Here is a 72,089-nt window from a genome sequence, read left to right as displayed (position 1 = left end):
TTTTGGGCAATTGTTAGGTTATCATCCTTCATTATCTAGCACAATTGAGTTTTTTCGAGCATGAATTCTTCTATAGCTCCCACTAAAGTTTTGATCATTGTTCATAGTGGCAGTGGAAGTTGAGCTAATCCGTACAAAGCCTAGTAAGGGTTAGTTTCAACAACGAGTGGAAAGTGGTGTTATACCACTATTCTGCTAACACTATCCATTTTCTCAACTACTTTGGTTTGTAGCCGCTCATACATCTCAAGTAAGATTTCAAACATTGATTTACTCTTTCATTTTGTCTGTTAGTTTCTATATGATATGTTGTACTTAATAGAGATTTGACTTCTACGATCTTTAATTTTTTTTTTGCCAGAAATGACTAATAAATATAGAATCTCTATCTTTCACAATAGGCGGTAGTACCTATGTAATCTATAAATATTCTCAACAAAAGACTCGCAATTTGTGTTGCAGTATAAGGATGTTTGAGTTTGATAAAATGACTATATACTTTGTAATCGATCCACCACCACTAACAATATTGTAAAGTCATCGGATATTGGAAGTCCTTCAATAAAGTCCATGGATATGTGCAACCATAATGTGTTTGGAATCGATAATGGTTGTAATAACCCTTCTTTCTTAGAACTTTCCTTTTTGAAACGTTGACAAATATCACAGTTTTAAATTAGCTCTTGAACTTCTCGTTTAAGTCTTGACAAGAAAAAGTTTCATTTTATTCGAACATTTCATTCGAACACCTTGTAGACTAACATTTAAAGAGGTGAAGAATCATCAATAGAAAAAAACAAAAATAAGATAATGAATATGACCTCAAAAAAATTAATATACAGAATCGGTCTTACTTTATTAAGAGAAACAGAGCACCAAACATAAAACATATACATACGAAAGTACACAGTAAAAATGCTTAGAGTTTGTCAGATTTCATAAATGGCTTATTTCAGTAACATCGATAAGAAAATTTGATTCATCATCTCCAGATTGAGAAGCTTTACGGATTTGATTCAGCGTCACTGGAACAAGTCCATAAGTTTCACAGTCTATAATTGAACTAGAAATAAAACCTTGTTAACGAAAAAATATCACTACTAGCTTCATATGAACAAGTTTCCGCAAAATTAAGTTAATACGAAGGATGCACAAAAAAACTCACAACCGTTGTCATATATAAGGTTTGATATCTCGGATCACAGACAAATGTAAATGTGATAATTTGACCTAATAGAGATGGATTTGAGAAAAAAACAGAAATCGAAGATATTATTTACCTTGGCCGAAGAAAATGAGCGAGCTGAGACGATTGGGAATGGAATTGAAATGACAGGAGAAGATGATCTTGAAGGAGAGAGATAAGAAGAAAAAATCGATGAGAACTGTGAAAAGCAAGTGAAATGGAAGATGGAGAGGTTAAAAGAGTGGATGGTTACTCTCTCTAGCTATCACATTTGTTAGCTAGATAATGAATTTAAGAAACATTTTTTTGTTATTTAATTTAAGTTTTAATATTTAGGATTTAGTTAAAAAAAATGTGGCAAGGGATGTAATGGCCTTGACTATTAGTAAATATAAATGGTACTATTCAGTATTATATGATCAACTGCGACGGTAACAACATAATTGTCGTTAATTTCGTCGTTATTGACAACTATTTTACTAGTGTTGGTCAAAATTTTTTCATCTAGTCAACCCCTAAAATTATATCACAACCCCAAGCTTGATTGTACTTATGTTAAGTATGAACTCATATTTTTGCATTTATCATTTAAGATTAGAGAGAAAATGTCGACTGTAAAGAACTCATTCGCCTGTAATATTTACCGCTAGTGAAATATCTTCTATAAGCTCACATCCCAACGATCCTTCACCAATATAGGAAAAATTACTATTATTATCGATAAGTATTGTTACTTTTCTCCTTTTGATTTATCCTACAATCTTTAGAGTATAATTAATTATAGTATCAATTAAAGTTTGAAAATAAAGCTTTCCTCCATCCCCCATTGTATCTCCATATGTTACTTCTTCCAGTCTCAAAATTTTTCTTCCAACTCATCATCTAAACATTCCATCATGAACATTTATAACTTGCACATATATATCCCTTAGTAAATTTTTTATCACATTTAAAACAAAGCATTTTATGTTTCTTTTCTCGTATTAATGCCCTGTTCTAGGTTTGATTTTTTTCCCTTATCTTTAGTCGTATTCGTCCATACTAGTTTTGGATGGTTTATTTTTTATAGTTTCTCCTGTAATTCATCTTTAACATTTACTAGTCGAATCGATTTGTATAGAGTTTCAGGTTCTAACAATTTCAAGGCCTCCTTTAATTCATCACTCAAACCATCCAAGAAACTTTGAATATAATAATTTTACTTTGAGGAACATTCTTGGAAACGATCAATGATCGTAACTCTCTCCACTACTCAATGGAATCAGTTAGTGTCCTGGCCTGTCTTAATTAATGAAATTCAATAAGAACATTTTGGTGGCCCGCTTATTGAAATGTCAGTAGAACATTAGTAAAGTTATTCCACGATTGAATAGTATGATCTACCAAATAATTTGTGGTCCAAATATTAGCTCGTCTCGTAAAAATATATAGCATAATTCACTTTTTTGTAATCCACCATTATGAAATTTCCAAAGAATTGGTTTGCTCTTTTACCCAACTCGTTGAATTTGTTCCATCAAACTTATCAAGATTGATTCTGGAATTTTTTATTGATAAATTTTTTATTGATTGTAACCCCATCCTATTTGTTTTATGTGAATCGTCTGCAGTTTGAACATAATTATTGTTTGACATGTTTCCATTCAGTCGTTAGAAAATGTCATCTCCTAGAGGAGTGTCTTTCCTATTTGCATTTGAAAATTTTGTTCCCTTTGCTCTTTCATCTAGTTGATTGATAGGTACTGGTATCAATTTCCAATTTGATTTTAAGTTCTCCAAGAACTGTGATTGCACTGTTTCTAGTCGTCTAGTTGTATCTTGTTGTTGTCTTGCAGTTTCTTGTTGGTGTCTTGCGGGTTCTTGTTGTATGAGATTAAACTATTTCGCGTTCTTTTGTTGCAACAAAATGAATTGAGAAACTATATCTTCGAATATTTTTGTGAGGGTTGTCTCTATATTGTCGATTCGCTCACCTAATTTTTGAAAATTATCTTTCGTTGCTTGCGATCTCATCATCTTTTTCAGCGGAAGTCTTGCGAGGATAGATGACTCTAATACCAATTGTTCACGATCCGATAAATAAGTCTTCCGATATTTAACATAACTCAAATTAGATTATATAGGAGAATGGGTAGAGAAGAAAACATAAATGGATAGATTGGATGAAGTAAGAAAGAATAGAAAAAGATAAAAAAAAAAAACAATAGTTCAAGATGTTTGTAGATCAGAAGAAAAGAGTAAGTGCTCACATTCATATAAAGGATAATTTTATCTTACAACACTTCATATGAGGTTATTTGTTAGAGTTTGCGACATAAACTCTATTTCAACATAACTCTAAGAATCTCCAATAAGTTTCTTATGTCCCTAGAAAGCAGTCGACGTGTGACTATCTTCGCCAAAGACGCAAAATCATACACACCGTGGAAAGTGACCCAGCTAATGACGTCTTTACACAATAACCACCATCACGAGTTGGGTGAATCTAGCAGAATTTATTCCCTCAGTACGATTCGTTTCGAAATCAAGAAATCCGGCGCATTTAGATCACGCACCAGATTGAAGTCACAAAAGTTGAACTCCCATATGAAACATTGATCTCAAGTTCCGAGGTTCAATATGTTACCGTCAGAGTAAGTTAGAGTAAGCCCTAGTTGAATCAAATTAAGAACATCAACGTTCTCTTTGAGAGCATAGTAGTGGTCATAAGGGTGAAGATGATAAAGGTTTTGTCCAACGGATATCCGCGTACAAAAGATGGGATGTGGTATAATTCATAGTCTTGATTGCTGGACCAAACTGATCGGATGACGACGACCGTTGTCGTAGGCTTATCAAGAATTGTAGTCATGATCTATAGACAATAAAAAAGATGAAGAATTAGTTATTAATATAAAATTAATTATTGTAGTCATTATCTGTAGTCGTGATTCCTATAGTTGGATTAGTGACCAAATTCAAGACTTTGAAGATGAAAAATAAAACTTTCTACAATTTTTATTTTGTATTATATTATTAATATAACTAGCATGTAGCCCGTGCATTTGCACGAGTAATAATATAAAAACCGTGGAAAAAATTACGGATAATATTTTTAATTTAAATTTTAACTGTTTTAAGTTTTTTGGACGGGTCAACCCACAATCCGACCAAAGTATCCATTTACTCTCACATATATATATCCAAATTAAGTACAACTCTCGACCTGATAATCCAGACACTTTGAAAAGTAAGCACCATTATATATATATATATTAGTTAGTTAAAAAATTGAACTTCTAGGGGAGAATCATATTAGAATCATGATCGTCGGCATGCTTGGCACGATCAACACGGTCGGCACGTTTGGCACGTTTGACACAATAAGAACGGTCGCGCGAAATTCAGTTGTTTGATTTGGTCGTAGGTTACGAGAAACGTGGTCGGAGTCACAATTGTCGACACATTCGGCCCGATCGACATAATTGACACGTCCAGTACGTTTGTTTAGAAATTGTTCACTTGTGTCACGAATATTGGTTCGGGACATCATAAATACAGTCGCTAGGGTTGTTTAAGAACAAGTATGGGGTTATGATTGCTATAGGTCATCGATTTCTTTTAGTTCTTAGGTCGTTGGGTTGTAAAACTAGGTCACTAGTTCGCTAGTCTACGGTCATTCCTGGTCTTAGATTTTTCTCGGTTGTAAGTAAATTGTGTTTGATTGAGTTGTTTGCGTTATTAATTTATTGCATTCCGTTCTTCTGCTAAGATGGAGAGAAAGAATAGGAATAATGAAAAATAAGTGTATGACTTCGTGGAAATCGATTCAAGCAAGAAAACGATAGATGAAACAGGAAAAAAACAGATTTTTGAGAAACCAAAAATGTAGAAAAAAATGCAGAAACAAAGCTCTTAGAAGATTGAGGAAAAAATGCATAATGAAACTGAAAGTTTGAAGCCTGAAATAAAAAATGATGAAATATGGAAGGTTAGATACAACGAAAGACAAATCTCTACAGACTCAAGAATTAAATTACGACATTGTTGTTCTAAGCACAGAAATGAGAGATTCTGCTTAGTAATGTCTTTACACAATAACCACCCTCACGAGTTGGGTGAATCTAGCGGAATTTATTCCCTTAGTACGATTCGTTTCGAAATTAAGAAATCCGGCGCATTTAGATCACGCGCCAGATTGAAGTCACAAAAATTGAACTCCTATATGAAACGTTGATCTCAAGTTCTGAGGTTCAATATGTTACCATCGGAGTAAGTTAGAGTAAGCCCTAGTTGAATCAAATTAAGAACATCAATGTTCGCTTTGAGAGCATAGTAGTGGTCATAAGGGTGAACCACTATCCAACTCAATATTCACTATTTTCGGGATTAGAACTTACTAAAACAAGAGGAATACAAGAAGATAGTTAGATGGTATGTGGAAACAATGAGGGAGCTTATGAAGTGCCCAAAACCAAGACCTATACTATCACAAGTAATTTCAGTTGGAAAGTTAATGAAGTCTTGAAGAAAAATACAAGACAGAAATATGAAGATGGGGAGAAATATAAAGGCAAAACTTACCTGAGAGATTTTAAAACAAAAGTTGAGATTCTTAAATCCCCTTTTGAGTTTAAATTACCTGTTGAAGTAGAGGAAAATGCATTAAAGAATGGAAAAATGTAGTTGTTGGGAATTACATAGGTATGAATTGTGTATCTTACCTAGTCACTAAGGATGTTTTACTAAAAACAATGGGAGTATATGAGACTGGAAAGGTATCAGCAAATATCCATGATCTCTATTTCTTAAAATTCAAGCAGGGAACAAATCTGGAAAATATTCTGAAGCTGAGACACACATATGTTGGGTCAAACTGTATGAAGTTGGAAAAATGGTCTAAAGGTATGAATCTACTCAATAAACCGAAGGAAACAACTCAAATTTGGTTCAAACTAAGGAACATTATATCTTATATGTATAACGCATAAACACTTAGCCATTTCGCTAGTCTCTTGGGGAAACCATTATATATGGACCCAATAACGGAGGAAAGCGAACGCATCACATATGTTAGGATAAACATTGAAGTGCATTTTAGAAGCACTTTACCAGTTAAGATGACAATAGTTGATAGAAGATTCAAACCCACATACATGGATATTACGTATGAATGGAGGCCAAACAGATGTACGTTTTGCAATACTTTTGAACATCCCAGTAATAAATGTGCAAAAGAATTTGAAGAACATAAGGAAAAGATAAAAGTTCAAGAGCAAAATGAGGAAGTTGAAACTGAAGAATTAGACAATCATAATGAGGAAGTTAAAGATGGAGATGCAGATGATGGGAATGATAAAGAATCAAAGGAAATGAAAGATGAAAAATTAGAGAAAGAAGAAGATGAAGAGTTAGAGGAATGAAAAGGGGAAGAATCAGAGGAAAGAAGTGATAAGAATGAAGTGGATGATAGTGAAGAGGAAACTTTGAAAGTAGAACGAAGCAAGTTAGACAAAAATGAAGCAAAGGAATGTGAAGGTAAATGTAAAATTTCTAAAATACTAAAACATAATTCCTTTTATCATATTAGTGTTGGCTCCTCTAAAATAAACAGTCATCATCAAATATAACAATTCAATCACCAATAAAGAAGCATATAGCCAAACAAGTGATTAGAAAAAGTAGGTGGGCTGCGAGAGCAGCAAATTGGGATCCGAAAGTATCGGAAATGATATTGGCTACATTGAACAAGAATGTTAAGTAGTATAATTGGTATGCTTTAAGTAGTATAATTGGTATGTTTCTAATCAGATACTCTAGGGTCGTTTGATTCTTTTAATCAAAATTAGGGTTTGTCTAACTTTGATAATTGACCATTTCTCCCACTTTGAGTTCTTAATGAAATGGCGTTAAACTATTTTCCCAACAAAAAAAGGTGAATTTATATTGTTAAGAATGTTATGCGTTAATTAAATTTGGTGTTGAATTTAAAATATATAATTTTATTAGCCTAGTTGGTTAAAAAGTTATATTTGTTTTTGTTAGGTTTTAAGTTCGAAACATACGTATAACATTTTTAATTTTATTTTTAACCGTTTTAAATTTATGGGCGAACTCACAATCCGACCCAAGTATCCATTTACTCTCACATGTATATCCAAATTAACCACAGCTCTCGACCCGGTAATCCGGATACTTTAAAAATTAAGCATCACTATATATAGAGAGAGAGTTTAGTTAGTTAAAAAGTTGAACTTATATTATTAAAATGTCTCGCGTTCATCAAATTTGGTGTTGAATTTAAATTATAAAGTCTTATTAGCCTAGTTGGTTAAAGAGTTATATTTGTTTTTGTTAGGTTGCAAGTTTGAAATATACCTATAATATTTTTTATTTTATTTTTAACTGTTTTAAATTGATGGGCGGGTCGACCCACAATCCGACTCAAATATCCATTTACTCTCACATATATATCCAAATTAATCACAGCTCTCTCGACACGACAATTGTGACACTTTAAAAATTAAGCATCATTTTAAATATATATATATACTAAATTTAATTGTTTTTAAAAATAAAAATAAAATAAGGGTTTAATAGATTAGTGGCATTAAGATATAAGGAAATTTGGTGATTAAAGATTGGATGAGGTACAATTTAGTGTCCATTTAGTTTTAGTTTTTTTTATATATTTTATTCTAATATTAATTTTAATTAAATAATATTTTAAAATATACCTTCTTTTATATATATATTAAATTGTGATAAATAATTTTATAGCAAAATTAAATCTGATAAATTTTTAATGGGTTTTCGAATTTGCTTGGAAACCCTAGAGTATAAATAGACCGTTCAAGTTTCATTTAAACCAGCCCCATGAACTCGATAGAATTGAGGCTCACAAAGAGGGTGTTTCTGAGAGCGGTTGCCCCTCTCTGTCGCCGGAAAACATAAAATCCGGTCATCGGAGCCGATGATTTCATCTCAATCTCAACAACTCTCTTTGAGTGTGTGCGTTTCTCTCTAATTTCTCTGAAATTAGAAGAATACTAAAAAAATAAATAAATTATATGTTTGTGTTTGTGTAATTGTTATGTATTGTACAAATCAGAGGCTATGATGATAGTTCTATCAGAGTTCTAAGGGGCGGATCGGCGGAGATCGGTGACCCGTGCCATGGCTAGGTAACTCAATTGTTGCAGCCATTGTTGGGAAAAACACCGTCTCTTGTTCGTTCCTTTTACAGATCTGAGCCTCCAATCTCTTTCATTCTCTATCTGTTTTTTTGTATAGATCTACTAGCCTGACTTTTTTTTTCTCTGTTCTCCGGTTTGCCGGCAATTATTGAATCTCAGATCTACTAGTTTGGCTTGTTTCACATTTTCTTTGCTTCTTCGGTTACCCGGAGCCGGCGGTTAATATATTCAGTGAAATCGATAAAAAAAAATTAATTTTATATTTTCAGACAAATTTATAGGGTTTTTTTATTTATTAAAATAAAAAATTCAGGTTCAATGGAACAAGGATTTAAATGTTAATTTTAGCCTTGTAATAATACAAAAGTATTATAACTGATCTAAAATGGTTAGACCAATTTAATATGAACTGAAAAATATATAATTTCTCTTAATATATATATATAGTTGATGTATTTTTTTAAAACTGATTTTTGGTTGGATATAAAGTCTACTAAGATTAAAGGTATGAAATATAAGAAATTTAATAGATTATTTGAATTTGACTTTTATATCTAAATAAAAAATATTATAAAAATGGTATTAGAAAAGGGATGGTGGATAAATTGTATACTCTTTGTATGGGACTGAAGTTTAAAAGGTTAATAAATGTTTATAAATATTTGATTGAAAATGACCCTATATGTCTGATTTAAATTTAATATTTTGTCATTAGTTGTTGAAAGTAAAGCACATTGTAAAGCTTTTTTTGAAATTTAGTGCAAAGAACTGAATTTGTTGTCTTTAAATAAATAAAAAGTTACATTATAAATACAATTTAACAAAGAAATAAAATAAGATATAATGAAATCATACTTCACTGATTAGAGATATGTATTATTAGACATATTTTCATTAAATCAGTTTTAACCCTTTTCATTACATATAAATTTGATATATTTAAGTAAATTTGTAAATAAATTTAATATTTTTAATTATTTAATAATTGAATCAATTCACTAAATATCTTATAAACTGATCAAATTAAACTGACGGAATAAGATATTACAACACTAACAACCACGGTTGTAATGATTTTTTATTATAAAGAAACTACCTATCGAACACTTAATTAATGATTCTTTTTGTTTAATGACAAAATCATGTATTTGGTAAATGTTCTGAATTTGAAGACTCGGATTCATACTGTTGAGGATTCTTTATAAAATGTTTTATCATTCCTTTATATTAGTACATGTTAAGCACATTTCAATTATATTCTAGTAAACAATTCTTAAATAAGGTAATATGTTTAATTCTTTATGGTACTTGAATTCAAGATAAAATTGTAGTTTTAAAATTTTCAAAAAAAAAATAAAGATTTGCAGTATTAACAACTTTGTTGTATTAATGGAATAAAGAAATCAATTTTATTTAATAACAAATCCTTAACATCTAATCTATAAAACCTCAAACTGAATTAAACACCAACGTATTGCTTGAAATCGCCATGGATAAAATAAACTTTGTTATTTTTTTGAAAAGTATGCCACGTTAACAACAAAATCGGGTGTCACTTCTCAACCGTCCGGTTCACTCCCAATAGGGACCGACAAAAGCGCATGAAATGTTTGACGTCGTAAACTCTATTTCTAAACATAACTCTAAGAATCTCTAAGAAGTTCCTTATGTCCATAGGAAGCAGTCGACGTGTCACTATCTTCACCAAGTACACAAAATCGTACGCGATGTGGAAAGTGTCTCAGCTAACAATGTTGTTACACAGCAACCCGACGCCATCATGAGTTGGGAAAATCTAACGAAATTGACGTCCTCGGTACGATTCCTTTCAAAATCAAGGAACAACAACATTCGCTTTAAGAACATAGTATGGTCATAAGGGTGAAGATGATAAGGGTTCCATCTAACTGAGGATGATGACAAAAAAATGTAACAAAAAAAAAAATTATAAAAGTTGACAGTACTTTGTTCTCTTTTAATCTTTTTATCTTTATTCGTATTTATATCAAATGGATTGTTACAAGTTTTTATAGATAAGTATTTGTTTCTTCAAATACCAAAATAAATAATTATGCTTATTAAATAGGTTTCTCACTCTTATCTTTTGATTATCTAACTCACCCCTAAAACCATTAATATTATTCTAGAAATACTAAGCATAAAAAATAAATTTCTTAATTTAAGTTTTTCAACAAATATTCCCTTAAACTTAAATATGTTTTCCATCTCTCATTCTAATCACCCTTTTATAACTCTCTAGCAGTGTAGTCGGCAATGGCTTGGTGTATACGTCAGTGGCTTGAGCTCGATTTTTAACATGCTCCAGCTCGACTCTTCCTTCTCTGACTTGTTCTCGGATGAAATGAAATTGGGCGTCGATGTGTTTGCTCCTTCCGTGATTAACCGATTTCTTTGCCAAATCAATCGCCGACTTATTATCAACTCAGATCACGGTCTCTTTGTCTCGGATCACTCCTAGATGCCTTAGTAAATTTGAAAGTCAAATTGCATTACACACGCTCTAAGAGGCCGTCAAATACTCGGCCTCGTAGGTCGATAGAGTTACAATAGGCTGCTTCTTTGATAGCCAAGTAAAAGACTTATTCCCGAGTAGGAATACATAACTCGAGGTACTTTTCCGGTCATCAACATCACCACACCAATCGCTATTCAAGTAACTCACTAATCGGTAGTCATCTGATTTTGAATAGAAAAGACCAAGTGAAAGAGTTCCTTGAACATATCGCATAATTCTCTTCAAGGTCTTCCAATATGTGTAGCTTTGATCCTCCATGAATTTACCTGTTATTCCAACACTCAACATTAGGTCGGGTCTCATACATGTAAGATACCTTAGACTTCTAATTAAGCTTCGATATCTCTTAGCATCAAGTCGTTCTGCTCCATCAAAATTTGAGAGTTTAGTGCCCGGTTCCATTGGAATAAAAATCGGGTTGTAGTCCTCCATTTTAAACTTTTTTAAATTCCAATCGTGTACCTCTCTTGGGATATAAAAATCCCTTCCTCCGACTACTTCACTTCTATGCCAAGAAAATATTTCATCAGGGCTAAGTTTGTCATCTCGAACTCTTTTTCATTGCCTTATTGAACTCCTTAATTTGTTTTACGTTGCTTACGGTGAATATGAGTCTGTCAACATAGAGAGCATTATATCCTTTTCTGATATCTTTATGTAAAAGGCATGCTCGTATGGACATTGCTCGTACTTGTTTTTCTTCCCATACTCGTGTTAATTCTCTTATTCCAAGCACAAGGAGCCTACTTTAGCCTGTAGAGGACTTTTCTCAATCTCAACATTGTCTTCTCATCCCCTCTCTTCATGTACCCGAGTAGTTGCTCGACGTACACCTCCTCCTTCAACACTCCATTTAAAATGACCGACTTCACATCCATCTATATCACAAGTCGGATTTACTATATTCTCATGACAGGAAAAAATACTTTATCATAGTCGATTCCCTTCTTTTGTCTATAACCCTTCACCACAAGTCGAGTCTTATGATGCTTAATCTCTCCTTTAACATTCATCTGTTTTTTGTACATCCATTTTACTTCAATGGGTCGACCTGCTTCAGGAATGTCGGTCAGTTCACAAGTTTTGTTGCGTTCAAGTATCCCAAATTATTCATCCATAGCTGATCTTCATTTCTCGTCTTATACAACTTTCTCAAATTCAATCTTCTGAGTCGGTTAGGAGACATACAATGTGGACTTCATTTGTTTATATCAAAGGCATAACAACCTCTGAGCTTGTTTCTTCCTCAATCGAATTACTTTAATTCCATGTCATTGATTCTTTCAAGTGAACATCTCGGCTCACCACCACTTTCTTGTTAACATGATCAAACAATTTATATGCTTTAGATTTTCATCATACCCAATAAATATGTATTTCTTGCTCCGATCTTCTAATTTTGTTTGTGTTGACATGGTACTTGCCCATAAACCACGTTATGGAACACATTTAGATGAAAGACACCCGGACTCATACCACTTCAAATCTACTGAAGTGTCTTCTCGCACATCTATTTTGCATATAGACTGCGCACTACACCGCCTCTGCCCAAAATAATTTTGGCATATACTTTTATTTCAACATAGATCGAACCATATCGAGAATAGTTTGGTTCTTTCGTTCCGCTATACTTTTTGCTACTAAGATTATGGCGCAGTCAAAAAACGCTTGATCCTATGTTCCTCGTAGTATTTGTTGAACTCACCTCCTCTATCAGATCAGTTTACTTTGATGACTTTGCTTATTTCTTTATCCACCATCACTTTGAATTTTTTGAAGGTTTCAAAAACTTTTGACTTCTCCTTCAGAAAATAAACCCACATTTTCCTAGAGAAATCATCAATTAAAGAGACAAAGTATCTCTTACCACTAAATGATTATGGAGTTATCGACCCACACAAATCGGTATGGATCACTCTAAGTTGCTCATTCGCTCGGTATTCAGAACTGCTTAAGAAAGAAGCTCGCATGCTTACCGATCATACATTCTTCACAGAACCTTTTTTCTAATTTCATATTAGGTAGTCCAAGCACCATCTCTTTTTTCACCAGCTCAGTCAACCCCCCAAAGTGAAGATGACTGAACCGATAATGTCACTTCATGGCCTCATCCTCTAGATCATGTTGCATACATTTATCTTGAACTATTTTCATCTTAAGTTTGTACATGCGTTTTTTCTTCATTTCTACATGGCCAATGAGCCTCTCGAGTTTATACTTCAGTTGTAGTTCTCGGTCCTTCATTAGAGCGTCATAATATCATATCTCTGTTGGGGAAAAATCCTGACAGAACCACAAAAGAAGAAAAAACCAAACGAAAGAACACTAACAGAATTTGATAACGGAGTTCGGCCAAAATATTGCATACGTCTCCGAGCACTAAGGCTATCAATTAATAAGGAAGAAGAGATACAAATTTGGGTGCAATAAACCAAAGAGGGGAGAGTTTCTTTTATACACTAAGAAACTTCCCCAACTCCCATCATCTTCCGATGTGGGATTTATGCTAATTGTGAATATGGTTTCTTTTATTTACTAAGAAACTTCTTTCACTCTCATTATCTTCCGATGTGGGATTCTAATTGTGCCAAAAACAACAAATCTCCACCTTGGCACAATATCCAAATACTAATTCTTCAATATTAAAAATAGTCCTTCAGTGCTTCCAATTGGCGCTCTTTAGTGCCGACTCAAACGCGGAAGATGTTTACCAAATCTAAACAATTAGATTTGGTTTTCCCCATGTCTTTCATCTCGAACTCTTTACCCAATTGAACCTTCAACTTGTCAACTTCATATTGGCTCTTTGATGCTATCAACATATCATCAACGTACAAGAGTAGATAGATGTAAGACTCATCTTGCAATTTGCGCAAATACACACATGAACTGAATATGATTCTTGTGTACTTGTGCTCCATCATAAACTTGTTAAGTTGCTTGTACCATTGTCTCGACGATTGCTTCAACCTGTACAATGATCTATTCAACTTACAAACCCAATTTTCTTTATCAGCAACATTGAATCCATCTGGTTGATAAATGTAGATTTCCTCGTTCAAATGACCGTGTATGTCTGCGGTCTTCACATCTGGTTGAGCTAGCTCCAAATTCATCTGCGCTACCAAGGCCAACAAAATTCTAATGGAAGAGTGTTTAACAACAGGAGAAAGTACCTCATTATAATCACCTCCTTCCTTCTGAGCGTAGTCTTTAACTACCAATTTTTCCTTGTAGCGAACATCAAATTTTTCAGGAAATCCTTCTTTCTTAGCAAAGATCCATTTACCACCAATAGCCTTCTTCCCTTTTCGTAGATGCGTCAACTTGCATGTCTCATTCTTTTGAATAGATTGCATCTCATCTTCCATAACACCTCTCCTTTTTCCATTTTCAGTACTTCGACTGACATCTGGAAAAGTGGATGGAACATCATCTACGACTAGAAGTGCATAGGCCGCCATGTCAACAAACCGACCTGGTTTTTGAATAACTCGTCTTGGCCTATTCACAGCAATTGATTCACTTTGTTCTGAAGGTTCTTGGGTTAGAACCTCTTCCTCATTTAACTCTTCGTTTGTCGTCGGAGAGTCACTTCTAGTTGGGCTTATCTTTATCTGCTCAAACTCCACCTGTTGCGGAGTACAATCAATCTTGTCTGGTGTTACCTTATTCAACATTGAATAATCATCAAAAGTAACATCTCTTCTGATAATGGTTTTCTTTGCATCCAAACACCATAGGCGATACTCTTTAACTCCTGTAGTAAATCCCATAAAAAGAGCTTTCTTTCCTCGTGGATCCAAATTTGATTCAACTCCATGATAATATGTAATGGAACCAGAAATATGCAAACAATCATAATCAGTTGCAGGTTTTCCAGACCATACCTCTAATGGAGTCTTGCCACCAAGTGCATATGATGGTAGGCGATTTACCAAATGTTGAGCGTATGACACAGCTTCTGCCCAAAATTTCCTGTCTAACCCAGCATTAGACAACATACATCGAACTTTCTCCACCAATGTCCTGTTCATACGTTCCGATACTCCATTCTGTTGTGGTGTTTTTTTAACTGTGAAGTGTCGAACTATGCCACACTCTTGGCATAACTTCTGGAATGGATCATTCTTGTATTCTCCACCGTTATCAGTCCGAAGAATTTTGATCTTTCTTCCTGTCTCGTCTTCAACTTGAGTTTTCCATTTAAGAAAAATCTCAAACACTTCACCTTTATTCTTCATAGTAAACACCCATACTCTTCTGGAAAAATCATCAATAAAAGTAACAAAATAATGTCTACCTCCAAGAGAAGGATCTTGGCAGGTCCCCAGACATCTGAGTGCACATAGTCCAAAATACCCTTGGTATTATGCATAGCAGTGCCAAATTTTACTCGTCTTTGTTTTCCTAGAATACAATGTTCACAAAAATCTAACTTACAAACTTTTGTACCTTTCAACAATCCTTGCTTGACAAGAGTTTGCACAGATTTCTCACCAGCATGCCCCAATCGCATATGCCATAGCTTTGTTGCCTCTAACTCCTTACTGCTCCCGGAAGTTGATACACATGATGTCCCATTAACTGTACTACCTTGATAATAATACAAATTATTACTCTTCTTAATAGCTTTCAACATCACTAGCGCTCCAGATATTACCCTAAGAACTCCATTTTCCAATTTCACATGTAGGCCTTTCGACTCCAAGGCCCCCAAAGAAATGAGATTCTTTTTCATATTCGGTATGTATCGAACATCTCTAATAATTCTGGTGGATCCGTCATCATTCCTCAGCTTGATTGAACCTATCCCCTTTATTTTACATGTATTAGCATCTCCCATGTAAACAATTCCACCATCTAGCTCCTTAAAGTCAAAGAACCACTTTCGAACTGGTGTCATATGATAAGTGCAGGCTGAGTCCAATATCCACGCATCAGGATGTGATGTTGTGTGTGACATCGATAAAGAGTATTCTGAATTTGCATCACCTTTGTTTTCTGCAACATTCGCATCTTCAGAATCTTTCTCTTTCTTCTTCAACTTTGGGCAGTTAATCTTCCAATGTCCTTTCTCACGACAGAAAGCACATTCATCTTTGACAACTCTACTTTCATATCTTCTTCCTTTCCCTTTTGATTTGCTCTGTTGACGGCCCCTAACCATCAATGCTTCATCTGCTGTATCTACTTTACTTTTCCTTTTATCCTGCTTTCTCAATTCATGACTATATAAAACAGAACTTACAGCATCAAGAGAAACATTTCCCTTCCCATGAAGTAACGTTGTTTCTAAGTGTTCAAATTCATCAGGAATGGACGATAGCAACATCAAAGTCAAATCTTCATCCTCAAACCTAACGTCAAGGTTTAACAAATCCGCTACTAACTGATTAAACTTAGTTATATGCTCATTCATCGTAGTACTTGATTGGTATTCAAACCGGAACAGTCGTTTCTTCATAAGGAGCTTATTCTGACCACTCTTCTTCAGAAACTTGTCCTCCAATGCTTGCCACAGTTTCTGTGCAGAAGTTTCATTCTTCACAGCATACTTTTGCTCTCTGGACAGGCACGACCGAATTGTTCCGCACGCCAACCGATTCATGATACTCCACTCTTTTTCTTCTATACCATCTGGCTTTCCGACCTCAATAGCAACATCTAGACCCTGCTGAAAAAGACAATCTAGAACCTCACCTTGCCACATGCCGAAATGCCCAGTTCCATCAAAGATCTCCACCGCAAACTTCAAATTCGACATCGGTGTCCTCGTCCAGAATGACGAAAGAGTTGACGCCCCTTTTGAAGACTCCACCATGCCAAGGACGAACCTTCGGCTCTGATACCACTTGTTGGGAAAAAACCCTAACAGAACCACAAAAGAAGAAAAAACCAAACGAAAGAACACTAACATAATTTGATAACGGAGTTCGGCCAAAATATTGCCTACGTCTCCGAGCACTAAGGCTATCAATTAATAAGGAAGAAGAGATACAAATTTGGGTGCAATAAATAAAAAAGGGGAGAGTTTCTTTTATACACTAAGAAACTTCCCAACTCCCATCATCTTCCGATATGGGATTTATGCTAATTGTGAATATAGTTTCTTTTATATACTAAGAAACTTCTTTCACTCTCATTATCTTCCGATGTGGGATTCTAATTGTGCCAAAAACAACAATCTCCATCAATTGTCTCATGCTTAGTATGTTACTTTTAAGATCAACTACATGGTAAACATCTTTGATCTCTCTAATTCCCCATTTCTCTGTTGATATCAGATCGTTCATCAACCTTTGACGACTACTTTTGAAGCATCGCCAAAAGAAATGGATCCATACTCCACCTTTGAGAGTATTTTGAATATCCTCTCGTCACCACACATGTAAGTATTTGCGCCCGTATCCAAGTACCAAAATAAGTTATCAAACCAACTCAATTTGATATCGGTTTCTGATATCTTTTTCACTAAAAACAATCATTCATCTTCTTTCTCGGCAAGGAAGTTTGTTGGTTCATGTTTTTTCTTCTCGGATCTACAATCTTTGAAAATATGACTTAGCTTTCTACAGTTGTAGCATTTGATCAAATAACAATCCTTGCAACATACTCATACTTTCCACAGTTATAACATTCAATATTGTTGTTTGTGTTTGTCCGGCCACCCCGAGCTTGATCTCGGTCATGTCAGTTCTATTGGCCGACTTGCTCATTTCTTTGTCCTTCTCTTCCTCTATCACCTAGGTCTCTACCTCTTTTTTGTCTTTGATACTCCGAGTAAAGAGCACATTCTTCTCTTTTATTGTCGCATTCTCCTGGAGAGTCTGTTCAAGGAACTCTCCCTTCTTATTTTTCCTTCTTTGTCGATGTGCTTCCAGGGACCTAACAATCTCTTCAAGGGTAAGCATTGATAGGTCATTGGATTCCTCTATTGCACACATAATATTTTCGAACTAATTTGTCAATGACCTCATAATCTTTCCAACAACTCAGTTTGATGAAAAACTCTCATCATTCCGATTTAGATTGTTCATCACGGTCTCCACCCGAAGAATGAACTCGGATACGTTTTCAGACTCTTTCATCCTCATGTTTTCTAGGTCGCCCCTAAGGGTTTGAAGTTGGACTTGCTTCACCCGTTCCTCTCCTTTGTTTACTATTTCGAGTGTATCCCATGCTACTTTGGAAGATTTTGAGTCGGCTATCTTCTCGAAGTCAGATTCGTCGATGGTTCGGTATTGTAGATACATAGTCGCCTTATATTTAGCTCGAACTAGTCTTCAACGCGTTCAACTGGGCATTTGAATACCCATCTATGTTCGGCTGTCCTCATACCTAGTCTCGACCACATCTAGTTATCTTGGGAGCCGAAAATGGCCTTCATCTGCACCTTTTAATTGTCATAGTTGGTTCATTTTATCAACTTAGATAGCGGGATGTCATTGGTTAGATCTTTCATTTCTCTCGAGTGTTTACACTCAACTCACACACCTCACAAAGCTCTTGGTTGCTTCTCTTTCTCTCTCGATCGGCGCACACTGCGACGTTCTTTCTTGAGGCTAACAAGTTCTCTCACGCTCACCTTACACGCACTAGTTATGCACTAATTTGTTGGTAACAAGAAGAAAAAAAATATATAAGATGGCAGTATTTTGTTTTCTTTTAATCTCTTTATCTTTTGTTTATTCATATCAAATGAATTGTTATATGTCGTAAAATATTTTGTCTCTTCAAATGTCAAAATAAATAATGATGCCTATGAAATAAGTCTCCCCTTATCTCTTGATTATCTCACTCACCTCTAAACCATTAATATTATTCTAAAAATATTAAACATCAAAAATAAAACTTCTTAATTTAAGTTGTTTGACGATTGACATCACATACTTATCAAGAATTGTAGTCATGATCTCTGACTATAAAAAGAAGAAGACTACGCTAGAGAATTCAGTGCCCATTGAAATGTAAGGATATTTGACGATTAAAGATCGGATGAGATGGAATTCATAGTCGAGATTGTTGGACCAAAATGATCGAACGACGATGACCGAGGTCAAGAATTGAAGTCATGATATATTGCGACAACAAAAAGAAGAAAAAAAATTAGTTGCTCCATGAGTGAAGTACAATGTTGTTGGATTGGTAACCAAATTCAAAAGTTAAAAGATGATCAATATACTATTAATATAGTACTAAATTTAATTGTTTGAAAAAAGAACAATAAGGGTCTCGTGTAGCAACGATTAAAAGATTGGACACTTTTAGTGTTTTTTAGCTTTTTTTTTTTAATATTTTATTCTAATATTAATTTTAGTTAAATAATAGTTTAAAATATATCTTTTTAAATATATATATATATTAAATTGTGATAAATAATTTTTAAAATAACTTTGGGCCAAAATCAATTCTAATTAATTTTTAATGGGTTTTCGAATTTGCTTGCAAACCCTAGATGAGAAAGAGAGTATAAATTAACATGTCAAGTTTCATTTAAACCAGCCCCATGAACTCGATAGAATAGGCTCACAAAGAGGGTGTTTCTGAGAGCGGTTGCCCCTCTTTGTCGCCGGAAAACATAAAATCCGGTCATCGGAGCCGATGATTTCATCTCAATCTCAACAACTCTCTTTGAGTGTGTGCGTTTCTTTCTAATTTCTCTGAAATTGGAAGATAAATATAATAAAATAAATATTATATGTTTGTGTTTGTGTTGAAGATCCAAGGTGGCTACAATCTGTCGCCGGAACTTACCACATCACAATCAGCACCAGACATGGATGAAGAACTGCATCATCAATAACTATTGATAGTTTGATTTATTTATTGTACAAAATTGAGGCTGTGATGATCGATACTTCTATCAGAGTTCTAAGGGGCAGGACGGCGGAGATCGGTGACCCGTGCCGTGGCGAGGTAACTCAAATTGTTGCAGCCATTGTTGGGAAAAAACACCGTCTCTCGTCCGTTCTTTTTACAGATCTGAGCCTCAAATCTCTCCTTCTCTAGATCTGTTTTTTTGTCTTCTAAAGTCAAACGAATCAAATTGGTTGTTACTATATAGATCTACTAGCCTGGTTTGTTTCTCCGGTGCCGGTGCCGGTGCCGGTGCCGGTGCCGCCGGCGATTGAATCTCAGATCTAAGTTTGTTTCTCTTTTTCTTGGTTCTCCGGTTTACCGGAGCCGTGCCGGGCGGTTATTTTTTCAGTGAAAACTGTCCGATTGAATCTCAGATCTGAGCCGGTCTAAGCAATAAATAAATAAATTTATTTATTTTTATTTTTTCAGACAAATTTACAGGTTTTTTATTAACTAAAATATAAAAAAGTTAAAGGTTCAATCTCATGAAGAACTCTTTGATTTAGATGTTAATCTTAGCCTTATAATAATATTACAAAATTTTAATATGAAATAAAGTTATATGATATATATTCTTGTAAAATCATTTTGGGTTTGGGTTTAGATATAAAGTACACTAAAATTAATGTTATAAAATATAAGAAATTTAATAGATATATGAATTTGACTTTTATATCTTTGTTATTTTTTTTATTAAAAATAAATAATATTCTTAAAAGAAAGAAGATATTAAAAATGCTAGTAAAAAATAAAATGAAAATAGATATGATAATAAGGAAATGACAAAATGATATGAATATTTAATATCTTCAATGATTTGATCAAATATTATTACTTCAATATATTATCTTGACCTATAATTTATTTGAAAGTGTTATTAAGTTAGTATTTTATATTTGGTTTTTGTTTAAACATGAATTCTAGATTTTATTGAATTTATAAAGTCAATATTCAAACAAATATCAAAGTAACTATGAAATTTCTCTGTGTTGGTATATATAAGATGATTTTTTTTAAAACAAGTTTTCATTGGCTTTGAAAGTGAAACTTAATTGTAAAATTAGCACTCGGAATATGTATATAGTCTGATATGATAAACTCATCTGGATAAAACAATGAAAAAAATATTCAAATGTAAAAGTTGGAAAAAAATAAATTAGTCATAATAAAAGACAATACATGTCAAAGTTGATAAAAAACAATAAAAAAAATTTGACAAAACTAGTTTTAATAAAAAACAACACACGACAAAGTTAATAAAAAATTGTTGTAAAAATTTATCATAATGAAAATTTGACAAAATTGCTCATAATAATAAAACACGTGACAAATCACAAAAATTTATTGTGAAAATATATTACAGTGAAAAAGTTGATAAAAATTTGTTCTAAAAAGATATCACAACGAAAAAGTTGACAAAATTACTCATAATAAAAGATAACACATTAAAAATTGATAAAAAAAAATTGTGAAAAGATACACAGTAAAAAAGATGACAAAATTATTCATAATAAAATACATTACATTAAAAGTTGATAAAAAATTTGTGAAAAGATACACAGTGAAAAAGTTACAAAACTAGTTATAATAAAAGACAACTCATAATAAAGTTGATAAAAAAACTAATATGAAAAAATATCAAAATGAAAAGTTGACAAAACTACTCAAGACAACACATTAAAAGTTGATAAAAAGAATTTATAAAAATATATCATAATAAAAAATTGACAAAACTACTCATAATAAAATAAAACACATGACAAAGTTGATAAAAAAATTTTGCTAAAAGATATCCCAATCAAAAAGTTAGAACTAAATTATTCATAAAAAAAATTATTTAAAAAATATAACACAATGAAAAAATTATATTGGACTATTTATAATAAATTAAGAACTATATAGTTTAACTTTCTTAAAAGATTTTTGTTGTGAAAATATAACTTAATAAAAAAAAGTTAGACTAGATACTAATAAAAATTTATTGGGAAGAAATAATAAAATTAAAAATTAACTAGAATTTTCATAATAAATTTGATAAGAATAAACCATAAAAGAGAAGGTTTGATTAGAGTATTCAATAAAAAAAAAATTATTAAATAAATATTTATGAAAAATAATAATTTAAATATATTGTTATGACAATAAAATATATCTAAAAATCGTTAGAATTGTTCAGTAAACTTATTAATTTTTTATTAAAAATTTATATAAATTAATAATTGAATTATAAATATATATATATGTATTAAAATATAAATAATTAAATTTATAAAAATAATAATTTAAATATATATATCAAAACATAAATAATTTAATTTATACAAATAATAATTTAAATATATCAAATTTATAAAAAATAATAATTTAAAAATATATATAATAATGAGTTTAAATATAATAAATAAATAAATTTAATAAAAAGAAATTTATACACTAAACTAAATTAGTTTGAAAAGTTGAAGGGACCATATAATTTTAAGAATTGATTCAAATCTAAGATATGACTAGTCTAAGTGAAAAATAAATAAATGTATTTACTATTTACTAAAATACTAAATGTTGATCTTAGCATTATAATGTTACACAGTATATGATTAACCTAATATATAGTTCATATATTCTTTGATGGATATAAAGTTTATTGAAATTAATGTTATATAAATATATATATATATATATATATAATAAAAAAACTATTATAAAATATTGTTAGCAAATGTCATTAAAAATTGCTTAAGATATATTAGAGAGATGATAAAGTAGAAAATTTGAAAAAAAAAATAGGGAGGAAACTGACATCACTTAGTTTGACAATATAATATAAAAGTAAGAAGAAAAAAAAAATAAATAAAGAGAAATTATTTAGTATTTTCAGCCAATTATCATCTTATTCTTTCTTATTTTTTTTCCCACAAATTCTCTATCATTTTCTCAATATGATTATAAAAAAAATAGTTTTGACATTCCAATATTTGTATTTGTTGGCTTTGTATAGAATGGAATTTAAAGGATTAATGGTTGCTTATAGATATTTGATGTTATAGGATTAGGTGTTGAAGGTAAATCACATTACATATCCATATATAAATGACCTCAAACTTAGGTTTTTGATCAATCAGCAAATAAGAATTAACTCATGAGTTTGTATCATAAAAATGTGCTTTCTTCAAATGAGGGAATTCGAAATAAAAATGGATATATTATAGAAGTGTAGTATTTAGTTAAGAATATTTATCATCCTCATTCCTATTAATAATGTTTGAATTATCATAGAAAAATAATAAATATAATTTTGTTATTAAAACTAGTATTAATATTTCAATTTTTTTATTATATTTTATTTAATTAAAAATATAAAATATTATTTTTTATATCATAATTGTTTAAAATATATAAAATATTTAAATATGTCATAATTTAATAAAATATAAACATCTAATATTTTATTTTATTAATTATATTTTTTCAAAACAAAAATACTTATAAAAAAAATTAAATATTCAAACTTTTTACTAATTATAAATAAAAAATTAATATTAAACATAAATAATATAATATTTAAATATTATATATTAATAGTGGATAAATACATCTAGTTTAAATATAACGTTTAATTTAATAATATATTATAACATGGTATAATTTTTTTAATAACAATTTTTATTAAAATAATTCATATTTAACTTTTCTAATATTTTTTAAATAATATTTTTTATATAAAATTGTTATTTTATTTCTAGTTTTTATATTTTATATTTAATTAATTTATTATAATTTTATTATTAATGTAGATTATTTAAAATTAATTATATAAACATAATTATATTAGTTATTATAATTATTATTAAAATTTTATTTATTAATTATATTTTAAATAATTTCTTAATATTATTTAAATAATTGAAATTAATAAAAAAATTATTATTATGTTAATAATAAAAAACTTTATAAAAAAATATATATATATTATAATTATAATTGTGAGAGAGAAAAATAGGAGAATGAGAATAATGGAAGAGAAGATGTATAATTTAGAAATGAGATTCATTCCTTCAAATTTAGAGAGAAATAAATGATTACCGATTTTCCAGAATTCAAACTCATTAACCAAAACATTTAAAATCATTCCATTTCCTATTCCTTAGTAAAAAAATCACCACACCAATCATAAATCTTGATAAATAGAATGAAATGTATTTATTTTTATTCTTCAACATATAATAGCTAAGAACTATTGTATGATCTACTAGTAATTAGATTGATTATCAAACGACTTTTAGAGTATGTATTTTTATATTTGTCTTTTTAATATGAAATTTAAATATTATTGAATTTATAAAGTTAAATATTTAAACGAATTCAATATCTATTGTCTTGATAGAGTATAACAGCATATGAAATTTATATATATTTATTTTTAAAATGATCTTTGTTCTGTTTTAAAAACAAGTTTTTAAGTTTTTCATATGGCTTTAATTGTTCAACCCTTGTAACCATTATTATTTTGATGAAACTTAATTGTAAAATTAGTAATTACCACTCATCATGTTTGACCTTATAATTATCATGTTTTTAACTCTAAAACTAAGAAGATCTCTAAAACATAAATTACAAAACATAATGAATTTGTGTTTTTGAAAATTATCCTAGTTATTCATAAATTATGTTACCAGATCTTATTTCTATTATTATATTTGTTCATATACATGAAAATATGAATCAACGGTTTTTAATATATATTTAATCTATTTTAACAAATTTGTCAATCGACATCAACGATTTGAATGTGCATTTCGGTAAATAAACCGACCAAATCGAATCACTTACCCTTTTAATTATGGGTAGTATAATATTTAAATGATACGACAACTTAATGTAATAATAAAATTTGAAATAACACTTTGATAGTGGATCAATGCATACAATATTCATATAATTGTAATTAATTTACAAAAGTATTGAGTTTATCCCTAGTTGTACTTTACCCAGAACTGTAATATTTCTTGAGCTAACAAAATAAGATAATTTTAAAAACCAATAAGAATAATAATGTATTATACATTATCTACTTCAAATCTTATAGTCAAGGCATTATGTACATCATCAGATCCATTAAGTAATTTATAAATTATATCTTCAGCATTATTAATCTGAATTGTCTTCACATGAACAATAAATAATCAACTAAAGATTTAACAAATTGTGATTGAAATTTATATCAACAAAAACAAAAAAGTTTAAAAGAAAAAATATAGTATTTAAAATATTTCAACCTTGAAAATTGAATTGACAAAAGCAATTGTTAACTATACATTTTTATATGTATATTTTATAATCCCATTTTGTAGGATTGAATCTGAAACTTATAATCCATCACAAAATTTTAAATCTAAAAAAAAAGTGTTAAATATTGATGGTCTTCAAAACTAACAATGGTAGTACAATTTATTTTGGCATCAATTATACCTGAAATTTGAAATGACAAAATTCAAATAAAAAACTTTCATTTTTTTTATTTTGACATTTTAATTAAATATATAAAGACTAACTCAATGCATAAAATATAAAAACATGTCTGTTTTCACAGTTGTTACTTGCTCAATGCATAATAATCCATCGATAATGTAAAATTTTCCCACATAATATATATCCCAATGTGCCAAGTAACTTCATACTTCATAGTAACAACCAATCCTCAGATGCTAGAATATCAGCTGCTCTTGATTTGATCCCATAGACTAGATTGAAAAACAGCAAAATCTGCAAACAAACAAACAAACAGTCTCTTATTATTACAGATCTTGATTTTGAACAACATAGAACAAATTCATCCCGAGATCACATTTGAAAACAAAACTGAGTCTAAGTTGTCCTACACCCCACATTTTCCATTTGCTTTGTCAAAATATGATTCAGACTCAAAATTTTCACTAAACCCCACTTAGAATATGTCATATCTGCAAAACCATAACATTTTTGTTTTACCCATGTTTGTTCATGGGATGGCTAGCATGACCCCGATTAAATAAGGGTTCACCTTTGATCATAGTGGGGGTGGATTCCATAACATTTACCCAGCTTCTAGCACAAAATTGTGCAGTTATTCAAAGATCTCAACAAAATGGTTTTCCCTAATGAAAACATATATCCCTAATCAGCTCCTCCTTTCATTGTTATCTATCTATCAATTGTTTAATATACTATGCTAGTAACCCATTAGAATAGTTCAAGTGCAAGGAGTTGTGTCTATATAACCAAAGGTCTCGGATTCGATTATCACACTCTAAATTGAAGTGGGATCATTCCTAAAATTCAAAAAAATACATTAGGGTGTGACATCAAATGCAAAATTAGAACATGATTGAGTTTGATTTGTTGTTTCTTAGGGTATATCATCATTCTGTTCTCCTACACAAGACATTCTAGATTGAACCCTAATGATGTAATGCATTGCCCAAGAGAAATAAATACCAGTTGCAGCAGTTTATAATCATGCACAAACTATGAATACCCATATTCTACAAACACAAGATATAAACAGCAGCAACAGCAGCACATTCATCGTTTTCTAAAGTTGAAAAACAAAACTTTACCTTAACCAGGACGATTTCAGCAGATAATCTAAACTTTTTTCCGTAATATATAAACATCCGCTTCCTCATAAGCATATTCAGGATGCAAATGTTCATGAGGAACCTTCTCAATATCAAAAACCCGTTCACAAATCTCCCAGAAAAGAACATGAGCTTCCGGAGACCTCAATTGATAACCTAAAAGTACCGCACCTCCATCCGCCACCAGCGTCTCCATAGACGATATCAAAGGACCAACAGTTTCCTCAATGTAAACAACGTCAGTAGCAATAACAAGATGAAACGGAGATCCCATAGACTTAATCTGATCCGGTTTATTCCAATGTAGCTGAGTTGATTTTAGGGTTTTACCTAAAACAGATTTGTTACGCTTGAGATTGTGTTTTAAGGCTGGCATAACAGCAGCGATGTCAGTGAGTAGGATATCGTGGAGACCGAGGAGGAAAAGACCCATGCCGGCGACGCCGCAGCCAGTTCCGAGTTCGATAGCACGTTTATGGTTGAAATCAAGGAGAGAAGCGTAGGGATTGGTGTCGGCGGTGCAGGAAGATGGGTGCCATCGTTCGACGAACTTGACTAGGACGAGTGAACATGGCCAGACTGATGTACCGACGTGAATGGTAGCGTTATCTTGTTGGAATGATAGGATGGAATCGCGGATTGGAAGATCGATCACTGGTGAATCTGTAAACTTCATCTCTCCTTTCCCCTTTCTTGTTCTTCTGCCCAAAGTCTTAACTCACACTCATAAACTATTTATTAAGAAAAATTGTATTTTTTTTATCTTAAATTTTTATATTTGATTGTTTTCATTTTTCAATATACAATTATAATTCTTAACAACAAAATACATATATTAGGATTTAAGTTATATTTGATTTGCAAGGCGACAAACGAGTCAAGTAGTCGAGCTTGCAAGACGACAAACGAGTCAAGTAGTCGAGCTTGCAAGGCGACAAACGAGTCAAGTAGTCGAGCTCGAGTTTATAAATTTTGAGCTTGACCTCAATTATTTACCCAAAAGAGCAATTCGAAAAACTTGAATTAAAATTAAATTTTTAAATATTTTAAAAAAATATATTGAATTCAAAAAAGTTGAAAAATTCATCTACTTCTCCAATTAGAATGAATCAAAGTTAAACTTAAATAAATTTTGCCCAACAAAGTTAAAATAAGGATATGTTTGAAAACCATGACACTAAATATTATTAATATATATATATAATTAAAATATAAATTAATTTAAAACAATATTTAAAAAATATATATCTAAATTTTTTTATAAAACTCTGGGTGTTTCCAAATATTATAATTAATGCATTTTAATAATTAATTTTATATTTTAAATTAAAATATATATATACAACTAATATACATTTAAAATAAGGAAATAAACTCATATTTACTTGATAAAAGTCTAAGAAGCAAATATTATTAGAGTAAAATCCAACTCAAACTCAAACACCCACTGATAATCTATTAAGAAAATGTACATAACATTTGCCAAAGTAGTAGTAGTAAGTAACATCAAAAAGAAATTGAAATCCAACAACATAATGGTTAATGCGATAACAATAAGCTATAAAACCCCAAAATGTAATAATATGGAATACCCTTCAAAGAAGATGAACAACAACAAGGCCCCTCGAGGTGGTGTTCCTACATGCATGCAAAACATCACTCCTGTTTTGTTACTCGGTATCATATATATTTTCTAGCGCCTTAAAATAGAACATCACTTTGCTTGCAATCAGACCTCAATTGGAAGAATTCTCGTGCAGTAGCACATATTCTCGGCTGCACAAAACCAATAAACCGTAAAGATTAAACACAAAACAGAAGATAGAATGAAGTGTTAAAACCAAAACATTCTTGCATAATGCTTAATGAATTTCATTTCATACCTGCTATTACCAAACTTAAGAGTGTCTTGTTCATGAAGTTCATAATATCTTTGAGCTTCAATCTGAGTCTCCTACAAAACACACAAAAAAAACACAAAATTGTACATAAAAATCATAATCTAGGAACAAAGATTAATTAAATTACTTACATTGATGAAAGTTCCATTTGTACTTCCCAGATCCATTATGTAAGGCCTAACATGATGAACAACAAAGCAATTTAGAATGATTAATAAAAATAGACAAGTATTGTTGTATTATAACGCAGGTGATTATGATGTTCTTACGTTACTTTCTTTTTTAACATCCCATCTGGCTGTTCCTTCTCCACCAGCCTAACAGCAAAAAAATACGAAAGATCAAGCAAATTTACCACCAAATTAAATTAAATTAAATTAAATTATATTTAAAATATTTACCGATACTGAAGCACAGCATGTTGTTTGCTACAGGAAGGATGGTCTGTTGGAATGTCAGCTACTCTCCTTTCTCGCCCAAAGAGGTAACAGGTTTGTCGATGGACATACAGAGGATCTGTTATGCAAAAATGTAGAAATTATATACAACAAAAAATATGAGATAAACAAAAAGTCTTCCAAGACCTACCATTAAGAGCTTCACCACCCTTGAAAACATACAACCGCCACCTTATATCTGGTTTTCTAGCATCTGGAGGTTCATTAAAAAGCAGTGTCACACCTGATGCAAAATCAAAGAGGATTAGTAAGAGCAATCCAAAAGAGAAGGTGAAAACATATCTATAGCATCTATACCAAAAATAAAAGGGGAAAACTAAAAACATTGTCAAAGACATTTCTAGTATCCCATTTACAAAGTAGAATCAAATTCAAGATAGAAGCAAGCATAAGCATATAATTATTCTCAAAGGTAACATCCACCATTGATGATTCAGTTTAGGGCCATTAATTAGTTGTGGCTGCCTTGTTTTGATCTAGGGTATTTGAATAAACAAATGGCTATTTTAAAATAACCTTGTTTGATGAAAACAAGATTATTTGGGTAAAAAGACATTAGGGTATAAATATTTAATGAATGTTTAAATGATGTGATTGATGAGTAGATTGCGGGTTATCTGAAATTAATCTCTATCTCTAATAACCCACATCAACAAGGCCTGAGTCGTGGTATAGTTATTTTTGTCTAGTAATTGAACAAGCTAGTATACCCATTTTTTCAATACGTCTTTCAGGTCATGTTTTGTTCATTCACTCTTTAAGACAATAAATGGATCACAAACATTACAAGTTAGTTGTAAGCTATATATCTTTAGGAACTACATTAAATACCTAGCAACAAGAATGCTTAACAAATAATAAGAAGCTCGTCCAATCAAGCAGAAAAATAAAATCATAAGTTGCTAGTTTGTGTACCTTTGACCCGATTAGTCTCATCTGCAAGCTTTCCTGATAGCTCAAATGAAGGTTTTTGCTGCAAATAATCATAAAACAAATCAGCCAACTAAAATGATACTATGATGTCATGAGCTACTTCTCCATAGATACTATTGAAATTGTGATCTCACCTTTTCCTTTGTTTCCAAGGCCTCTTGAGTAGCATTCATTTTTTCAAGTGGATCATCATCCTCATTCCTACAGATAAAACCAATCTCCTCTCAGACATTATATAAAGCCAAGATTATAGTTCAAACCCCTCAATTTACCAGGCATGTCCATACTGGGGTACCATAATGACCACAATCATTCATTCTTTGAATCCAATAGAGAAGGAATTAATGCCATTTTTTTTACTTTAAGGTAGAAAGAAGAACAAGTCTCAGATGTAATGTAAATCAGAAAATATTCAAAAAACAACAGGTAATGAGAATTCACATCCTTTAAACCAGTAAAAGATTTAGAGGTGAATAAGTGGACAACCTATGTTCATCTCCTCTTGAGCTTCTCACCTGGTAAAACAAAAATTTCGAGTGAAAGTCAGGCAAACATCATATTAGCACAACAGAAGATAAACTCTACAAATACGAACAAATGAGTAATACACAGAAGGATTAACTTTCTCAATAAAAACAAGTAACAAGAATATGTCCAACATTTAGCAGTGTTCCTTGTGGTAAAGGGGTTATGTAATCAGTTACATAAATATAAATAATTCAGAAAAGATAATAGATGTGCAATTACTTTCAAGAGAAGGAATATGTAAATAATTCCAAAGTTCATTCCAGCCTATGTATTACTACATGCCATACCCGCTTTAATTTATTTAAGTTAAATGACGATGAAGGTATACTTACAACTTACAAGTTATAAATGTCAAGAAAATACAACTCCAACTAACAATATACTTGAAAATATCAATGGACCAGATTTCTCCATAGACAACTAATCCTGAAATTCTCCCAATCATAAGCACAAACACAAACAGATAAACAACCGATCAAATGGTTAATAGTCATGATTTTCCTAAGTGAAGGATGCAAAATTGAGATATTTTGAATGAATATAATTATTATGTTTGAGCAGGAAAGACACAACCACACTGGGACTACAAATAAATTGTAAACATAATGCATTATGTTTATCTACGGTAGATGGAAAAAAAGATTATTCACGTCTATGATGAAGAAGTTCAGTACACTACATCCTTTACTTAAACTCCATAATCCACACCTAAAAATGGTTTATTGCAATATTACTAACAATTAAATCAATCGACCCAATCAGCACACAATCACAAAACTATAAATAACAGAAAAAAGATAAGGAATGGGTTTCAAGTTTGAACCTCGTGATTATCAGCAGCTGAAGGAGATGATCGAGATTCATGCCTAGATCGATTGTGATGTGCAGATGGTGAAGTTGATCTCCTGTTTGTTGACCTATAAGATCCACTGCCAGAGGCATCCCTTCCCGATCTTTCTTTCTTCCTGCTATCTGGAATTCCCTCACGTTTCGCAGATGTTGAAGGGGGTGATTGAGATTCATTTTTAGACCTGTGATGTACAGGAGATTTTGATCTCCCATTCCTTGTTCTTACAGACCCATTTCCAACGGCATCTTTTCTCGATCCTCTTTCCTTCCTACCATCATCAGCTATTTCCTTAACAAAATTCTTTTCCTTATGTATGTCACGGTCACGGTCACTTCGCGTTCTATGACTCCTCTTTTCATCCTTCTCACTAACTCTCTCAGACTCTCCATCAACCCGAGCCCTTCTCAACCTTTTTGTCCGAGGTGATGGTGATCTGGACACTGAAGACCTCAATTTGGGTTGTTCAACAGGAGACCTTCTTCTATGAGAAGGTGACTTTTCTCTTCCAGAAGGGCTCCTTTTACGAGGTGATCGATGATGCCTAGTTGGTGACTCTGAACGGTTCGACAAACCGCGTCCCATTATTGACACACAATGTAGTGATAAATGTATCTAAGAAAAGAAAACATGGTCAGATAAACTAAAATCTCAATAACTCAATATAAGGGAAGTGACATATTAGCATTCCTAACCAATAACTACCTCCTTTCCTCAAATAAAAGATGATTCAGTCCAATACTTTTATGAATATTAGCAAGGAACCTAGCAAACAAAAATATTGTATCGGCCACAGTAGAAATATTCCATAAATAGGGACTCATCTCTAGATCAAAATTCACTATTGAACGCACTAATCATTCAGCTTGGTACTTTCTTCCTCTTGCCTTGGGTGGTGCGCCATTCATACTCAGATGTGTTCTGTAATATCTATACCAAATTTCGTCACAAAGATACTTGGATAAACCCACCATTACAGTGAAGTGGTTCATCCACCTATCCTTAGTCTTGTCTGAAAGCTCTTCCTCTCAAATCATTGTTGAAATCATTAGTGGAAGCATAAATGAGAAAAGTCAGGCAAGATGAAGAAGGTACCAAGATTGATTCAGCTTGAGTTTGACATCACTGCTTTAAGAAACCTTAAACTGAATTATTAGTGGGATCGTGAACTTCGAGCTAGAGATGAGTCACTATAGTCTATTATGAAGACAGAATATTTCTATTGTGGCCTATACAATTCTTTTCCATCTTGGATTATCAAAATACACTAGAAAGAAAAAGAAACCCAATATCCTAGTTGAGGATCATCATGTCACAACATTTCCCGTTCTACCCAGTAATTCTTGAAGACTGAATGGGTTGACAATAACAAGAACACTACAATTTATCCAACCCATGTAACCCTACTAGTGAACTAAGAATAAAATGATTTGAATACTAAAGTTACAGTCTTACAGAAGTTAGAACAATGAAAATGACTTACAAAATGAACAAATGTCTACTTGCGAGCTTGTCACTGAGAAACAACCGCGAAGATTATAGGTACACAGACGACAGCTGGGAACAGTGGTATTAGGGTTTAAAATGAACAGATGATTATTGCCGACATTATAAACTAAATACCGGATTTCAAAGGCTTTTCCGACCAGAAAATAGCGACGGCAACGGAAAATTCTCAGGATTTAAGAAGAACTGAAACTCTGAATCGGTGTGTCTGGAGGATTTAGGGCGCCTCGATGGCCAGAGAATAACTTTTTTTTTTTTTTTTGAAGAGAGATGGTAGGCTTTTTTAGATTATTAAATGGGCCATGGTTTATGCCCATTGGATATTTAGGTCTACTAAAAATTTCTTGAAACCCAAAGAATAAATATTAAATCCAATCATAATTTTCAATTTATTAATTTTTGAATTTAGTATAAATACATTTAGATTCAATTCTGACCTAATGGATTTTGTACATTTACAAAAATAAATAAAGACTTTTATGCATATTAGTATCTCATAACTATTTATTTGTTAAGTGTTTAATTTTTATAAATTATTCAATTAAATTGTAAACAAAATTTATAAAAATATGGGCTTAACAATCATTTTAACAATTTTATAACCTTGATAATAGTGTAACAATTTTATAACCTTGATAATAGTGTAATATTAGTCTTTCACAAACTAATATTGTTACTTGTTAGTTACTTTATTGAGTTATAATACTGCTAATTATTTGGTTTGAATAGTTAGATTAAACAAATATATTAGGAAAATACATCATTAGAGCATTTCATGTGATAAAGGGTGCTCAAGTCTTATTAAAATTAAGTGGGTAAGTGAATCCACCAAACCCTTAAATTGGACAATTGTCCAGATCGAACAAAATAAAAACAAATATTAGATAAGAAATTTAGTGTTTCACTATGATTTCGAATAGCAGTATCGAATTCAAGTGGATTATGTTCAAATCGAGTTCAGATCGATTCTAATTTGAGTGAACTGAGTTGTACGAATTTGTTGGTCAGTTTAGGTTATCATAAATCGTATTCATTTTTATATAAATAAGTCTTTTTCATAAATTTATTAATTAACTCTATCTCTCGTCGGATGTAAATGAATATAACTAATCGCGAGTTATTTGAATTTCGGATCGGTAAAAAGTTGGTTAGAACTCGTTCGGTAGTCAATACGATCTAAGTTTAAAAAACTAAAATAGAATTTTTAGATATTTGACTTGTAAACATATTTTAGATGCTCGTTAATGGGTTTACTAACCTAATAAGCATTTCATGTGATGATTTTTTTAAATTAAAAGAGTAAGTGAACCACAAAATCCTAAAATTGGAGAACAATCCAATCGAGCTGAATAAAAACACATATTAAATATATATATATATAAAATCAGTGTTTCACTAAGATTTTGAATAACTGTCTCGAATAAAAGTTGATTATATTTCGCCTTCTTAACTGAATCGTCCAACCGAGTTCATATCAGTTCTAGTTTGAACGAACTAACAATTCAGTTGATTAGTTTACGCTATCATAAATCACATTCATTTTTATATAAAAGTGTTTGTTTCATAAATTTACTAATTAAGTCTGTCTCTAGGATGTAAATGAATATAGCTAATCACAAGTTATTTAAATTTAAAATATTAAAAGTTCATTCGAGCTCGTTCGTTATTCGTAACAATCTAAGTTTAAAAAAACTAAGAGAATTTTTAGATATTCGACTCGTAAACATGTTTATTTAGATGCTCGCTAATGAGTTTACGAACACGTTAGTTTAAAATATTGTTTAATATTAATTAATATTTTTTAATAAATTAATATTTAATAACCCAAAAAATGTAAACTCTTTCCCTTACGTGATTTTTTTAAAATTGTAAATAAGCTCGTCTAAACGAATTCTCTTAATGAGACGAATTCGAGCAACTCCAGAACTAAACTAAATAAATACGAGCTCGAGCTTTTATATTAGAGCTCGAGTTGAGCTCGAATCCGAATATATACTAAGCGAATGAGTCTCAAACTGGTCAAATTGACTCAGTTCTTTACCATCCTAGTTTCAGTTCCAGCTTAGTAGCCGGAAATAATTTTCCTTCCACATCTCTTCCCTACAAAACATTAACAACCCTCTAACAATATAATTTTTTTTATTCATTTTCATTATTATTTGAGTTCAATTCATTTTTTTGAGTTCAATTCAGAAAACATATATTTTGATTTACAAGTCAACTCTCGAAAAAATAGAAGAAGACATCTTCTGATTTCATTTGGACTAAAATATAGAATATTTGGATTCTATTATCTTAACTAAGATCATTTTCAATCTATAAATCCATTTTTAAACTCAAAAAGATATCACATCATAATCCATCTATAATCCAAAAAAATCAATTTTCAAACTAAAAAATTATTTCAATTTACATCAACTTTTTAACCTTTCCAATAACTACCTATATATTTATAAACTTGATAAATTAAACCCTAATATTTTTTTTATACCACACTCATTAAAGAATGTGATAAAATTAATTATAAATCAATAATTTATTATACACATAGAAAAAACAAATTAAACATCAATAAATAAATAAATACAAAATTATACTACACAAACCAAAATTTCATTAAAACTAACATTATTAATAAAAACAAATTAAACATAATTAAATAAACATATAAATTCATAATGTGCATTTTCACAATATTTCAATTAATTTTTATTATTTATGTTGTATTTTTAATTATTATAGAAAATGTAATTTTTATTTTTAAGTATGGTAAGAGATATATTTTTAATTATTGTGGAAAATATAATTTTTATTTTTAAGTATGATAAAATATTTTTTTTATTTATTGTAAGAAATATATAATTTTTATTTTTAAGTATTTTTAAGAAATGTAATTATTGTATTTTTTTTAAAAGTTTTTTATCAATAATATTATAAATTTATGATATATATAAGATAAAACAAAAAAAAATTAAACATACAAATGAATTATATAGAAAACTAAAATTAATTAAAAATTAAAATGTTAAAAATAAATGATATAAAAAAATGTTAAATATCCAAATAAAAAATTAATAAACTTCAAGAACTTTTTTTTCAAATTTTAATTCATTGGGTTGATGAATAGTTCACCGCATATATAGGTTTTTTTTCTTCTTTTTTTTTTTAAATCTCATTTTTGGAGAGAAATAAATGGGTACCATTGGAGTTGGTCTAAGCCAACTAATTTCTATAAGAAATTTCTGAAAATTTTATCCTAAAAACTAACTTATATGTAAATATTTTCTACCAATCTTATTCATATTCTTATTTAATTGTGTTTTAATTTTATACTTGTAATTATTTTTTTCATGCATCCAATATTATTTCACATTTTTGCACAAATTTTATACAAATGTAGATTAAAACCCTATTAACCAAATTAGTTCTAGATCTTTCTTGCCCTATAGAAACAATCTCTAACTTTTCAACAAAATTAATGTTTTTGTAACAAAATGGAAGCCATATATTTTCTAATCCAAAAATTTTCAATAATTTTATACAATCTAACCATCTTAAAAAACACTAAATTCTCATTTAAGATATCTTTCTTTTGTATCTTCAAATCTATTTCACTAAATCTTTTAAATACTCAATTATTATTACTTAAAATGACCCTTAATTAATTATGACTGATTCAAACATTAAATAAAATAAAAAGCTAATTTATAGATTGATAAACTAAAATTTTCATAGATAGATAGATAGAACAGAATACACACTAAATAAAAAGAAACAAAAATAACATAAACCCTAATTCAAACCACTACTCATTCATTCATCTTCATCAGCAGCAGGTTTTGAAGATCCTCCAGCCTTCTTTGGAAGAAGAAGATTATGAATATTCGGCATAACACCTCCATTAGCAATCGTAACATCTCCAAGAAGCTTACTAAGTTCTTCATCATTCCTCACAGCAAGTTGAATATGTCTAGGCACAATCCTAGTTTTCTTATTATCTCTCGCAGCATTTCCAGCCAATTCCAAAACCTAATCCATAAAGAGGAAGGAAATTCAAAATCGGAAACCTATATATTGATTCTTTTGATTATTATAGAGAAATTTACCTCAGCGGCTAAGTATTCAAGGACGGCAGCGAGATAAACAGGAGCACCGGCGCCAACACGTTCGGCGAATTTACCGGCTTTCAGGAAACGAGCGATACGACCGACGGGAAATTGAAGACCGGCTTTGCTACTCCTTGATGTAGCTTTCTTCGCTGTTGCGGAACCTAGGGTTTTGCCTCGACCAGCCATTGATATGATGAAGAAGAGGATTGAAATGAACGATTGAAGGAGAGAGAATTTGAGGGTTTTGAAATTAGGTTTTGATTGGGTCTGTTTTAGTTATATAGTAGTGGGGAGTTTATTATTGGCCAATCAGATTAGAGTACGCGGATTGAGTTTTTGTTATTTATAACTGTTTTGAATCAACGGCCCAGATTGAGTTTTATTTTTATGTTTTTGCTAAGATACCGCTTTGCTTTGTACGGATTGAAAAACTGACTTTGTATACTATTTTTGTGGTGAAATTTAAATGAATTGTTTTTTTTTTTATATAAATTTATGTATTACTAAATATTTGTCAATTATATATACTAAGTCAAAAAAAAAAATTGTATTTATTAAAATAAATATAAACATTAATTTGATCTACATATAGGGCTCGTTTGAAGAAAAAAAAATTAATGATGGGATGTGATTTTAAAGGAAGAGTTAATAATGTATATATATTTTTTTAATAAAAAGACTATTAATATATATAAATAAAATAAAATTATTATTTTAAAATATATAGTATTTAATATTTTGTCTGAAGAGAGTGATACGATGATTAACATGGCATCATTTCTTAATTTTAAACAATTCTCAAGATATAGTCTAACTAAATATAATTTATTAATTAAAATAATTTCATTTAAAAAAGTAAAAATTTATTTTATTATTATATATTAAAATTTATTTGTTTAAATACTGTTGTTTAAAAAATAATAATGTGTCAGAATTTTGACTAGATATAAGTTTTTAGTAAAAAAAAATAAAAGTTATTAATAAATAATGATAAAATAAAAAATTAATAATTTAAAATAGTTATCAACAAATTAAAATAATCTAAATTATGACTAAAAATAATATATATCTAAACAAAACGGAAAAAAAAAATTAATATCATAATCTTTACCATTATCCACAATAAATATTAAAATCAAAGGAAGTTTATAACACTATAATTTCAACAGTAAAAAGTAATTACAATGTAATTAAAATCAATCTTAACTTAAAAAAATGTTCAATTTGAACTTTTGAATGGTATCAAAATTGTACCAGACAAATTTAAAAAAAATCATGATAAGATTACAAATAATCTTACTAAAATAAATAATATTAGTAACTTTCCTCACCTCAAGGAGAAACTACAACTATGACCAAATGTCTCAAGTTACTATCTTTGTTGTTGTTCACTCTTATCATCATTGATTGTTACAATGATGTCATTGTTAGTTGTTGTTGAAGACGACAATTGTTTGTGGTGTTCTATTTCGTTTGTCAAATTGATAACGTGCAATAGTATTGGCACTATATCCCTCATGGAAGGTCGATCTTTTGATGCTTGGCTTACACATTTATATGCAAGAACCGCAATGGCATTGAGTTCTTGTGAGCAAAATTTACCATCAAGCCGAGAATCCACAATCTCCTCCCAACATACTTTTCCTTCAACATTCATAGCCGCCTAATATATAAAAATATGCAAAGTATTATGGTTGTTACATGTTAAAATAAATTATCAAACTTTGAATACATTATATGATGATCGAACTTTAACATTTATTATCATTTGAAACTTTTCTCCTATATGAAATGCTTGCATAAAAGAAGAGACTAAAAATGTTAAAGTTCGAGCTTCGGATAATGCATTTTAAAGTTTGAACCCATAAAACAAAAGAGACAAAAGTTCTCAAATAATAATTGGACCATTAATTTATTATCAGTATTTAGCTTATATTATTGTATACTATATTTATGAAAGGGGTTAAATAATTATAAAAGTCATATAATGTAATCATCAGTTCAATAAACTACTCTATTGTTTTAAGATTTCTATTCAACTCTCTTCTCTTTTATCCAGCCTGAGGTGGTAATAATAATGGTGTTATTCTATATTACATATTCTTTACATTACGTTTGCTCGGTTAGTAAGATATCATACTAGCAGAAAATAGGCTTTCTTCAATATTTTAATTTTGTGTATTTAAAGAAGAAAGAAAGATCTTACAAGTTCGACGTATTCCATAAGACCCTGTTGAGGGTTTCGGCCTGCAATGAGCTCGAATAGCAACACCCCAAAGCTATATATGTCACTTTGTGTCGTGAATGTATTTGTCGATACATACTCAGGATCAAGATAACCGAAAGTTCCACGTACGTTTGACAAACGACGGTTGACCATCTCTTCTCTAGAAAGCCCAAAATCAGCCACCTACTTCAATTATTAGCTTCATCACAAACAAGAACCTTACTTTAAGTCTTTAACTAAACTAACTTTTCTCAAAAAACCTATTTGGAAACACTTTCTCCACCCTCGAATTTAGGATGAGAAACTGTCAATATTTTTTCAAACACCTTTTTGTCAAGTATTTAGATGAGATCACAGTTTAAAACAAAACTTAGGTATACACATTTATACAAATTTATACTAATTCTCATCTACATCCGGATTTAGAACAAGATCTAGTTTATTGGATCTGGATCCGGATAAGCTAATAAATTCATTTGATCTAGATGGGAGATCCAACCAAAAAAGAAAGTATATTCAAATGAAGCCAATGAAATATAACAGAAATAATGGGTATACATACCCTTGCTCGCATGGATGCATCCAGCAAAATATTGGACGATTTTATGTCTCGGTGGATAACAGGGGGAATGGCCTGTTTTGACAAGAAAGAAGAACCAAAATGTGAACAAATTTTTCACCAAAACTAGAAGATCTGTACAAAAGACTAAAGCTTACACCATCATGGAGATATTCCAATCCTCTTGCTACATCTAAGGCTATTTGAACCCTCAAATCCCACGACAATGGTTTGCACTTTTCACCTAAACACAAATACCATGAATACGATAACTAATTGTTGCTTTTACGTTTAAACAGTTTAATCCAAAGTGAGCTTACTATATAAATGAGAAGCTAAACTTCCATTACTCATATAAATATACAAGAGGATATGTTGACCCTTTTCTGCACAATAGCCTATCAAGTTCACCAAGTTCCTGTGATGTAACCTCCCAAGTAGCAAAACCTGATAATAAATTAATCCATGCAAATGTATAGAAATTAAAATGTTTACTGACCCGAGAAGAAAACATTGACATGATATTAGCCAATACTGAAGACAAAAAGAAAACAACATAGATGATATTACACCTCAAATCAGTAAATATTTAGCAACCAAATAAGAGATATTTGTCAAATCTCCTGACATGATGATATCATTTACCAAAAATGTTGGGTGGTAATCCTTTACGGAAAAAAACAGTTGGATCTGCTTTGGAGTGGGCAATGTCGCCTCTTAGTTGTTAGGTTTTGAGAACAATGGATTGGGACAAAAAAAAACGTTCTAAATAAGAATTGGTTCACCATCCTGGTGTATTACACATGGAATGAGAGGAACATGATATCTTACATTTTTCTCATATCCATTAACAAAGGATTTGCATATCACTTGGCCTTGTTTGATAAAGGATTATTTGAATTTAATCCAAATAACCCTTTATTTTATTTATCATCATTCAAAACATTAATTAAAATACCTTTACTTTTATATATTTCAAAATATTAAATACAAAGGATAATTTAGTTATTTAACTAAATAATCTACTTTTTCATTTCTCGAATAACCCTACATTAAACAAGTTTTGGCGTGGAGCGCATTACGCAGTTTTTCTTACGTGTTGGGACTTTGTTTAATCATTTCCTTTCCCTTTTTCGCGTGTCTTTTGACGGCGCAAAGACTTTATTTACCAAAATCAACAATACTAGGAGAAAGTAATTAATAACTATGACAAACCTCTGTTTGAAACTGTTTTTCCCCTTGTTTGGAATTAGTAGCAAGCACCTTAACAGCGACAGTCTCACCAGTTGACATCTCAGCTCTGTAGACTGGACCAAATGACCCTTGCCCTATCAATGTGGTGAAATTAAGGGTAGCCTTCAACAATTCCCTAATTCATTACAAAAAGAATGAACACCTTAGCATATATATACACGAATAATTAAACTAAACCAGTCATTTTTTTCCCATACTTGTAAGGATACTTTAATAATCCAGATGCAGTTATTCCATTCGTCTTCTTAACTCCTCCTCCTCCTCCTCCAAACCATAAAGACATGTCATTCCGCTCAAACGAGCTCATCGGCGATTCCGTGCCAATAGATGAGTTTGATATAACCGAAGCATTATCATCCACATTAGCACGAATAGGTATAGAGGCTTCTCTTCGAGAACTAGTTTTCCCTATTTTATAGCTTATAATCCTGTGATACCTAATGCAAAAGAATATGAATAAAGCTAGAAGTACACCTATCAACAGACCTATTGATATTCCAATTATCAGTCCAGTTGATAGTGCTTGCATCCTTAGTCTTCTGGTAAATTGATTCACTACTGAATCATCTCAACAAATTAACCTGCAGAATATTGCAAAAACTAGATTGTTATATGAGAAATTGAGAATTCAAGCATAGAGTAACCGTATCTGACCGTAATTGATGCTTATACTTAAGATTCATAGCAATCAGAAGAGAAAAACGTGGAGAGTTGATAAGAACAACAATGAGGACTAAAATCTGAAAAGTAGAATTGTGAAGTGTGAAGAGTAACCGCCGTTTTACCTGTGGATGTGAACTGGAACATATTCTTGCCGTCGTAATGACTGTAACTGGCTGTACTCCGGCGGCCGGAGGAATCTGATGATAGATAGATATATGAAGAGGATAAAGAGAAAAGAGAGACGACGACAACTCAGAATGAGAATAATGAAGGCGTGTTTTTCGTAAAGTAGCTCTTCGACAAGGCGCCCTTCTTTTAAGGACTTGTTTGAAATCAAACTATAAGAAGATAGAATCTTGCTTTTTCATTTTTTTTTATATATTCTTAAAATATAGTGGAAATAAAGTTCCTAATATAACCAATTATATACCTTTCAAATATATCAATGTGGGATTTTGTAGCATTCAGAAAATGAAAAAAAGGAACAAGTTATCTGAGAAGCTGTACCCACAGTAGTGAAAACCAATGTTGGTTTCTAATCAGCATTGAAACACCTTAAACATGTTCAATAGATATATGCCAAAATTAATTTACTAGCTATGAAACCAATCCATTGAATCACAATTTGACGCTCAAAAGGTTATTCATACAAATTGTGATTCAATCATGGACAAATTGTTAGTTTCAAATGGCAACATGATATTTCAAATGTGATTCAATGGTTGACAAAAAGAAAAAAAGTGATTGTCCAATTAGGTAGTAACCAATGGGCTGATGGAGCTTAGGAAGCACCGGCCCGTTATCCTTCCACTGCAATGAGAGGGAGGTGGTCGCTGCTCTGTGAAACCAGCCTGGCGCTATGCCCTCCACTCTAAAGGAACACAGGCCCGAGCCTTCACTCAAACCCGTGGCCCTAACTCACCGCTTGGAACGGGCGGGCCAGCAATTAGCAACCCAGAACCCCACCCAATTGGTCAAACCCATTATCCAATCACATTAATGCCCCCGCTTGAGTTACAGGCCCATGCTACTGAGCCCGGCGATTATTAGATGAATTCTAATCAATTATATTCATAACATTACCTTTTTTAATTTAGCATGTGGGAATAATGTCCTAAAAATCATAATTCCAAGTTCTTCAATAAACTATTATGTGCAAAGAATGAGGTATTGATACTAACTCATAATTCCACTTTCTACCCACAAAACGAAACCAAAGATCCTAAAAATTACCAGAATCAACATCCCCAGAGGCAAGTTTAACCAGCCCTTTAATTGCTTTAGAACGAGCATGTATATCTTCTGAACAATATTCAGCTCCATGTTCAAGTCTGATAGAATCTAAGAGTTGCAAGCATACATTTGCAACCATTGATGCAGTTCCATCCTATTAAATGTATCATAAAAAGATGACAAAATGTTTTAAAAACAAAAATTGATTTGAGCATTATAAAGCTGATAAAATTACATTCTACAACCATTAGACAATATGAAAGACACCTGACCCAGCTCCAAATATAATCCAGCCAATGCTTCAGCATCGGTAACTTCAATAGATAGAAAAAAAAACTCAAAATACCCAGTCTTGTTCTTAAAACAAGATAAAATTAAAAGTATATACCTCTATCACGCATAAAGGAAATTGAAAGTATTTCCATGTCTTGAAGCTTCTCAATAGCTTGGAGGGAATTTTCTCTGGAATGAATCATTGACCAATTCAATTGAGAGATAGAGATAGGGTAAAGAAAAGAAGAAGATGAAAACAAATGGAAACAACCTTTGTGATAATAAGGTAGACATGGATAAAAGAACGGTTCCTTTTGAATTGTCATCTGATTATGTAGACAGGCACTGTTCTAGGACAAGTTGAGCTTGTACAAATGATTCATCTGCAAAAGGGTTCATTCAAATAATTGAATTGAGTAAGTTCAGACAAGTCAGGAATTATAGTAAAGAACAAAGATTACCAGTTTTTTGAGATCGAGCGAGGGATGAGTAATCATCTGTATGGCAACTGGCTTAATATTGGACTCATTAGAAGATATCAACGATGACGACACTGATTATGATTATGCTCCTGCTGCATGATTAAGATATTCTGAACATCAATATATTATTGACCCACCACTAACTGAAGGTTATTATATTAGTTGATCTTCTTGTAGTTCTAATCTACTTCAATATGTTGTATTATTCTTGTGAGTTGCAATAAATTATATTATGAATACTCTTTATCCACTCCATCCATGGAAGTCTAACTTTTGCTTCAAAGTTTTGTGTTTTTACACCAATTGGAGAATAGTGCAGAGACATAGACTACTATACTCGATCCAAATGAAAAAATCATTAATGGAATTCTCAAGTCACCTTAATGACCAAGTACTCCAATATCGTTCTATTTAATCAAATATCTAAACATGTTCATCATCGAATCAGAAATCAACATGCCACCAATTATCAGCATTGTTCCCAACTGAAAGCACTAGAGTCCTTGGTCTAGCGATTTCAGTAAAGATAACCCATCCGTCCAAGAACTAAGCATTCAACAAAATATTGGATTATTATCAATTTAAAGCATTTTCATCTAAATGTTTATTTCATTCACCTTTCCATCCATGCCCTGTATCCCTGCAGCAGAATCCTCAAGAGTGGCGTATTGAATAAAACCAAACCCTTCAGAAGTGGTCCTTTATTAAGACCTGTAAGTGTCAACAAGTTAAAAATTAGGAAGAAGATAAGGATCTGTTTTAGTCATTAGACCCATTTGGAAAGACTTGTGGATCTAGGTCATATCCAGAACCAATTCAAAAACCATCAATAAATTTTCATCCAGATCCAATCTAAACCCAGAAAGTATTTTGAAACCCATACTGAAATCAACACATCAGTTATTTAAATCAAAAAGAGCCTTTGATTCAAATTCTGGAATTAAAATGACTTCATTTTTTTCCAAATTAGGAAGCCAATAATATTTGATTGAAATTGCTTTTAGATAGTATGATGAGTCTGGAGGTTTAGAGTTGATTGAAGGTCAGGGACATTGAATTTGGCAAGGTCTCAAATATATTAACGACTTACCAACAGTTAATCGTAATATTTCCCCATTTGTTAAGTGCAACAAACAAATGAAGCAATTCCAGCATTTGCAACTAAACTTTCATAGCAAAAGATCATTGATGTGGTCATTGAAAGATTGATAAAAAATGAACAAGTTGTATGTGGTGTCTGAGAGATGAATTCCTTCCATTTGAAAAGAGTTGAGCTTGAAGCATTGTTAGTGCAGCTTCAGAACCTGTATCCACAGTAGTGAAAACCAAATATGAGCCTTTAAGAGTAGCAGCAATATATATTTTAACAGCAAAAGTGAATTATCTTCATCTCTATCATGCAAAACACCAATCAGAGAATGAGGTTATTAGAAAAGACTGACAATCTTGAGTTTCTAATGTTATGCTTAGCCCTTAAGTGATAAGAGAATGTTGGTTTCTAATCAGCATTGTTAAACTGATATTAAATGTTCCCATAGACCCAAATGTTACATGTCAGTTGTAAAGCATTTCAGAAGGCTGATAATAATATGCCAAACTCCACCAAATTCATAGACATATGCCAAGATTAATTTACTAGCTATGAAACCAATTCATGGGTTATGATTTATATCAATCCATTGAATCACAATTTGTCGCTTTCAAAAGGTTATTCTTACGAATTCCCAAAATGAGAGACAATTGTGATTCAATTAATGGACAAAACAGCATTTGTTCACTTGTTATTGAAAAAAACTAACTAATGGCAACATGATATTTCAAATGCACCAACAAAAAGTTATCAAAGGCCCAAGTGGAATAATAAAAAAAAAGTGATTGTCCAATTAGGTAGTAACCAATGGGCTGATAGAGCTTAGGAAGCACCGGCCCGTTATCCTTCCACTGCAAGGAGAGGGAGGTGGTCGCTGCTCTGTGAAACCAGCCTGGCGCTATGCCCTCCACTCTAAAGGAACACAGGCCCGAGCCTTCGCTCAAGCCCGTGGCCCTAACTCATCGCTTGGAACGGACGGGCCAGCAATTAGCAACCCAGAACCCCACCCAATTGGTCAAACCCATTATCCAATCACAGTAATGCCCTCGCTTGAGTTACAGGCCCATGCTACTAAGCCCGGCGATTATAAGTTGAATTCTAATCAATTATATTGATAACATTACCTTTCTAATCTAGCAATGTGGGAATAATGTCCACCCTCCTTCACTTGGTTTTTGTACCCTGCTGATTTGCTCATTTACCATACATATCTAGAAAACATGAAATTCAGACAGGTAAGGGATCCTTAGAAAGAAAAAGATACTAGTTCTTAAATCGATGAAACCCATGGGTTATGGTTTTGAGAATTCGTAGGAGTGAAAAATAAGAAAACATAGGCTATCAATTGAATTAGAATAGGTCGCCCAAACAAAAGGGGTAGCAAAGGAGGTCATTATTATTTTGTACAAAATCCAAAATGAGAAACTGTAATGTAATAGATGGAGGGAGAGCTACTGCAATTCTTCAGTATAATTTTCCAAATTGTATCTACTTGAGAATTTTGTGAAGATTATATATGAAGATAAATGTTTGCAAGACTATATGTATATATATATATGGAAATTATGATTGCAGAGTCAGAACTTATACATACATACATACAGTCACTATCATCTATCTCCATCTGATGAAGAAGCACAGTGGTTAAAAATGGATCTCTGTCACCTGCCACAGTTTTGTCATCAATCATGCATCATCCAATAAATTATGTGAAGATTATATATGGAAATTATGATTGCAGAGTTGGAACTTATACATACAGTCACTATCTATCTATCTATCTATCTATCTCCATCTGATGAAGCACGTACAGTGGTTAAAAATGGATCGCTGTTACAGTTTTGTCATCAATCCAATATATAATAAAACAAAAAGAAATTAACATCTTCGGCTACAGAATGAATGAATTCAAGTTGTAGTAGTCTCCAAATGGAGATAAACCCTAAGCAACCTGACTCAGTATTGGCGCGAAAAGTAAGAAGAATATTGATTGAAGCTAGCTAAGCTAATATATAGAATAAGGAAACTTCCTTTTTCGGTCGATTCTCTGCCTGCCTCGGCGGAGGATCGATCATTGTTGTCGCCCCGACGAATGCAGCGACAGAGAGCTTGATCGACGGCTGAATAAGGCGCCAATGAGAAGACAATGGAAGATGGATCCACTGCTACGAACAACTAAAACAAAAAGGAACAAGTTCGCCGCCCTAGCCTAGCCTAGGCTAGATTGATAGAATATCTCTCTCTCTGGTTTAGAATTACAAGTATCAGAAATATAAGGAATATGAGGAGTCGTAGCTTCTTCAACTTAGACTTCATTCATTCATTTATTTATTTTTGGGCGGTTATACATGATTGCTCACATTTTAAAAGAAAGCCACAATTTCATTATTTAATGTATATATATTCAAAAAGGAAATTGGTTAAAATAGCCTCCATAATAGCCTTAATTCCAAAAAAGGTCCACGCTCGATAATGTTTACAAAATTGACTTTTTTATCCTGCAAAAAGTTTGTAATACCCCTTGCGCGTCTGATTTATCGTTCAAGTACGAGAAATGTCATTCACGCGTTTTATCTAAAACGCGTTAATCAACTCACGCTTTTTAGATAAAAATGCGTGAGTGACATTTCTCGTCTTTCATCGTATATATAATTTTTTTTGCCCTAATTTAAAATAAAATCGATTCACGAATATCTATTGACTCTCTCCCACCCCGACTTCCAAAACTTCGTATTTACAATTGTCGACTTTCCATTCCAACTCCGTTCAACATCATCGATAAACCTCGTTCAACATCATCGTTCGTCGTCCGTCTCTTCGATATATTCAGGTGAGTTTAGAGCTTAGGGTTTAGGTTTTGGTTTTGGTTTAATCTGCAATGTTCTCTTCGATCATATATTTGGCCATTTATATTGATGGATATTGATGTATTTAGCTTTTAGGGTTCATGTATCTTATATTCGTTTATGTGTGTATATGTTTTTAGGGTATATGACGAGTATTATATCAGTGTTCTTATTCTGTATGCATGCATTTCTCATTTATTCTTTCATGAGTATTGTTATATCAGTGTTCTTATTCTACATGCATGCATTTCTCGTTTATTCTTTCATGAGCATTGTGTCGTTTCTCGTATAGTGTTCTTAACAAACGAGAAATGTCATTTGTTATGTTCTCGTATATTAGTGTTCTTAACAAACGAGAAATGACATTTGTTATGTTCTCGTATATTAGTGTTTTTAACAAACGAGAAATGGCATTTGTTATGTTCTCGTATATCAGTGTTCTTAACAAACGAGAAATGACATTTGTTATGTTCTTGTTAAGAAATGGCATTTTCGTGTATTCTTTGAAATTGCTTAGCTGTTAAATTATGTTTTTCATATTAATGTATTTAGAACTGTCAATTTGCAAGCATTTCTCAATGGTTAATTCTATTAGTGATTTTGAATTATTAAAAACTAATAAGACAACTAGTTGTAACATGATTTTGGTTGCCTTACATATCAAAACAGTTCCCGTCTTTCAGATTGCGGTGAGCTTTTTGGTGGTAATATGAGGTCTTATTTGAAATAGTTTAGTTAATTATAATTTTCTAGATTTGCTTACTCCAATGTTGTTCCTTGTTTTGTAGATGGATTCCTCCATAATTCATGAGTTTGCTGGGAGGGTCTCATAGAAAACCAATATCAAAAAAATTGCCACCAAGTTTGCTTCAATAAATCTAACGGAAAAGGTAAAGCAAACCCAATTCAGATTCTTATTCAAAGGATACCTGTTACTGCGGTTCTTAGGAACGATTATACACCAAATGCTCCTCAGGAAGTGCAACTCAAATTCTATGGAGATGAAGTTCCTCGTGAATGGAGAAGAGTTGTGCTTCGGGATGAAGGAGTTTGCATTGGTCACAGACCTCAATTTTTGGAGATTCCCTGCGGAGGAAACTATTTTCAATCAGGTTGAAGAATGTCCACCTTTGGTTGTTAAATATTTTAAAAGTAATCAACTTGTTATAACAACAGACCTTCATTCAAAATTCGTGTCCTACTCTGATAAGGAAGATGCATGGAAATTGGGGTTGGTATACCTGGTTTCCCAATATCTCTTCGCCCTTGACCCAAAGAGGATAATAAATATCAAACTCCTCAGCATGGTCGAGGATATCGACACTTTCCTCAATTTTTCATGGGGAAAGTTGTCATTTAGAGCAACCATAAAGGGTTTGACCAAGGACCTTGATCGCTAGAGGTTGCTATATCTGGAGAAGAAGAAAAAAGACAAGGATGTCGATGTTTCTTATATTATATATGGGTTCACACTAGCCTTACAAGTGTGGACCTATGAGGTTATCCAAACGTTTGTTCCCAATCTTGCAAGTAAAACGATGCTTCAAGCGCACGAGCCTGTCTGCCCAAGGATAATACAGTACAAATCTAGGAGGAAGAACACCGCCTCTGATCTTCATACTGCCCTGCAAGGCAAGATTGTCAAGAAGATGGAATTGTCTGAAGAAGAGAAGATCTTATATGCTAGGGAGGACTTTGAAGATATGGGAGGTAATGTTTATGATGTCTTTTTTTATCTTGATTGCAGAAAGAGGAAATTTGGAGATATTGAAAATGTAGTTCCTCATAAACCTGACATGAGGAAGAAAAGACAAATTACTCCTGCAAAAGCCAAACCTTCCATGAGTAGAAGAACCCGCAACCCTACCCCCAGCACCAGCAACTCTTATTCTATCTAGAGTGCCACGAGTAGAAAAGATGATGAATCATCTTCCATGACTCCAACAACAACAACTCCCTAGGATATATGTAGATTGAATGAACTTACGAAAGAGCTAAATGAACTAAAAACTGAAATGAGAACTGAAATAAATCTCATAAAAGATATGTTAAACCAACTACAACAATAGTTTGGCATATTATCAGCCACACTAGGGGAGAAAAAGAAGGTGAATGAGGAAGACAATGATTTTTTGAATGATTGTAATGATGGGCTTGTGGATAAGAAAGACAATGCCATGCTTGTGGAGGAGAAGAAGAATGAGGATGTGTTGATTGAGGATTTGTTGAATGATGATAATATTGAGGTATGGTCTAATTCTAGCATTTGGTGTATTTCGAGCATATAGTGTATTTCGAGTATATGGTCTAATTAAAGAATTTTGTTTTTTATAGGATGGTCATATGGTGGAGGATGATTTGGTGAATGATGACATTGTGGAGAAGAAGATTGATGGCGGCTGAGATGATGGCGGCAAAGATGATGGCGGCTGAGATGATGCTCTTGCAGCTCTTGTAATAGAGGGTGCATGCATCACTGATTTGCATATTGCCCTGTTATGACCTTGACCACCACATGAGCTACATCTTCTCGGTACCTTACGAGTCTCACCTTGGGATGACCTACGCTTTGTTTGTGGTCGCCCTTTCTTAACCTTAACAGGTGGTTTAAGGAACACTCGTTGCTTGATATTTTCTGGAATATCCCAAAAGTCACTAGTAAAAAAAGACCTTCTAGCCATTGGTAAACAATCACTATTCATATCCAAACCAATCGCTAGAAGAATATAGCAATTGGTCATAAACCAATCGCCATCAATCGGCATAGGTGTTCTCGTTGTTGCCTTAATTGACAACGGCGATTGGTGAATGTCCACTCACAATTTCCTTATGACGATTGGCTAGTTTTCCAATAGAAATTTCCTTTAGTCTTTGGCAATTGGTTATTATACCAATCGCAATTTCCTTTTAGTCTTTGGCGATTGGTTAATAAACCAATCGCCACTTCCTTTATAGAAAATAAAAAATAAAAAAAAATTTATCAACTTCTTCCAATAACAGCAAATAAGCAGATAGATTAGAAATCCCTGAACTAGAATGTGAATCCACGTGTGTGGCTGAAAAACCCTGCAACTGTATCATTATAACATGTACATGACAATAATAATATCCCTTTTTGTGGCAGAAGCAAAACAAGTCTTCACCAAATCAATGGCTTCTTTTTCTGAGAGAGGAGTAACAACATCTTGAAAAAACATCATTCTAAAATATAAGTCCATTTGATAAGTATTACATAAAACCACGTAATTCTTTAGATTAAGATAGGATGCAGTAAGCTTTGAATGACTTAACTCGGTAGTCAAAAGACAACATTAACACTTGAAAAATAATTAAATTACATCATCAGTTTCACATTTTATTAGATAAACATGCGTATCAAGTACATACAATATATTTTCAATTAGTATAAGCAACATTTATTTTCCAGATACTAATCTAATTCAGTACTTAAAATTCAGTATAACATTCAACACTTAATTTTCAGTTTATCAAACACACCCCTAATTAAAATGGTAATGCCGAAGTGCTATGTCAATATTTTACCGAATGCAAAGAAGATGTTTAATTTTTTTTATGTATATGATGTGGACAAGGAAACCAGATAAAGAATGTCTTTTGGGCTGATAGAAGATGTAGGGATGCATACGAGTACTTCTCGGATGTCATCACATTTGACACAACATATTTGACAAACCGTTATGATATTTCATTTGCTCCTATTATCGGTGTTAATAATCATGGACAATCAATTTTGTTAGTATGTGACTTACTGTCTAGTGAGAATTTAGAGTCATTTATTTGGATTTTTAAAGCATGATTGACATGTATGAAAAGATGTGCTCCAAAGGCAATAATCACTGACCAATGTCGATCAATGACCATTGCAATTGAAAATATATTTCCGAACACCCGTCATCAATTTTGTTTTTTCCATATAATGAAGAAACTCCCCACCAAATTGTCTGCACATTCTCATTATGAAAGTATAAAAAATAAATTCAAGAACATTATCTATAACTCAATCACAATCCAACAATGTGAAGGTAGTTGACTGAAAATGATTGATGAGTTTCAGTTGCAAGACAATAATTGGTTGAACTCCTTGCATGTAGAACGTAGAAAATGGATTCATGTGTATGTATGCTACTTCTGGACAGGCATATCAACATCTCTAAGAAGTGAATCTATGATTGCTTTTTATGATGATTTTGTTCATTCTAAAATATTCCTAAAACAATTTGTAGAGCAATATGACAGGGCCATTAAGAGGAACATAGAGAAGGAAAAAAATGGATTTTCATTCTTATAATTCGACTATTCCAATTGTGAGTGAGTATTAATTAGAAAAACAATTTCAGAGTGTATATATAAACAACATTTTTAAGTTATTCCAGAATGAGGTGAAAGGGTTTATGTTCTGCGATACCACCATATTTGAAGACAATGGGACAACAACTAAATTTGGAGTGGTAAAGACCATACAAGGTCATGATGGAGAAAATTGGAGAGATATTTCTGTAAAGGTAAACTTCACACAGACGGAGGGTTTGATACACTATCAATGTAAAGTGTTTGAGTTCAGAGGACTCCTGTGTAGACATATTTTGGCGGTTTTGAGAAGAATGAAGGTGAATATGGTTCCGACTAATTATATCTTGGACCGCTGGCGCAAAGATTTAAAAAGAGGTTATCAAAGTATCAATAACATTTATGATTATGATATGGGTGACATTGAAAGAAATCAGTATAACTATCTTACTCCAATGATGCAAGAGCCTTAACAGATTGTAGCTCAATCTAATCATAATACTTCTTTTTTGCTGAAATTATGAAAGAAGTGAAGGAAAAGTTCATTGCATATTCGATAACATCCGCTTCTACACCAACAACTTCTGCACATACACCTTCTGCACCAACACAATTGATCCACTCTCTCGTGAGAGTATGAGCTAGAGGTCGACCACCAACCAAAAGTAAACAATCTATAATTGAAAGAGTTATGAACAAAAGGGGTTGAAAGAAGGGAAATGAGGAAACAACAACAATAATGCAGGACTCAACACAAGAACAACAATAATGCAGGACTTAACACAAGAACAACAACAATAATGGAATGATCCAGTCTCGACTCAATATTCATTCACATCACTTTTGTTCTCTCAAACATTTCTAGAAGATAATACTTGTGGGAACAACATTCAACGAAAGTAGTAATTGTATGAATTGTATGAAAACTTTAATTTAACTTTAACTTTATCTAGAAGTGTTAGGGAACAATTGTTAGGGAACAAATGTTCCCTTACATGGTTGTTAGATAAATTCAGACCGGTTCAAATAAACCTAACTTAAATAAACTTTCCATGCAGGAACAAGGAACCGGACCGGATGAACAAGAGAACCGACTAAAGAAACCTAACCGGTCAAGCTACCAAACCAATCAAGAGTATTCGGAACGTGACCGCACAAAGAAAGGATCGGCCAAAGCTCAAAACCGGAATCATCAAACAGTCGATCATCCACAAGACGAATAACCGGAAGAAGTCCGGTTACATCACTACCAAAGACATTCGGCCAAGTCAAAAGACCGACCAGTACAAGAAGACAATTTGGGTATCTGTTAAGAATGATACCAAAGGAACAGACTGAATACTTCCATATCCATGCAAGTCTGAGGAAAGACTGTAGGCTGCAGAAAACAGTACTACCGGATCCTTCTACTTCGGGATAAGCCAGAAAGGAAATCTTCAAAGTACAGACAACAGTCCAAACAGACAGTGCCTACATCAAGTAAAAGACAAACCCGACAGGTTTGCCTTACAGACCGGCAGGTCTGAGACAGGATACCAGGTCTGAGATTGACCATCAGGTCTGAGGAGACGACCGCAGGTCTGAACCTCTGAAACACTGAATCACTGCACTTCTGATCAGCCAATCAAATTCAAGGCAGTGAAATATGACCGTTGGCATATTTCACCTATAAAAGGAGGCAGTTGCAGAAGAGTAAATGCGGGACAACGAGAGACTTAAAACATTAAGAGACAACTGTGATATTGAGAGCATTTACTACAAGTGATAAAGTGTGCTGTGCTAGAAAGCCTAAGTGTTGAAAATTAAAGTGTGTTTTACAATTTCGGTGTAAATTGTAAGAGTGTTATCGAGCAGGAAATAAGTCTCGATCGGCTTGTACTTGTATTCCTTAGTGAATATCCTTCTCGCGGTTTCGAGAGGAAGGGGTGACGTAGGAGTTTTATCTCTGAACATCCATAAAATCTGTTGTGTTATTTACTTTCTGCCGGCTTCATTATATAACCTACTAACTCAACCATACCGCTCCAAACCGACTCTATACTAACCATACCGAATATCCAGATTACCGAAACCGACCCATCATCTCCAAATCTTCATCATCCGAAACCGACCGTGCCTATCATACAAGCGTGCCGCTTCAACCTGAAAGCAAACCTCTTCCGCGCTTGAACCTAGTTCAAGGGTTTGTGACAGGTTGTGTAGTATTGAAACCCCGATGTTAATCTCTAACCGGATTAACCACCACCCTACGAGTAAGAACCGCTAACCGGTCCAACCCCCGGTCCACCAGCGGCGACCTAGATCCTAACAATTGGTATTAGAGCAGTTAGTTTCAATACTCAAGCGAACATGTATCAGGATAGGCCTCCAATGCTAGAAGGTGATGACTTTGCCATCTGGAAGGCGCGCATGCACCTGCACCTAGTCACCTTGGATGATGAAATGGAATCCATTCTAACCGAAGGACCGATATTCATTGATAAAGATAGAAAAGAATGGACGGCTGAAGATAGGAGAAGGAACAATCTAGACAACCATGCAAGAAACCGGATCTCCAACAGCGTAGACAGAAACACATATTGCAAGATCAGAGATTGCAAAACTGCGAAGGAGACATGGAACACGGTCATCCAGATCTTTGAAGGAAATAAAAGAACAAGGGAGAACAAAATAATGATGGCCACACAGAAGTTTGAAAGCATCAAAATGAAACCAGGAGAAACTATGAAGGAATACAGTGACCGGTTCACTGGTGTGTTAGATGAACTAACAACTCTGGGCAAGAAATATGAGAACAAAGAGGTAGTTATGAAAGCTTTGAGATCCCTTCCAAGTGCCTGGGATATAAAGACAATGGTAATGAGAGAATCAAAGAGCCTACGTAAGATGAAACTATACGACGTATTCGAAGATCTAAAGGCATACGAATTCGAAATGAAATCTAGAACCGAAGAGGAAGTCTCGGCCTCAACATCAACTAGAGCACTAATCACATCTACAGAACCGGCTGCACCTACTCCTACACCTGCACCGATACCGGTTCCTGCACCCGCACCTATTAGAACAGCCGAACAGTTTACTGAGGACGCCATGGCAATGCTTGCACAGAAGTTTGGGAGGTTCATGAAACGGAGCCAACCGACAAACAACTACTATGGTGACAAATCCAATATAAGATGTTACAACTGTAACTGTTTGGGACACTTTAAGTGGGAATGCAGGAAACCAAGGAGGGATATCCAGAAACTGGAATATCAAAATGACCGAAACAATTATCAACAAGCCGGTGAAGGAAGTGAGGTACCGAAAGCACTGATAGCCGACGATGGAGGAAGTCTATGGGCTCGTAGTGACAGCGACGATGAACTCACGTGCCTCATGGCCAATGAGGAACAGGTATTTGACTCTCCTTGTGAGGAATTTACTAAAGATGAGTTATACAATGCATTGAATGACATGGTGGAAGAATATAAGAACCTATTGACCATGTTACCTAAGCACCTCAACATCAAGCCCGACTCCATAACACCTATTCCAATAGAACCAGAGGTACCCATCATAACCGAACCGGAGGTCATACAACCTGATGATACCCATACTCTAGAAACCGAGTTAGATCTTAAGACCGAACAACCTAGTGAACCGACTAGAGAACTAACCGAGGAAGAGAATGCCCGATTTCAATATACGATGGCCGCCTATAAGAGATCTAGCGACATAGTAAAGAATATGAATAAACACTACAGGCACCCTCGTTGTAAGCGTGGCCTAGGATACACAGAGAATAGCTCTAAAGACCGAAAACCCATAGAGAAAGCAAGGCTTACAAAAGGAAACCTTCCCTTTATAAAATTTCTTAAGAGCACCTATACCGCTGAAGAAGAGGAGACCGCATATTATAGGGAAGAGAAGCTAAAGTACGATTATGTTGGTCCAACCGATTCATGGCTTGACCTTGAGAAAAGAAAAGCCGAAATCCTCAGATATAAGAAAAACTTCCCTGAACCGCGTAAGTCAAACTATAGATCACCAAATCAAAGACCATCACCATTTAGGACATTTGAAGGAAAACCGAAATACACCAGACCAAGTGTCAAAAGGACAGTTAAAACCCTAGCAAAGAAGACCGTCCGGTTTATCAAAGTTTGGGTACCTAAGGGACTAATCGCATGTGGACCCAAGTAAATGTGGGTACCAAACAGTTGTAAATATGTACATTTTGCAGGATCCAAAGAAACGGCTAGGAAACTCCGAATGGTTCTTGGACAGCGGTTGCTCCAGGCACATGACCGGAAATAGCAATTTGCTAACCGACATCAGATCAGTAACCGGTGCTCTAATTACCTTCGGTGACAACTCAAAAGGTAAAACTGTGGGCAAGGGTAAGATTGTCCATGGTAATCTAACTATTGATAATGTACTTTTAGTTGAAAACCTAAGCTTTAACCTACTTAGCATTAGTCAGATGTGTGATGCTGGATACACGGTAGAATTCCTTAAACATGCATGCTTAGTTAAGAATTCTCAAGGTATCGTACTACTAACCGGAAATAGGATAGGTAACATCTATAAGGTAGACTAGAAAACCAGAGTAGAATATCCTATATGCATGATAGCTAAAACTGATCAAACCTGGCTGTGGCATAAGAGACTCAACCATCTAAACATGAAAACCTTAAACTATATTCGCGGTAGAAAGCTAGTTGAAGGTATTCCTGATATAGTATTTAACCAGGATAAGGTCTGTTCAGCATGCCAAATGGGTAAACAAACTAGGTCATCTTTTAAGAGTAAAGGAAATATTCAATCTAGCCGATGCCTAGATCTTCTTCACATGGATTTATTTGGACCGATTCAGGTCATTAGCCTAGGAGGTATGCTCTATACCATGGTAGTTATTGATGATTATTCTAGATATACATGGGTAATATTTCTACCATCTAAACGTGAAACTGTATCAAACCTGATCACACTTCTTAAGCGGTTGCAAAATGAAAAATCAACTCGTATTAATAGCATTCGAAGTGATCGAGGTACCGAATTTACCAATAGTACATTAACTGCATATCTTGATGAATCTGGCATTAGACACGAGTTGTCTAGTGCTAGGACTCCTCAACAAAATGGCCTGGCCGAGAGAAGAAATCGGACTCTCAAGGAAGCCGCACGGTCCATGATAGCCGACTCCGGCATTGCTCAGAAATTTTGGGCTGAGGCTATCAACACTGCATGCTATACACAAAACCGGTCTTTGATAAACAGATTTCACAACAAAACACCATATGAGGTTTATTTTAACAGAGTTCCTAAACTCAAGTACCTTAGGATTTTCGGTTGTAAATGTTATATTCATATAAATGGTAAAACCCAACTCACCGCTTTTGATGCAAAAACCGATACCGGCATCATGTTAGGGTACTCGGCAGTAAGTAAAGCATATAGAGTATATAATAATAGAACTGCAACCATGGAGGAAACAATTCACGTTGTTTTCGATGAATCGATTGAAAGCAATACTGCTTCATGCTTTGATCTACACAACAGATTGGAAAATAACGATATTCACTCTGATAGTGAAGATGAGACTCCGGTCTTCAGGCGGTTTGTCCATGACCAAATGGGTAATATTGATACCCAGCCGGATCAAGCTGTTCCACAACAGGAAGCTGACACTTCGGTTCAATCCGAGGGAGCCGGTCGGTCTGACAATCTCGTTCAGCCTACCGACATGTCTAGCCTTGGTCAAGTTACCGGTAATTTGGTAGACATTCCTGAACTGAATCTCAGAAGAAATAGTAAACATCCTCCTGAGCAAATTATAGGTGACCCTTCAGAACCTGTTCGAACTAGGAGTCAACTTCTGGAAGGATATTTTAACTCTGCTTTCATATCCCAGATTGAACCGAAAAGAATAGATGAAGCATTGTCAGATCCGGATTGGATCTTGAGAATGCAAGAAGAGCTAAACCAGTTCGAGAGTAGTAAAGTCTGGTACTTAGTTCCCAGACCGAAAGATCAATCGGTCATAGGAACAAGATGGGTATTCAGAAACAAACTCAATGAGGACGGTTTGGTCACGAGGAACAAAGCCAGATTAGTGGCTCAAGGTTACAAACAGGAAGAAGGCATTGACTTTGAAGAGTCATTTGCTCCTGTAGCCAGGATTGAAGCCATTAGGATTTTTCTTGCATTTGCTGCTTTCAAAAACTTCAAAGTCTTTCAAATGGATGTTAAATGTGCATTTCTGAACGGTGATCTACGTGAAGAAGTGTACGTTGAACAGCCACCCGGTTTCAAAAATGCTGCATTTCCAAACCATGTATACCGGCTGAACAAAGCTTTATACGGTCTAAAGCAAGCACCTAGAGCCTGGTATGATACACTAACCGCATTTCTACTAGAACATGATTTCACCATCGGTTCAGTGGATAAGACATTGTTTAAGTTTAAAAAGAAGGAACATATCCTACTTGTTCAAATTTATGTGGATGATATTATTTTCGGTTCCACCGATCCGAAGCTTTGTGACAAGTTCTCAAAAATGATGACTGACAAATTTGAAATGAGTATGATGGGAGAATTAAGTTTCTTCCTAGGTCTTCAGGTTAAACAACTTAAAGAAGGAACATTCATCAGTCAACCTAAATATACCAAGGAGCTGCTAAAGAAATTCGGTATGGACACCTGCTCCTCGGCGGCTACTCCAATGAGCTCATCAGTTAAGCTGGACAGGGATGACGAGGGCCAATCGGTAGACCAGATTGCATACCGGGGCATGATCGGTTCCCTACTGTACCTGACAGCGAGTAGACCAGACATCTTGTTTGTAGTTGGTGTGTGTGGGAGATTCCAAGCAAATCCAAAGCAATCCCACTACACAGCCGCAAAGAGGATACTGAAGTATCTAAAGGGCACACCTGATGTCGGTCTGTGGTACCCAAAAGACTCGTCCTTCAATCTAACAAGTTATTTAGACGCAGATTATGTAGGGTGCAAGATCGACAGGAAAAGCACCAGTGGAACATGTCAGTTCCTAGGTGACCGACTGGTGTCATGGCACAGCAAGAAACAGACATCGGTGGCCACATCAACCGCGGAGGCTGAATACTTGGCGGCTGGAAGTTGCTGTTCTCAACTCATCTGGATCCAACAACAGCTGAAGGACTTCGGTATCATAGCCGAAGAGTCCCCGATCTTCTGTGACAACACAAGTGCCATTGCGATCACCTACAACCCGGTTCTCCACTCCAGAACCAAGCATATCGACATAAGGCATCACTTCATCCAGGAGCATGTCACGCTGAAGCATATCCGGCTGGAATACGTATCGACCGATCAACAAATAGCCGATATCTTCACGAAGCCGCTACAGGAAGCTAAGTTTTCTCAATTCAGGCTTACTCTCGGCTTAACCGACATTAGCCAAATCCTTCCAAAGGATGCTTAAAGGGAAACTAGTTCAGACAGACAAAACCGATAATTCTTCCTAAACTGTTGAACTTCGAATCTTCAGGGTGTTTGTGGAAGAACCGCCCAGTCTATCAGATAGAGTAAACCGACCGGCTACTTGGTGGAAACACCGATTAACCGCATCGGGATGAACAACTGATGACTGACTGGTTTGGAAGCAGGTCATTCTAGATTATTTGAATTTCACACAGAAGTGGAACAACTATCAATGCTTGTAGATGTCTGTCCTGAAACATTGCCTTTTCAGAGTAACATGGTCGCGCCTAAAAAGACGTGAAGATCTTTTGATATCTTTCACGGTTCAGGCCTATGACCGACACCTAGACTGCAAACTTGCCTATTTCATGCAAAATCTCTTATCCTGCAGTTAATACATGTCATCCCATTTAATGCATGGACAATAGGATAATCTCTAATCTAGTATTTAAGTGAAGCAAACGTTCACCACAACACTCACAAGTCACAAGAACATCCTCTCACTAAGGCAAACCAATCATGTCTCACTTCCCAAACATCCTCCAAGTCGATTTTGAATCCTGCTCTAGTACCGAACACTATGAGGTGTATCGGATGATCAAGAAACTGGAAGATACTGGCCTCCAGTATTTTCTGGATGACAAGCAAACTATCTACCCTGAATCCGTCTTGGAATTTTACTATAATGCCAGGGTATTCCGGGGCACACCCCACTTTGACACCCACATCCAATCAAAGGTTGGGGGTATAATCTTCCAAACGATGCCGAACCAAACACCAATCCTGAGACCACCGAGGGTGAAGAAGGGGTTGATATAGAAGTCAATGATGAAGGCTATAATACGGAGAGGGAGGAGGCCGAAGAAGTAGAGGCCGATAGATTAGCCTAGAAAATCTTTCAGGGCATTGAAAAGCGAGGCGAGGACGTTGTAGAGCTATACTTGGAGTGGCATGAGCACCGGTTCAGTACAACATATAAAGAAATCCTATCGGGCTTCACGCAAAAGGAATGCATCGACAGATTGGAGGAAGTAGAGGACCTGATGTTGCGCCTCGCAAAATCCAACACAATTCAAGAGGTACAAAGCCGAACCTGTCTCCTGATACCGAGGATCCAACTTCGGAAACTAAGAAAGCGCATCCGGAAAATTAAGGAAGAGTACATCGAGACGGGATCGGTGGACACCGTAGCGCCGCGGGTGTTAACAAGGCTTGCAAAAGGCAAAATGGAATTACTTCAAGAAATCGAGCGGCTGGAAGCGATATGCAACCGAAAGCAAGTACCGGTCTATACTGCTCCGGTAATCGAAAAATTTCCAGTTAACTGTCCAACACCTCCAAGGGAGGTTGAGGTACCGATCTTGGAGGTTGAGGTACCGATCTTGGAGGTTGAGGTACCGATCTTGGAGGATGCGGCACAATTAGAACTTCCAAATGAAAATGCTGCACCGATAAATTCTAGTGAGAGAGCCGATCCAGATCCCACCAAGCACTCGCCTCCCCCACCACCGGAAGTCACCGCTTCAGATCCTCCTAAAGAATGGGCTGCTAAAGAATGGGTTGAGGACCGTCTTCAGAAGCTTGAAGCATCCATATCGGAACGGATCGATGACCGCGTACAAGAACACGACGTGTCCAAGCTTCAACCATTCAAGGATAGATGCAACAACATAATTGATTCGGCCATGAAGTTCACCGACGTGACAAAGCAGCTTCTGGATCAACATCAAGCACGACTCTCAGAACTCGGCACCGGACTGTGGGAAGAGGCCGGTGAGCGCGACAAATGGGCTCAGCGAACCGCAACTCTAGAGGATGTGACCTCCGACTTAAAGAAGGATTTCGAACGGGTCGACACGACAATTAACCGGGTCTCAGAACTCGAAAAGACAAACGAGAGTCTCGTGGCCGAAGTAAAGGCACTTACCGAACAGATGGCCGAAATTCTAAAGGCTAAGGAGAACGCGGACGCCGCGGCTATAGAGGCTGATGCTCAAGTGGCTAAAAGGGTCCAGGATGCGCTGGATGCCGAAGTTAGCAAAGATAAAGAGGCACCGCGATCGTCTCAACTAACCGAAGCGGAAGTGGAAGCCGCACGAATTGAAAGAGGAGAGGCCATATTTCCAGGGTTTGCCGAAAAAGTGGCCGCTCGAGCTGCAGAGGATGCTGAACGGTTTGAAAGGGAGGAACGGAGGCTGAAAGCTTTTGCAAAGGAAAACGAGAAGAAGAAGAAGGCGACCGCCTCCGCTTCAGCACCGAAAAAGAGACAGAGGGAGGCTCCTAAGAAAGTTCAGATAGCCGAGATGTTCAAAGAAATCTCTGAACCGGTCACTACGGGTACTTCGCAGCAAGCCGACCTAGTCGAGGACGAAGTCGAAGAACAGCTGCGGTCCCGGTCTAAAAGGCGACGTTCTTCCGAACAGACCAGGCAACAGCAACCGAAGAAAAAGAAGAGCGCCTATGATTTCACGGACTCTGAATAGGGACTATCCTTCTTTTCTTACTGGCCTTAGTATCTCTATATATTTTGTCTCTTCCGGTCATCTACATATAAATATATAAAGTTATTTTTGAATCCGGCCTTATTTTACATTTCTACTTAGTTTTGATAATTTTAAATAAAATAATCAAAAAGGGAGAAATTGATAAGATAAAAGATAGAGACTCATATAAAAACTTTTCCAAAATTTTTCTCAAACACTTTTCGAAAAATTCTCCCAAGTCAAAAAACCGGCCAAACAAAACAACCGGCCTACGGTTGCAAACTTACATGATTTTGATAATTTTAAATAAAATAATCAAAAAGGGAGAAATTGTTAGATAAATTCAGACCGGTTCAAATAAACCTAACTTAAATAAACTTTCCATGCAGGAACAAGGAACCGGACCGGATGAACAAGAGAACCGACTAAAGAAACCTAACCGGTCAAGCTACCAAACCGATCAAGAGTATTCGGAACGTGACCGCACAAAGAAAGGATCGGCCAAAGCTCAAAACCGGAATCATCAAACAGCCGATCATCCACAAGACGAATAACCGGAAGAAGTCCGGTTACATCACTACCAAAGACATTCGGCCAAGTCAAAAGACCGACCAGTACAAGAAGACAATTTGGGTATCTGTTAAGAATGATACCAAAGGAACAGACTGAATACTTCCATATCCATGCAAGTCTGAGGAAAGACTGTAGGCTGCAGAAAACAGTACTACCGGATCCTTCTACTTCGGGATAAGACAGAAAGGAAATCTTCAAAGTACAGACAACTGTCCAAACAGACAGTGCCTACATCAAGTAAAAGACAAACCCGGCAGGTTTGCCTTATAGACCGGCAGGTCTGAGACAGGATACCAGGTCTGAGATTGACCATCAGGTCTGAGGAGACGACCGCAGGTCTGAACCTCTGAAACACTGAATCACTGCACTTCTGATCAGCCAATCAAATTCAAGGTAGTGAAATATGACCGTTGGCATATTTCACCTATAAAAGGAGGCAGTTGCAGAAGAGTAAATGCGGGACAACGAGAGACTTAAGACATTAAGAGACAACTGTGATATTGAGAGCATTTACTACAAGTGATAAAGTGTGCTGTGCTAGAAAGCCTAAGTGTTAAAAATTAAAGTGTGTTTTACAATTTCGGTGTAAATTGTAAGAGTGTTATCGAGCAGGAAATAAGTCTCGATCGGCTTGTACTTGTATTCCTTAGTGAATATCCTTCTCGCGGTTTCGAGAGGAAGGGGTGACGTAGGAGTTTTATCTCCGAACATCCATAAAATCTGTTGTGTTATTTACTTTCTGCCGGCTTCATTATATAACCTACTAACTCAACCATACCGCTCCAAACCGACTCTATACTAACCATACCGAATATCCAGATTACCGAAACCGACCCATCATCTCCAAATCTTCATCATCCGAAACCGACCGTGCCTATCATACAAGCGTGCCGCTTCAACCTGAAAGCAAACCTCTTCCGCGCTTGAACCTAGTTCAAGGGTTTGTGACAGGTTGTGTAGTATTGAAACCCCGGTGTTAATCTCTAACCGGATTAACCACCACCCTACGAGTAAGAACCGCTAACCGGTCCAACCCCCGGTCCACTAGCGGCGACCTAAATCCTAACAATGGTCATGTCCGGGAATAAATGTTCCCTTACATGGTCATGTCCGGGAACATTTGTTCCCTTGCATGGTCAAGTCCGTAGTCATGTCCGGGAACATTGGTCCCCTAACAATTATTCTCTAACACTCCTGGATAAAGTTAAAGTTCAAGTTAAATTACTGTTAAACTAATTTTCAATATAATGTATATAACATTTTTCTGGTCATGTCCCATCAAATCAAACATTCGAAGTAATATTTAATATAAACAAATGTTATTAATTTAAAATTCATTTCATATATAATGTAGCAACCAAACAATGTTACAATGTCATAATGTAATAATGTAATAAATGATATTCATTTACATCCTCTTCCTATTTTCTAATAATGTAGCATCAACTCTCTTCAATTTTGCAGGTATTTGGTCCTTAAGTTTGTTCACTTCTGACCTCAGGATCATCGCACCAAATTTTATCCTCAAAAAGTCAATTATAGATAAGAACTACAATATTACAAGTTTTAGTAGGTTAGTAAGTACAGATAATTTTCAAACAATGTTAAAACCATATGACTTATATTATATCGTTTTCAATAATCATCGGTCTTGTTGGTCCCCCTATAAATGTGTTCATCTGCCGCATGCAGTATATTCCACAATCCGTTTTATTTTGACAATCTTGCCAAGAAAATTTCATAATGTTGAATGGAAAGTCATCTATTGAAGCCGCCATTTCCGGGTCACCGGTCTTGATGAATTCAACAAACATTTTTTTTCTGTTTTACTAAGATAAGAAAAAATACTTTTAGATAGATGAATTGAATACACTTTTAGACAACTTCTTACCAAGGCCTTAGACATAAAAAATATTTATCCTCCCATGGTAAATTTTCTGGCAATAGTAGGTTGTCAATTATTTAGATTTCTTTGTCATTCATGTTTATGTAGTATAAATAAAAATGACAATGTTCTAAAATAGGGAACATAATCTGCAAAATAGGACCATTTTTTCATATGGTTAGGTAGTCGACAAATGAGATTGTTCTAAAATATTGGAGAGGTTACTTACCAGCTCAACCTTCTTTAAGTCTTCAAATGATATATGAAATAATTTCATTTCAGTTGTAATCATACTAACAAAATTATCGAGACCACACTGATGTGTAAACTGCAAATGAATATCATATTAAAAATGAGGGAGCAATTGTTAGGGAGTTTTCATAAAAAAAAACTTACATATACATAATTAGAGAAACAAAATTTTTGGTTTCTCTTTTGAGTGATGATTTGGCTCCAGGCATCAACTATTCTAGATTCTAAATATACATTAATTTGTAATGTGAGCATGTGATATCTGATTAGCGTGACTCGATCAATCTCGAATAACACTTCACTGCAAAGACAAGTAAAGAAAACACATCATAATAAGAGTTAAAAAACATTAAAATGACTATGAAGAGCTGTAAAGATGTTATCTTAAGTCGGATTCTACAAAATTTATGTCGGCAACATTGCGATCTGTATGTGAAATTCTGGTATACTTGAAGACATGGGATAATGTAAACGTAGTAAATGCCATGTAAGGAGAGAAAATAGTCAGCCCAGGTTTTTTATTCATTTTCAACCTTTCCGGGAGTGGGGCATGCTCATGAGCTTCCACTTTTACAACTACTGATTCATCCAAATGAGGTTTGATTAACTTCCTCCTCTTCCTCTTCGGAAGTGGTACCACTTCGGTTTGGTTAACTTCCTCCTCTTCAAGAGAGGTTTGATTTACAGCTTCTACAAGCTCATCCACATGAGGCTCTTCCACATGACGTTTATTACTGAATAACTTCATATGCCTGTACATGTTCTTCTTCCTCTTCCTATTTGGCCGATCTTCCTCTTTGTGTGATACTCGTTCGGGTGATACCACTTTGGGTGGTACATGTTCGGGTAGTGTTTCAAATCGAAAATCTACGGTTTCATTATCTTGAGCAACATCATCAACTTCAACAGGGGTATTTCAACTCGATCCTCTGATGGTTGATGTTCTTCTGCAAGAGTGCCTTTTTGAAATAATTGTGAATGACATCCTTGAGAAATTTATTTGTGTTCATTGTCTCGTACAAGACATGGATGGATGACTAAAATAGGACAGATAAATTGTCTTACTATTGTTGTGATGATGATGCTACATCTACCAAAAATTGTGTTGCTTTTTATATATTTTTAGCAGATCTAGACATGTTGTGTGCATATCTAGCAATAGTATTTAAGACTTTTTTAACGAGAGAGGAGGTTAATACATGAGGCTCATCCTCTCTAATCTGAGCCCCCTCCACATGATCTACATCGACATGATCATGATCATCATCCACATGATCATCCATATTATCATGAACATCCACATGATCTGCATCCACATGATCATGATCATCATCATTATCATCCACCTGATTTGACACCCCATCTCGTACCTCATCTGGAAGTGGAAGGCATCCAACATTCCTTCCATATCCAAATCCTCCTCGATTCATTTCCATCTTAATCCTACTATGCAGATTACTATCATTCCAACATGACAATATTGGAAATTGTCGTTCGTAAGACAATTACAGTTTAATGTCCATAACCCTATCCATGTAGAAAAATTGAAACAATAAACAATATGTTGGAAAATTTACATTAACATTTGAATAAATCACTAAATTAAAGTACTAACAAAAATTACTTACAATGAGAAATGTTTGTGGTCCAATGAAATGACGTGTTTCATTCTCTGTCCACTACTGACAGCCTTCAACTAAGCCTTTCATTGCGATTTCGCACTAATTTAAATGTTAGATATTATCGACATTAAATAATGATTTCAGGATTTTAAACATGCATTGTGGATTCTGCGAGGTTCAGAGAAAGCTGCTAACAACATAAACTACAAAGTCTATCTTAAAATTATTGTCAGCATCTCTATTGTTTGGAATCATCCATGGAATTATAGTTGTTCTTGGACTAGAACTATTTTGTTGTATTCCCCATCGTCTCCTCCACTTCCTCAACATTTGATCATATTCGGGGGACTCTCCATCGTTTCCAATTGACTCAACAATTTGAATTTCCCCTCTCAGGATGCCCAGTATGCACTGAAAATCCTCTTCTTCAATTTTAATTTTCTCGTCATTCTGTAGGTTGATCGTACAATCACCGTTGGAGAATTTAATGACCTGTGAGATGAAGAGAGATTTTCCCTGAATATTTTGAAATGCCAAGTGTAAGAAGCCCTCTGAAGCCTATGGCCTTCATTGCCTCTTTTGTTCTTTTATCAATTGTTGAATTAGTTTGAAAATGCCAAATGACGAGGTGGTAGTTCTGAAAATGTTGTGTTCAGATTTTCTTGAAGAGGGTGGTGAGGGAACGAGAGATGAGGGAAGTGAGAGAGCTGGAGATGAGAAAGCTTAAGGAGTTTAGGAAGCTAAGGGAGTTGAGGAATCTATAGTAGTAACGACAAGCAATGACAAATCTCCTGTTGAGGGCCGACGACATTTCCTTTTATATACTCTAAAAAAAATTAACGGATAAATGAAGCACGATTAAAAGATATAAAAGTGTTAAAACTGAAAATTCAAGTTTTATTTACCATATTAGGAACACTGTTCCTGGACATGGCCATGTCCGGGAACAATATTCCCTAACTCAGATACAGAAACCAAAAACACAGTTAAATACAGTTTCCAAATATTAAATCAAGTTCACGACTACAAGTCATATTATTATATTTCCAAACTATATCAGCTTATTGTTCCCGGATATACGGCCATGTCTGGTACTATTGTTCTCTAGATCGAATGGACATGTCTGGAACCATTGTTCCCTAACTCAGAATCACAAACCAAAAATACAATTAAATACAGTTTCTAAAATATTAAATCAAGTTCACGACTATAAGTCATATTATCATATCCGGGAAAACACTAAACCCTAAATTATGTTCTACAAGATCATGTACGGGAACTTACCTTCTGTAAGTCTTGAACTTTGATGTAGTTGAAGGAATTTGATTCTCCTAAAAAGTAATAGTTAAACGATTTCAGAGCTTTAGTTGTTTGCTAACATTGTTGTTCGATATTTATTTTATGGCTTACCATTTTCGAAGCTCGAAAGGAAGAAGAAATCGCAGAAGTCCGAAGTCGCGGAAGAAGGAATAAGAAATCGCCGAAGTTTCAAGTTGCGGAAGAAGGAAAAGTTCAGAAATGTGGAAGAAATTGTTGGAGGGGAAGAAGACGAAATGTTAAAAAATGGAGAGAGTGAGAAAGAGAGGGAATGAAAAGGAAGAGGGATTAAAAAAAACAATATTCTTATTAAAAAAAATCATTTTCTCTCTCTCATGTGGCAGCCAGGTGGGACGTCGCTGGGTTCGCGGCCCGCTATCTCTATTATTGTTCTATAATTTATTAGGTGTTTACGTATCAATTTAGCATCTAACACTTGAAATTGAACAATATAAATTTATATATATTGATTCCATGCATCTTTTATCTATATTTGATTTTGAAGGAAAAATAAATCTCTACCAGTTATAAAAGAAAGTTAAATTATTTGGAAAAAGAAAAGCATTGATCACTTATTTGGGGAGTGTGCATTTATATATATTGGTTTCATGCATTTGTATCCAAGTTGTGGATCAATTTTGCTTAGAACATGAATATCACTAAATTTCCAAGTACATGAAACGAAATCATAGAGCTTGTAAAGAAAAATGCTAAGAGCGATAACTTTTATGCAAATGTTTTCAAATGCTTTTTTGGAGCCCTGGTCTACAATACTTGGAGAGAAAGAAATACAAGAATTCATAGCACTAATAAGAGAAAGGAAGTAAATGTTTGGGATGATATTATTTCTGATGGAAACACTCTCATTAATACATGGAGGAGAATTCCGATTAATGAAGACAGTTGGAAGCTTAGTCAAAGATGGAATATCCCCTATAAAATCATTACAATGGAAAGAATGTTCAAATAGTTCTTGTTTGATCACTTGTTTGTAATTCAATTGTTTGTTATTTATAATTCAATTGTTTGAAACTCATTTGCTATTTTCAACAAAGTTAGGCTCTGTCTAACTTTGTTTTTGAAACTCATTTTCTCTCTTTTTGGATTTTTTAATAAAATGAAACTAACCCTTTTTCAAAAAAAAAAAATTAAATTAATAAATGTTAGATAAAATTAGACCGGTTCACATAACCTAACTTAAATAAACCTTCCATACAGGAACAAGGAACCGGACCGGTCAAACAAATAAACCGGTTAAAGAAAACTAGCCGGTCAAGTCACTAAACCGACTAGGAACACTTGGAACATGACCGCACAAAGAAATGATCGGCCAAAGCTTAAAACCGGAATCATTAGACAGCCGATCAGCCACAAGGCAGAAGAATAACCGGAAAGTTGTCCGGTTAAACCCTCACACCGAAAGCCATCCGGTTAAAGTCAAATGACCGACCAAGTACAAGAAGACAATTCGGGTATCTGTTGAGAATGATACCAAAGGAACATACTGAACACTTCCATATCCATACAAGTCTGAGGAAAGTCTGCAGGTTGCAGAAGACAGTCCTACAGGATCTTTCCACTTCGGGATAAGTCAGAAAGGAGATCTTCCAAGTACAGACAACTGTCTAACAGACAGTGTCCACATTGAGTAAAAGACAAACCTAGCAGGTTTGTCTTACACACCGGAAGAACAGACTGCCAGGTCTGAGATTGACCGCCAGGTCTGAGATTGACCGCCAGGTCTGAAAAGATGACCGCAGGACCTGAATCACTGAATCACTGAACCTCTACACCTCTGCTCAGCCAATCAGATTCAAGGAAGTGAAATATGACCGTTGGCATATTTCATCTATAAAAAGGGGTAGTTGAAGAAGAGAAAATACAGGATAAGCGGGATACAGTGAACAATTAATTTACAAGTGATAAGATTGTGTTCTCTCTCTAGAAAAGGCCTAAGTGCTAAAGTTGAAGTTTGTATTTACAATTTCGATGTAATTTGTAAGAGTGTTATCAAGCAGGAAATAAGTCTTGATCGGATTGTACTTGTATTCCTTAGTGAATATCCTTCTCGCGGTTTCGAGAGGAAGGGGTGACGTAGGAGTTTTATCTCCGAACATCCATAAAACTTGTCTTGTCATTTACTTTCTGTCGGTTCTACTATCTAACCGATCCGTACCGCTCTAACCTACTTAACTCTATCAAAGCCGAATCACCAGGTTACCGAAACCGACCCATCATTCTCTTTAACCTTCATCATCCGAAACCGGTTCTGCCTATCACACAAGTGTGCTGCTTCAACCTGAAACAAACATCTTCCGCGCTTGAACCTAGTTCAAGGGTTTGTGACAGTTTGTGTAGTATTGAAACCCCGGTGTTAATCTCTAACCGGATTAACCACCACCCTTTGAGTGAAACCCGCTAACCGGCCCAACCCTAGTCCTCCAGCGGCTACCTAGATCCTAACAATTGGTATCAAAGCAGTTAGTTTCAATACTTAAGCAAGCATGTCTTTCGATAGGCCTCCAATGCTAGAAGGTGATGACTTTGCAAATTGGAAGGCACGCATGCACCTACACTTAATCATCTTGGATGATGAGATGAAGTCCATTTTGACCGAAGGACCGATATTCATTGATAAGGACAGAAATGAATGGACAGCTGAAGACAGGAGAAGAAACAACCTGGATAATCATGCTAGAAACCGGATCTCCTGATCTGGATGATTGGGGTGCGAACAGTCGGCCTGGTTCCACAACTAAGCTGCCTACTAGTTGAACTTGGGGTACCGACCTGTCCGGGCGAAGGTCTAAACCAGTCTCAAGTGCTGACTAAAGAGTTAACCGACTCCTTCTATGAGCGGTTCGAAAGGGCTTGGAGGAGAAGGAACCGCCGCAACAACCCTAATGGTGTCGTCAACTCCCACAAACACTAAGTTACTCCTTCCTACACCCGGTCATTTTGCTGCACGTACCGGGTGTATCATTGTCCAATTCCATTATGATTCTTCAGTTTTATCCTTGCTCTCTTTGGTGTTATCCGTGCCTTCTTCGGCTTTATCTATGTTATTCTCGGTCTCTTTTGATTAATCTCTTGTGTGTTGGTGCATTAATGAAAAGTAATATTTAATTAATGTGGTAACCCCCAACCACCTGAATAATTACTATCCAACTAACTTGGTTACTTCTCAACTAACACCTACCTCGGGCTTCGCAATCAGCCTCTTCCCAATAAACCTTGGAAACATAAAGATTCTCTTTCCTAATAAAACAAAACTGACATTCAATGCTAATATTTTCCCCCCAAAACCAACCCTATATAAAGGGCCTTCCTCTAATCAACTTCACACATCCTAAAATCACAAAACTCTCTTGAAGTCTTTTGAATTCTATCTCTTAGCAAAAATCATGCCGAGCCGAACCTTAGGAAACTTTTTAAGCGTAGATTTCGAATCATGCATGGAAGAGTGGGACGAAAATCATGGAAAGGAGTTCATGTTTCACTCTCTCATTGCCACCGGTCTTCGACCCTTTCTCGAAGAATCCGGTCCCATACTCTTAGAAGATGTCAAGACCTTCTTCAGAAGCGCTTGCATCAGAGGAAACTACATCGTCTCTACGGTAAGAGACCATACCTTCTGGCTTGATGAAGCCGAATTTGCTCACTTGCTCAACCTGCCCACGGAAGAGTTTTCTGATTTTCCATCTATAGAGGGACTTGCGGCATTTGAACACGCACTATACCTCTCTGCCACTATTGAACCGGTGGAAAACTATGGGTTAAAAACTCAACTCGCTAGTCACTCTCAACTCCTTCTTGAGATTGTGACCCGGTCTATCCTTTGTCAGTCACCGAATCAGCGGTATTCTAAAAACACATACAACATAATGACTCATATTGTTGGCAAGACGGCCATCAACTGGTCAACGATCATCTTTCAAAACCTGAAGAACATGGTGCTGACCAAGAAAGGTCTCGGTTATGCACCTCACATAAGTAAGCTGATTCTCAAGTACCGACCAGAGTTTGGACCGGGTACACCGGCATCCCCTTCGAACATCCTTGACGTGGATGCGGTAGAAGAGAAGTTCTCCAAAATGGTTTTTACATAAGTTGTATTTTTCCATCTTATGTATGTCTGTTTTTGCACCATTTTATCTTTCGGTTTCCTTTCTGTAATGTTTCTTAAATACAATTCCATTTCAGTTTAAATGACCGAGTCATCTTGAATATCTATCTAAGTAACCGGTTAACATTGTCAAAATAACCGCGCCCCTATCCGGTCTCAAAGAAAAACTGATTAAACTCAAAAGATTACAAAATTCTGCCTACTCAAAATAACCGGTTAACTTTAGAAAACCACAGCATCAATCGGTCTCAAAAGAAGATTGCGTCATCAATGTCGAAAGCAAAAATTTTGGAGGGAAATTTCCCGCCCAAAACTCCCGCCTCCTGGTTTACCGCCCACGGATTGGCGCCTATTCATTTACCGCCTTTGGTTTCCCGCCCATGGTTTGCCGCCCATTCGGCTTGGAGGGAAAACTACCGCCAAATGTTGATGGGACGGTTGGGTTTCCAAACCGCACCTATAAAAGGGGCTCTCGGCCATTTCATTTCATTCTCACGCGAAATAGCTTTCTCTCTCTAAACTCTCAAACTCTCTCAAGCGGTTATCTGCCCTTGTATTCTTCAAACTCTCTTAAACTTCTAAAATGGGGCGCAACTCGGTCTTGTTCAAACACATGACTCAAGTGGATTTCGAGGAAATCCGACAGAAGGGAACGCCTACAGCAGTAGAAGTCATTAACCGGGTAGCCGAGGCCGGACTTGAGTACTTTCTCGGCGGTCCTCACGTTCTTTATAGAAATGCGGTTGAAGAATTTTTCAACACCGCAACTCTTTCGGGCAACAAAATTACCGCGAC

The 72,089-nt window shown here is 34.3% G+C and overlaps 4 protein-coding genes and 1 long non-coding RNA gene across 6 annotated transcripts; all 5 read right to left on the bottom strand.

Annotated features, from left to right (window-relative positions):
- Positions 1-25,297: 25,297 nt before the first annotated feature.
- On the bottom strand, positions 25,298-27,074 carry LOC124935898 (ribosomal lysine N-methyltransferase 5). The gene is made up of 2 exons (XM_047476332.1): positions 26,353-27,074; positions 25,298-25,519 (listed from the first exon to the last, which is right to left on the bottom strand). Exon 1 carries the CDS (start codon positions 27,047-27,049, stop codon positions 26,381-26,383), a length of 669 nt encoding a protein of 222 aa, XP_047332288.1. The 5' UTR covers positions 27,050-27,074; the 3' UTR covers positions 25,298-25,519; positions 26,353-26,380.
- Positions 27,075-27,803: 729 nt separating this feature from the next.
- Positions 27,804-32,788, bottom strand: LOC124933950 (FHA domain-containing protein DDL). Its single transcript, XM_047474402.1, has 11 exons — positions 32,524-32,788; positions 31,017-31,655; positions 30,152-30,180; positions 29,800-29,866; positions 29,648-29,705; positions 28,863-28,955; positions 28,676-28,790; positions 28,544-28,591; positions 28,406-28,451; positions 28,257-28,327; positions 27,804-28,149 (listed from the first exon to the last, which is right to left on the bottom strand). The coding sequence occupies exons 2-11, from the start codon at positions 31,623-31,625 to the stop codon at positions 28,110-28,112; spliced, it is 1,176 nt and encodes a 391-aa protein (XP_047330358.1). The 5' UTR covers positions 31,626-31,655; positions 32,524-32,788; the 3' UTR covers positions 27,804-28,109.
- A 3,476-nt stretch (positions 32,789-36,264) lies between these two features.
- LOC124933952 (histone H2A.6) lies at positions 36,265-36,900 on the bottom strand. Its single transcript, XM_047474403.1, has 2 exons — positions 36,653-36,900; positions 36,265-36,575 (listed from the first exon to the last, which is right to left on the bottom strand). Exons 1-2 carry the CDS (start codon positions 36,839-36,841, stop codon positions 36,360-36,362), a joined length of 405 nt encoding a protein of 134 aa, XP_047330359.1. The 5' UTR covers positions 36,842-36,900; the 3' UTR covers positions 36,265-36,359.
- Positions 36,901-37,790: 890 nt separating this feature from the next.
- LOC124936124 (calcium/calmodulin-regulated receptor-like kinase 1) lies at positions 37,791-41,742 on the bottom strand. 2 transcript variants are annotated; one of them, XM_047476586.1, is made up of 8 exons: positions 41,482-41,742; positions 40,893-41,278; positions 40,657-40,810; positions 39,792-39,888; positions 39,600-39,685; positions 39,445-39,516; positions 38,862-39,065; positions 37,791-38,318 (listed from the first exon to the last, which is right to left on the bottom strand). In XM_047476586.1, exons 2-8 carry the CDS (start codon positions 41,222-41,224, stop codon positions 38,028-38,030), a joined length of 1,236 nt encoding a protein of 411 aa, XP_047332542.1. In that variant the 5' UTR covers positions 41,225-41,278; positions 41,482-41,742; the 3' UTR covers positions 37,791-38,027. The 2 variants fall into 2 exon arrangements, with proteins under 2 accessions (XP_047332542.1, XP_047332541.1); XM_047476585.1 differs by having other exon boundaries at positions 39,762-39,888; positions 41,482-41,738.
- Positions 41,743-43,759: 2,017 nt separating this feature from the next.
- LOC124933582 lies at positions 43,760-44,627 on the bottom strand. The gene is made up of 3 exons (XR_007099000.1): positions 44,437-44,627; positions 43,964-44,057; positions 43,760-43,892 (listed from the first exon to the last, which is right to left on the bottom strand). It is a non-coding gene; the product is annotated as an uncharacterized LOC124933582 (long non-coding RNA).
- Positions 44,628-72,089: the final 27,462 nt, after the last annotated feature.

Source organism: Impatiens glandulifera, chromosome 4, assembly GCF_907164915.1.
Source record: "Impatiens glandulifera chromosome 4, dImpGla2.1, whole genome shotgun sequence".
NCBI classification, from domain to species: Eukaryota; Viridiplantae; Streptophyta; class Magnoliopsida; order Ericales; family Balsaminaceae; genus Impatiens; species Impatiens glandulifera.
The sequence above is the reverse complement of the archived record's forward strand: the minus strand, read 5'-3'. Positions and strand labels throughout refer to the sequence as shown.

Excerpts from the sequence above, each read along its gene's own strand:
- LOC124936124 (XM_047476585.1), bottom strand. The coding sequence starts at position 41,224 with ATGCAAGCACTATCAACTGGACTGATAATTGGAATATCAATAGGTCTG. Across the intron at positions 40,811-40,892 it reads TTATTAAAGTATCCTTACAA|GGAATTGTTGAAGGCTACCC; the intron begins GTATGGGAAAAA and ends GTAATGAATTAG. Across the intron at positions 39,066-39,444 it reads ATGCATCCATGCGAGCAAGG|GTGGCTGATTTTGGGCTTTC; the intron begins GTATGTATACCC and ends TAATTGAAGTAG.
- LOC124933950 (XM_047474402.1), bottom strand. The coding sequence starts at position 31,625 with ATGGGACGCGGTTTGTCGAACCGTTCAGAGTCACCAACTAGGCATCAT. Across the intron at positions 28,452-28,543 it reads ATGTTAAAAAAGAAAGTAAC|GCCTTACATAATGGATCTGG; the intron begins GTAAGAACATCA and ends TCATCATGTTAG. Across the intron at positions 28,150-28,256 it reads CTTAAGTTTGGTAATAGCAG|CCGAGAATATGTGCTACTGC; the intron begins GTATGAAATGAA and ends GGTTTTGTGCAG.
- LOC124935898 (XM_047476332.1), bottom strand. The coding sequence starts at position 27,049 with ATGAAGTTTACAGATTCACCAGTGATCGATCTTCCAATCCGCGATTCC.
- LOC124933952 (XM_047474403.1), bottom strand. The coding sequence starts at position 36,841 with ATGGCTGGTCGAGGCAAAACCCTAGGTTCCGCAACAGCGAAGAAAGCT. Across the intron at positions 36,576-36,652 it reads TTGAATACTTAGCCGCTGAG|GTTTTGGAATTGGCTGGAAA; the intron begins GTAAATTTCTCT and ends TTTATGGATTAG.